Raw genomic sequence first — 66,267 nt, 5'->3', positions numbered from 1 at the left:
GGAGCCTGTTCTTGCCTCTTTTATGTGATGAACATGAATTCTATGTGACTGTGGGCCGGACAAAAAGAAAATACACAGGGGCGCGTGGCGAAACTATGAAGATTACGCACGCAGACAGCCAGAAAGCGACAAATTAAATAGCTGCCATGTCGAGTAGAGCATCAAATACAACTTTGTTCTAATAATGCGAAAGCATTTGACTGTCCCATGGAACGGTGCCGGCGACGTCTGTAACCGCGAAAAACGGCACCTAAAAACCTGTAACCGCGAAACACGGCACCTAAATTGACTGCGACGCGTCATTTCAGATGCCTCGTCGTGGAAGCCGGCGCTCAGTGTCAAAGCGGACGCACTTCAGAAATAAAACATGAGGAAAAGCAGAGCAACGCAATGCTTCGTCGCGGAAGCCGTCGTGAAGCCGGCAACGTTGGTCGCGCCTGCGCAGTGGGGGGGCGTGCACGTGACCGCCGCAGCGCCGTGTGCGATAGGAAGACGTGGAGCGCTGCTTGTAGGGATGCGCTGTGTGTAGGAATGCTTTCGCATTCCTACACATAAGCAGTCTTTTTAACAGAAAATTATCAAAGGTGCACGCTTGTTATCCAATTGAATTGACCGGCATCTTGTCAAGAAGAAATTTCAACTGCCAGGCTATGTCGGTTTATCCCTGAATAAGGCCAGTTCCGATTTATGTACGAAGGTGCGCATAGATTAGAGTGAACAATATTGATCACTCCTTCTTGGGATTCTTCGCCTACATCACTGTGAGTTGAAAAAATAAGCGCTGTGCCGCTCAGTGTTTCTATCAAAAGAAACTGAAAGGGCTTGTCCTAAAACATTCGAGACAACTTAAAAATATGATAGCTCCCAGCACAGTTGCGTCGTCGCCATATACCATATTGTGAAACATATTTTGTAAACTACGGTTCACGATATATATATGGCGACGGTGTGTGCATTCCAGGATTTTATGAACTGCAATGAATACCTTAGTTCAAGAGCACAACTGCGATTGAACTTTTAAGACTGGGACGCAAAGTTGTACCAAACACGGATGTTTTAAGCGACCTATACCTCACTTCGTGACAACCTTTCGACTCGGGTAAAATTTATGACTGAGGTAAACAAATGGGTGTTGAGTCATATAAACACGACGTTTTGTGTGTCAATTTAGATTTCTTTTTCTTTGCGGTTGCGTCGAAATAAATAACAGAGTCTTATTATCGGTACCTGAAAATAAAGAAAAAAATAATCGTACAAAAAGTTAAAAAAAAAACAAAAAACTTTAGAGTTATTTATTTTAAGGCGGAAAAAAAAAGGGGGGGGGGGCATAGTCAGGGATGAGCAGTACTTCAAATACAAGTATTTGAAATACGTATTTCAAATACTTTGTGTATTTTGCGTTTGTATTTCATTACAAATTGGGTAATGTATTTGACGTGTGTATTTAAATACTAAAACGTGGGTATTTCAAATACAATTGTAATTAAATACAATTTTGTGGGCGAAAATACATCCCTCAAATTTATCGTCACTGTCCAGAGCAGGAAGAAAACTACGCGGCACCGAATGCAGTGTCTCCCAATCAAGCACACGCGTTTAGTGACTTCGTGATTACGGTGCTAGTCCAGGGCAAGAATAGTGACGAAATCGACGTTCACAGGCAGACTGGCTAAATAAGTGCCTGTGACGACTTGTGATGCTTTCCAGCCTGTTTTCCATTCACATCCGAGTTGCAACAATAAAAAATTCTCTAGCTAGTGCCGCGCGTCTTGGTTGTCTCGGTTCTTTGTTGCTCTACTCTATACCAAAATGTAGTCGACAAAAAAAGCTGCTTGGAGCTCTGTACTTTTTTCACCTATTACGTCCAGGCTGGTTACATTTTTTGTGTGATTATATTTCTCTTACCGTTACTAGAGCCTCGCACAATAACTCCCGAGTGTGCGATGCAAAAACAAAATTAGATACCCAGAAACCCGTTGCAGGTGCCCTGAAGTCGCTGACGGAAATTTTCAGGAATGTATTTGGAAAAGTATTTGGAGGGCGACCAAATACATTTGGTTGTATTTGTATTTTGTACTTAAATGCTTTTTTTGGAAATGCAATTAGGTTTGTAATTAAATACATTTTTGACGAAGTATTTTGTATTTGTATTTCGATACATATTTGCATGTATTTTGCACATCCCTGGGTTTGAACCGGTTCGAACAAATACAAAATACTTCGTCAAAAATGTATTTAATTACAAATCTAATTACATACATTTTTGACGAGGTATTCTGTATTTGTATTTCGATACATATTTGCATGTATTTTGCACATCCCTGGGTATAGTCAAACAAGGCGAAAAATATATTCTCTCTTTAGCGGTTCGAACCGGTTCGAACCGTTATTTTCGCTCCCCGTAACTGAAGCGTAACTGAACCGAAAACCCTGAACCTGAACCGAACCGATAATAATTTCAGTTGGACACACTGCCCGCAAGTACTGGAGTCAAAATAGCGCGTGTGACCGCTTCACTGCCAAAGAGGACATCCCACCGCGCATGCGTACAGTGGTATCCTCACCGAGTAAACTCAGAGGCCCTAATTGGTCCGTTTGAACGTCCCCCCCTTCAGCTTACAGACACCGTTCGTGTCTGTAAAGCGAGCAGTGAACTCTGCGTCACGAGCAGTGAGACGCGCGAACGTGGCGTTGACGCGATGTAACATAACGACGACCTGCCTAGGACGGCTGCTACACGCAGGCGGGCAATATTGTTGGGAAACAACAGCTTTGGTTCCAAAAACAACACCACGTGCGCGCTAAGAGCGTCGACTCGTGACTCGGTGGCGGCCATAGCTGTCTACTCGACTGCTGAGCGTGTGCTGGCGGCGAGCTTTTATAGTTCTTTCGCAACGTGCATTCCACAGCACCAGGATTGCCGGTCGGTCTTAGCAGCCTATTAATGCGAGCCCGCTCTGAGCATGCGCTCTAAACATCGCCCTCAAATATGGCACCCAGTGAATACCCCCTACATCTGCTGGACGCCATATTTGAGGGCGTTGTTTACAGCGCATGCTCAGAACGAGATGACATTACTAGGCTGCTAAGACCGACAATCATGATGGTTCGAAATGCACGTTGCAAAAGAACTGCGGAAGCTTGCCGTCTGTACGCACTCAGCAGTCGCGCGCACAACCATGGACGCCAGTGAATATACCGCACTACCGGAGCCTTTGAAGCGCGCGCGCTTAAAAACATGCATCAAAGGGTTCGGTAGTGCGGTACGCGGAACACGCTAATGGTCTACTAAAGTTCCCCAATAATCGCGCGTCGAAGCACACGCAAAGATTGCCGGTTCCGATGAGGCCATAAGCAAATTCTCGAGACGGCATCCGTGTACGCGTGAAACACCGGCGGCTGTTTACCTCAGCTGCCTAATAACTAAGCCATCGCGTGTGTCTGTAAAGCAGTTACCGAAGGGCGCGCCTTTTCTGACGCTTTCGTAAGAAGTCCGATGAGAAGCCCCAGATTTGCCTTATGATTTTACACCCTGAGGAAATCCCAGTAAGCCTCCCGAAGACATCACCGGTTTCTCGTATTTTTTAGGTTAAAAAGCTAGACTGTGAGTGGAGCAAAAGCCAACAAATGCGCTAATTTTGAGAAATTTGATATTGAATCTTATGCGTTTAGTCTCTGCATTCAAAGTTGGTTTCCGCTAAAATAATTTCGACAATAAGGATCTTGTGTTTCTGAAAACGGGGGCCAAATAGCTCCTGCAAAAAGTACACGTCGGACAGAAAGAAAAGTTTGATGTCCTATTGGTTTCTGCAAAGAGCCTATTTTGGGAAAATTAACAACGTATGGGCATAAACGAAAACCATTCAACTGCGCACCATTACAAAGAAACGTAAGCGAAGCAAGGACTTTTGCAACGAAGGTGACAGCTTGGTTATTGGATGCCGTTAATTTTTAAAATAAAGCACAAAAAACTCAATAAACATGTCAATCTTAATCTTTAACAAATACAAAAAAATCACGACCAAACCACCTATTAAAAAAAGACGCGCTTCATTGTGTGTGTGCCTTATTTTACTGGTCCTCGCTTTTAATCCTGAAATGTACCACCATAACCTCCTCTATCAGTCAGCCAGGTGGAGCCATCAGAGTGAGAGCTCACGGTTATACCCTGTCTCATTGTAAATTGGCCAAGGGTGAATGATAAGCTCCGAATTGCGTGCCGACGGCATCAATATGCGCTACGTATACGAGCGCAACGCACATATATTGGAGAAAAAGCACACTCCGGTGATATGTAGTCACGTTCCGATTGGCCCGCCAGGGCTGTAGCTTCCGCCGTACTGGCATGTTATGCGATCACGGCTTCTTGGTCTACCCAGTATTCCTTGCTTCAGACACTAGGCTAAGCGGCGCCATCAGAAAAATAGCCCGCGATGGAACAATGCAGCCGCCACTCCCAGGCATACCCAATATTTCTTGTTTCAGTCGCTAGATAGCGCCAAACCAAACAGCACTGCAAGTTGCTACGGTACTCTATACTCAGTATAGAGGCGGCTATGATACCACCAACTAGCCCAAGTGAATACCCTTCTACAGGAAATACCAAGTTTTAGAGCGCAGCTCTTAGGCGCCCGTTTCCGGCTTGAGCGGCGTCGCCGTCGCCGCCGGCGTAACCGCGACCCCCCCCCCCCCCTCCCCCCCCCCCCCCTCAGTACCCTTCCCTCCTCCTCCTCAAGAGCTGCGCTCTAATTCAGCGTCACAGGGAGTTGTAAACGGCTTTCATTCTTTTTCTCGCATTTTCCCCCTAGAAATCTACACACACGAAAATTAAGTATGATAAATGCACCACCTAAAGAGATCTTTGTAAAAAAATTTCACTGCATTCCGTTTGTTAGCTTATTTAGCACCATCTAGATAAGTATGGATGGATGCTAACGACTGTACCCTTCATAACAGACGGTAGCTTGCACCACCAAGCCTAAGTCTTAGGCTAGGCGGCGCACCATGATGGTGCGCTTTTGAGTTTGTATGACTGATTCCATCAGCTCGTAGCGTCGGCTGCGTCTGGACTTCAGGTGAAACAAAGTATAGTAACACTGCTTTAGACTCAGTCTTCCTTGTTGTATAGATGCAGCATAAAAAAGCATTGCTTGGGAGCTGAACAATTGAACAAATCATTTAGCCCCGTTGAGTATGCTTCTCCTTCAACACATTGGCACTGCGGGAAAACATGACTTGCGGCACTAATGGAGAAGCAGGCTCCCAGGCAAACAAAGTTGCCACTTTTTTTCCATAGTACAGCCAAATCTAAACCTTCGAATCGACATTTTGCACATTGATTGGGCTACATTTATGAGAGGCGTCTGATTCACAGTGTTGGGAAGTACTCAATGTACTATTTTAAGTATATTTAAAGTACTTGTACTTTACTTAAAGTATTTTTTTTCTGGTACTTTGGGAGGAACTACAACTCCCGACTTCGAAGTACATTCCCCAAAGTTGGTCTATAGATTTGTCTCACAAAATAATGCTCTGTCAACTCTGAAGTCACTTGACTTTGTACAATATTCGCTGCCATTTCCAAACGGGCATCATTAGAGATTCTGTTAAAAAGTACTTCTAGTTTACTTTGAAAGTATTGTATTTACAGTACTCCACTTGAAGTAAAGCATCATGAAAGATTGTGTGAAGTACTTGTACTCTATTTTGAAGATACATTGTACTTATAGTACTTCATTTCAAGTACTTTGTACCTGGTGTACTTACTGCTTTTCTTGAAATACACACCCTCTCATTTACTTTACTTGGAGTACTTTTTATATGTACTTTATCCAACACTGCTGATTTAGCATTGTCATACAAGCTACCATATAAGAATAATTTCACAATTAGTTAAGGGTGTGCAAATAGTTTTCCAAATTAAATAGTGCAATGTCATTCCTAGTTTCAACACTGTAGAAAAGTGTCTGTTTTTTGTTTCTTGCACTATAAAGGGGGTGAATACTGCAGAACTGTTTCAATCATACCTATGTTTCACCCAACACCACAATATTCTAGAATTTATATATTTTTTCTATCCCAACCAAATTGGGTTTTCAAATATCTAATTTCATCAAAGGAAATAATAGCGAAAGTCCAGTATATTATTACTATTTAATTCTTCCACGAAAGCTAAATCACATGGTTGGCGTTCAAGCCTCGTGTGGCAGCATACACGTGTAGCAGCACCACGAAAAATACCGACTGCGATGTGTCATGACTATTTAACCAGCAATCAATTCCATGAGAGTAAAAGCAAATGTTGCTCTTGTTCAAGGAGACAACATATCTGTATCGACACAAAGCCAACACACACATCTGAGCCTCACTGACACCTAATAAAATTTGGCAACACGACGCAATCCCAGGCAGTAGAGATTCACGAAGCCGACGCCTGGTGCGCACACTCTCGGCGACGGCTCTGCGCAGTCCGTCCAGAAACGAATACCAACGATGTCAAAATGACCACAAAAACTACATCGGGTATCTCTGGTTCAAAGGCGTGCCCGACTCGTCACGCAACAAAGTGTCGATGCCTAAATATCACGCAGCGGTCTTGCATTTGCTGCCACGACTACAGTTCCTGGAACGCGTCTCCGAGTGATGCATTTAGCGGTGCCGAAGCGGTAACGAATGGCGTTGCAGTAGCCGGAGCGTCAATCTGTCGGATGTCGCGGCCCTGGCGGTTGGTCGCAGGAGTTCCGGCGAAAAAGACGAGCAAACACCGGCGTTGCTGTCGTTGCGACGTCCCGACTCGTCGCTGCAGAAGCTTTTGTGGAGGGATGAGCCGACGGCGAGTCGCAGCAAGACAGGCGTCTGTTGCACCTGCCTCTACACCTGCACTACCGGCAAAATTGTGACAAGCAACCGCACGACACTTTCGTGACGGCCTCGGTCGGATATCAAGGGACCTCATTCGAGGACGCGTTAAACAGAGCAGTCGGAGAGACACGCTCCAGGTGCCACACCACAACTGCGATACGTCATGTTCTTGTTGTTGGCTTTTTTCCTACAAAAAGTGTCACCAGGAAACAAACTGATGACCATCCTTCAAAACAAGGGGCGCACCATGACGACGACCAACCCGGCCGCCGTTGTCGTCTCGGACGTCTCAGGGCACTATGACTTTGATGCGGTGAGACTTCTGACTGAAGGCAAAGTTGACACCCATGTCCCAGCACTGCCGTAGCACGGTGTCGTCCAGCTGCTTCTTGGAGGCCGCGTGGTGCCACTGCGAAAGGTCGCTGCCGACGTCGGCATCTTCCGGCGGTGGCTTGGTCTGGATGCCGTTCACGCAGCGCCGGCAGGACAACGACTCGTGCGTCGAACTCAGCACCTCTTTGTCGAGCCTGGTGTGGAAGACGCGTTTCAAAATGTAAGCATAATTATATGCTAATCTCGAAGGAACACAATATGGTGTGCGGATGATTCTGAATCAAAGTTGCTTTTAATGGAAGGTATGTTTACTAACTACTTTGCATCTCTTATCATATTAATAGGGTAAAAGGCAGTAGCCAATTTTGCAGAGAACAATACAGTCAACAAACAAATCTTGGTTTTCACCGTATTTCTCTTGAAATTGAAGTGTCATTAAAACTACTCAGTGTGGTAGAGAGTGCACTTATTCAGGGCTCCAGCCTAAATGGTAAGGTTTAATGCTCCTTGTATTTATGTCTTAGTAAACAGCAAAAAAAGTGCCAACGTTATGTACAAACTAAATACCCATTCCACCATAAAGCACAGAGCTAATTCATTGCTGATACAGCAAAGGTGAGTCGTTTGAGTGGTGCTTTCTAAACTTTCACACTTGCAGTGATGTGATTGGCCTAAGCCATTTTGGAGCACCTTTCGTAGCAGCCAAAACAGTGTTTTGGAGCAGCAAATGTGCCTTTTGGAAGCAGCCAGGACAATGTTTAGAAGCAGCAAAAATGACTTTTGAGGAAAAATATTCTTAGAAAAAAAAATATTCCTTTTAACGAAGGGCCCTTCGTGCTTTGTTAGGTTCTGATGCGTCTTGTTGCAACGGAACTCGCTGCTTGTAGTTTTAGTGCTAAAACATCCCACAAATGTACAGTGCTGTAGGCATTGCCGAGCAATCCCGAAAAACCGCTTGCCACCGTTTTACTGGTTCCCGACGTGCCACATTTTCGGCCAAAGTAAGCAAACGTAAAACAATGGATTTGCAAGCATCCCGGCTGGTGCCTCTGTCGTGCAATCACGTTCGCATTCCCTTGAGGGCGACTTCGGCAGGCTTGCAGTTGCACGTGCTTCGTCGCGCGAGCGGAGACAACGGCTGTTCGATCGAAACCAAGACCATATGCCACTCTGCTCCGTCGCCAACTGATTCCCAAAATTGTGTACAAAATGTAACTGTCGGGCAGACGACACAAAAACGTCCAGCGGCGCGTGCTTGCCAGGCCGCCAAACCAGGTGCAAGCTAAACACGCACAAAAAGAAAGAACCTGAGCACGTCGATGCAAGACATCGCGAGCCAGGGTCAGAAAGTTCTTGGAGCGCTTTGTGCAATGACTGAGCTCGAGACAAACAAGCGCGATGTGCGGATTCAGCGTTCATACACTACCTTCTTTGTGTTAGCTCTCTCCTCTTCATCAACTTTCTTTCGCGGCAGATTTTTCACGTATTGGGATCCCTCTCGAAAGGAAGCCCACCGAGAGAAACTTACGTAATCAATACTTCGTCACAGCACTCTTTGAGGTAAAGAGGGATTTTTGTAGTAAAGTATAATTTAAATAAGAACAGGAATGTTGATGAACATGCAGCCGTACTTAGTTTCGTTTCAGAAAGCGCCATATCTGCAGCGACGTGGGGACGGCAACACCCGACGTCGCACGACCACGGTGACTGGAAGGCAGGGACCATATATAGTTTTCCCATGGCCATTGTTTTCAGGAGCGAGTGCTTCAGCTCACAAAGTCATTTCCACCAGACAAAAACGTGGTTTCATTTCACAGCACGACGGCATGGCAGATACCCGGCACGGTAGCGTCGGAGCGTCTGCACACACTCGCGTCTTTCGTTGAAAATATTTAAACAAAAAACCCGAGATGAGACCCACGAGAGCGCGAGACGTGAGACGGCGGGAAAACCATACAAGACAGGATGCACGGTACTCTGTGTCGGGTGGCCGCTTGCACCACACAACACAGGCATGCTCAATTACGGTGCTCAGTGTAGTTTCGGTTTTGAAAGGTGACCGAAATTGGTGTTTTGGCGCAGGCTTGGCGCAGATTGCCCATATTTTGGCAAAATGTAGCAGGATGTAGCAGGGTTAGCTCTTTGGCGCAGTTTGGCGCAAATGGCGCAGCAATCACATCACTGCACTTGAAACACTTGCAAGGATATGACACAGTGCCTATGACTTTTGAACATCTGAGCATTTTTGACAGTGTGCACAGTAAGCACTGTAAAAGTACCAAGCATGCTCAAATACAGCGACTTTCTAAGAAAGAACTTATATCCCAGAAGCATACTCAACACCAAGGGTGCTTCTATAGCCAGCACGAAATTTCAGGACCTTGCAGTGGCAAACTCAGTATTGTAAGTTGAGAGATGGGCTGAGTGTGCTTAAACTACATGTCACAGTGTTTGCCTTTACCACTAAGCGGATGCTTCATTTAAACTAACAAAAATTGCTGCTACATTCATTCTTTTTAGTATTTTTAATACCTAAATGCATATGCCAGCATTACAAGCTTTGCATATCTTTACTCTGTTGTAAAAATTAGTTGTGGTAAGCTTGTGACGACAGTAGAGGCATTTGAAGAACAAGTATGATCACTGACTTTTTTTTTTTTGTAACTTGACTATCATAGTGGGGAACTTTGCTATGGACGGATAGATGTTAACGACTGTACCCTTTATAACGGGCAGTAGCTTGTGCCACCTACCTGAAGAGGTCCCTGAGGTCGGCAGCGCTAAAGTGCCGGGCCACGTCTTCCTCCGAGTCCACCACGCAGCTGCTGAGGGCCTTCTTGTGGGTCTGGCGCTGCAGGATCTTCTCCTCGATGCTCCCAGAGCTCACCAGGCGGTACACATAGCAGGGCTTCTTCTGGCCGTCCCTCCAGATGCGTGCCATGGCCTGTGCGTCGTTGGCCGGGTTCCAGTCGGGGTCAAACATCACCAGCCTGCAAGTGTGGATTGACAGTCAGACTAAAGGAAACAGATTCCCGAAAACTGAATCACCAGCGACTCCTTCATGGTCCCTGATTTGCCTGAAAAGTTGCTAAACACATCAATGAACAACGCTGAAATAGTATCCCAAATATAAGGTCAAAATATTTCTTTTTTGCGACTTTACTGAATTTACAAATTTGGTCCTGTGTTTTTCAAACTGAAAGTGTCTACTGGCAACAACGAAAAAGTGATGCCAGTGGAAGGCATCAGTTCACTGTTTGGACTGTAGATTTTGTTCCCAACCAATTTCAAGCAGTTTTGTGGTGTCAAATGAATACCTTGGAAGCTTGCTCCAGTACCCACCCACCAGCACGAAATAAGTTCTTGGCATAGTCTATTTTTTAGACTGGTTGCTTGAGTGGCAAGCCGGCCTTTCACTGACATCATGGCAATAAAAAGTGTGGGTGAACTTGTATGTTGGCTTTTGCAACATTTTCATTTGCCAATTTCGCAACAACTATTATGAATTTTGCGATACTTAACAGCATAACAGAAAGGGTGAACGCAGGGGACTCAAAAAATATAATTAGGGTACCCAAAACAATCACCAGAGTACCCCTTTAAAAAGACACTGAACTTACAAAAAGCATTTCTTTTAAGTGCCTGAAAAAAAAAACTTTTAGTGCAATGTATTTATTGCAAGACTCAATAAGTGATTTCGAAAGATGCTTCAATTTAAAAATAAACATCTCTAAAAAAAAAAAATTTTTTTTTTTTTACATTTTGGGATGTGTTTTAAATAGGTACTGAAAACAAAACTGTTTTTGTGGCTTCTCTGTTTTTTTAAGAAACAATGAGTGGAACTCACTTATTCGAGGAGTCATTGTTTCCCTCCTGGATAGCCACAATTAATGTGCTGCCCCATAGTAGCACCAACACGTCAGAAAAAGTCCCAGATCCGTAGACTTCGCCGCCTCGCATTTCTGAATATGGTACTTTGATTTTATGTATTGCAACAAAACCGGAAATAAAAACATTACAGCGATGCCTGCACTCTAACGACATGTCTGCGTTAAAAATAAGAATGCAAAGCGTGTTACATATCTATCTAACGAGCTACTGGCAGCAGACCTCAGAAGCAATTTTCATCGCACTAAAATCGTTCCTTTAGAAAAATAACAAATCCTACACGGGATGACTGCAGCTGAAGTGTTATGATTCTGACATATGTCAAACTTGTTTGTCCTGCTTGTAGCTCTGTCTCGGGGATACAAGCTCTTAGATCAAGTCTCAATATGCCTTGTAGCTTATTCTTCATACATACGGCTGCATATCATGCAGTTTCATCTTCACGCATCCACGTTGAAACAACATTCGAGGCTCGACCAATTACACCACAGGGGGGGGGGGGGGGGGGGAGGGGGGGGGGGAGTTATGACCATCATACTCCTAGCGGCTAAGTCAAGAACTAAACCTATAGGGACAACAACAAAAGGAATTTTTTGACGCAAAGCTCGGTTGACATGGCTGAACGCGGCTCATGTATAATCAGCGAAGCACACAAGCTGAACGCAGCACTCATGCCTAATCTTTGCAGGGTAGAAGAAGATGACGCAAAGAATTCACAGGCCTTTCATTGGATAAACGCCAAGCTCCGTGAAGAATAAGCTGAACGAAGACCATTCCACTCTCGAGCGTACCTCGCCGTGGCTACGGTCAAGGGCCCAGACCAAGTTGGACACACCTGTTTGCGCCAATCAGGTTGAGGCCGCATCCGCCAGCCTTGCTGCTGAGCATGAATGCAAACTCCGGACTTGAGGGCACATTGAAGGCCGCCACAATCTTGGCCCGCTTCTTGATGGTCATGCTGCCATCCAGCCGAAAGAATCCGTAACCACGCTCCCTGCACAGCCGCTCGAAGACGTCCAGCGTCTGTGTGTAGTTGGAGATGAGCACCACCTTGTCGTCCGTAGTACTCCGAATTATCGCCAGGAGGCAGTCGAGGACCTTCAGCTTGCCGGAAAGCTCGGGCATCACCGTGCTCGCCTTGAACGTCGGGCCGCTGTCCGGGAAGCACTCCCGCACCAGCGACGGATGATTGCACAGCTTCTTGAGGAGCGTGATGGTCGCCAGCGGCGTGCCGCCCCTCATAGACGCCAGCCTGTCGTACCATTCCCGCTGGATCGACGTCATGGCGCAGCAGACGATGTGTTCCGTCTTCACCGGAAGGTACCTGGACAGCAGCGCGTTGGTGCGACGGATCAGGCACCGGTTCACGATGGTGATCAGTTCCTCGAGCCGCTCCTGTCCCCTGGCCCTCTCGGCGTCGCTCGAGCACGAGTCCCGGCTCTTGAGGATGGGCAGCTCGAACTTGCGCTTGAACTCCTGCGCCGTGCCCAGTATGCCGGCATTCACGAAGTGGATCAGGCTGAAGTACTCCAGCAGGTCGTTCTGGATCGGAGTGCCGGACAGCAGGATGCGGCGCTTGGTCCGGAGTCCGTTGAGTGCGTGGTACGTCTGGTTCTCGCAGTTTTTGAGCCGGTGCCCTTCGTCGCAGATGACGCAGCCCACTTCGCCGCTCTGCAGCGCGCTGGCGTGAAGTCGGAATGTCTCGTACGACAGGATCAAGACCGGGGTGCAGACGCGGCGGCCGAAGGCCGCCATGAAGCCTCGAATGTGGGCGTCGATCTCGGTCTTACTCCCGCTTTCGATCGCCACCGATCTCACCCTATCCCCGAGCCATTTCGACAATTCGTTATGCCAGTTCTTAACAAGGCTACTCGGCGTCACGATGACTGCCTTGGTGATGGTTGGCGTCGCGAACTCCGGACTCTGTCGGAGCAGGGTCCAGAGGAGGGTGATGCACTGAAGCGTCTTGCCCAGTCCCATCTCATCGGCCATGATGCAACCGTAGCTGCCTTCGATCTGTTTCCCGGTGACACAGTCCCACATGAACTTGACGCCCTCCCGCTGATGAGGTCGAAGCACTTGCGTGAGAACCGGGTCGACAACAACGTGCACTAAGCGACTCGTGGTCGATATCTGTTCGTGGTTCGAGAGCGGGGGAGGCGCGTACAGAACGAGCGCATTCTCCTCGTCCGGATCGTGCAAAGGTCGCGGACCTGAGGTTCGTTTGAGGCCCAGCGATCGGCTCTGGAGGCTCGGCACGTAGTTTGGGATGGGAACCTTGTAGGGTTTGGAGAGGAGCGAGCGGATGAATGCTTCGTGTTGGCTCAGCTGAGAGCTGCTGCGGCAGCAGTCATGCAGGAGTCGGGGCTCTTCGTCCGCGTCATCGTAGTCTTGGATGCACCTCCGTTTGGCGACCTGACTCGGGGCGAAACAGCGACGCATTCTTGGGCGGGCATGGGAGGCGCACACGGGTTGAACTTGATCGAAATTATTATTTATCTGAGGAACGATTCGCTTCCTTCACAAATTGTTTTACGCGCGAAATCGGCCGAGCACCGCCATCATACGATGTCCACAGCGAAGCGACTGATCGCGCCGGTGGCAGTCTCGGAAGTTGTTAAAGCCAGTTTAATATTGCGGAAGTATTACGTGATGTTTATAGAAGCGCTAAAACTCGCGTAATAAACTCGCAAGGAAAGGTTAAAATGCTGGATTGTTTTAAATTATTATTAAACGTTTGTCCATTTTCACTTTTCTGACGCCAGGGGAACAACGGCCAGAAAGGCCAGAAAGATTGAAAAGCTCCAACGCTGGTTACGCTCCAACTGAAAAAGTGGCGTCGGGACGAAGCTTTCTGCGTGGTTTCCACTTTTTTCTTTTTCTTTCGGTGTCTGTCCCATTCAAACGGTGCTTCTGCGGCGATGGCATAATAGCCTGATGCATTTAGTTTGTGCCAAAGAATGGATAGCGATTCTCTCAAGCTAGAAAGACGAGCCGTGAAGCGCATCATCGACGCAAAACTCAAGGCACGACCGGGTGGGTCTTTTCTTTCTTTTTTCTCTCGATATTTCGGTCTTTTTTACTTCAACCCATCTCACCGCTTTGACAGAATTTAATCTCAATTTAAAAAAAGACATTCAGAGCTGTCGATCGTGTTGGGAAGAGGACAGAAAGACGTCATCTCCGTGTTTAAAAAAACCACGCCGAGATTCATAGTCGGTTAGAAAAATCTTCGAGTCAAATTCTACGCCGATCGGGTTATGTTTTGTAGAAATACGGTCGAAATTCGTGGTACACCCGGTTTCTTGGTTGTCGATCTATTCCGAGGTGCAGCAGTGGGTGCATGGGCCGCTCCGATCGCTTCTACGGTATGCTGTTTCATCCTTTGTCGTGGTATTGAGGTTTACTAATGCGTAGCACTAATTGTCCCGGTGTTGTATCCTAGACTGAGGCCATGTAATAGCAATACATCGATATTTAAGTCAACTTCGTGTCACTGAAACAGGACTGACTGTCTCGTTAATTTTATTTGGACATTATTATATCCCTTGATACTCGGAAGAGAGGTTGATTGCGGACACGCCTAAGTGGGGATTTTTTTTTTTGTATTTGTTAGCTAGAGTTGTTTGTCGTATTTACGTGTTATTTTAATTCTCAGTGTTTGTTAATTGTTATATGTCATTCTTTTTTTAAATCTCATTTGCGGTACGCTAAACATGGACGCCTCACACCGAGCAATTTCATGCCGATTTGAGTTTTTCTCTGTATTTCCGGAAGCAAGTTGTAGGTGTTTGTTGAAGTCATTAACCCAGGAAAATACATTTATTTATACCTTAACACTTGCATTACTGCAGAACATTTTCGCGAGTAAACATTTTTACAGCTGTAATGACCTGAGGTGGCATTTCTATTGCAAACGGAAATGTGTGGACCTTTTCCGTGAAAGGTGTCCAAAAATATGTTCTGTCCGAAATTTAACATTGGTAAAAGAGTGCCTGCACTAATCGTCTAGAAATGTTTTCATACCTACGGTCACCATTTGGATATAGCGCTTCCAGAGCTTCTGCATACCAGAAGCCTGCATACCAGTAACTTTTCATTTCATAGCTCATTTAATGCATTTTGTAACACCAATAAAGTGCTGAGAATTAGTCTTGGTTTGAGATTTTCCTCTGCACGGTCACTTTCACAAAATCTAACTTGATATTCCATGATTCCAATCTGATCTAGTCTTCGAAAGCGTCAGGCCGACGAAAATGGGATTGGTTACCATATTTATCCAGATTGATTCTTTTAGATGTGTTTCCAAATACCTTGTGACCCCCCGCCTTGCCTCAGCTTGCTCACAAGTCATTGAGGATGTTATTCTCCACAAACTATATGCTTGTAAAGTGCCAGCGACTTCTACATTTTATTGGAAATAGACAAAGATTTGTATACAACATGTATAATGTGGAATATAACGTTCTAGACAGCTTGCTTTGTCGAACAATGCCATTGATGCGCAGAACCGGCGGTAGCACTGTGTTTCATGCTTCTGGTTGTTTCTGTTTTGACTCTGTGCAGCTGCTTGTTTGATCTTTGAATGCGGCCGACGGAACGGTAGGTATAGAACACTGTCAGCAAAAAGCTGCATGGTGTAGTTATTCTTCTTACACTGGCATTGTTTTGTCAAAATGCTTATTACGGCCTAGTCTTGACGTGGTTTCTTGTCTTTACATTAGTGCACTAAAAGGACTCTGACAGAGTATTCATGCTTGCCGAGGTTTTTATTTGGACAAGCCTCTATAAGAGTCCAACTACCCAGAACACAATTTGTGGATCGACATTGGTTTTCTTTCCACCCGGAAACAAACGGTCAAGAATTGGCCGGTTTCAGTCGCGCTCACTCTCTTTTCTAGTCTCACATGGTGTTCAATAAATTATGTGTAATATTAAAAATAGAGGAGAATACAAACCCCTATTTTGTGGCCTCCTAGAAGCTGCAAATACAGTGATAGAAAAATGTTGCACAGATCACATGAAGTACAAGTACACGTCATTCTCAATACGGTGGCGCACAATGGATCAATGTTGCGACGGACGTGGGGCCACTACTTTGGAACTGTCGTTTGGGGTACCGGCCAATCAATCTTAAAGTATGGAATATCCGGAAGGGATCTCAGTGCGAAACAATCGCAGAACAAACGGTGCACGCAACTTCGTCATCTTCTTCACATGCCTGAGAAGCGGAGAAAAAAAAAAAGAAAGTGATCCAATGACTTCCCGCCTTGTTGCTCGTGTTTCGGTTTCGAGCAGTTGTTCTTTGTTTGCTTTATTAACAATATATGTGACCCTGTAGAAAAATATTGATTAAGTAGTCTCTTGAGACCATATTAAATCGCCTGGTAAAATGTTTTTGTGGAGTGTCAGTGTCCCTTTAATGCTAAACGCACTGCATTATGCTGTATTTCTAAAAATAGATGTGCCTCCTGCTGTTCTGCTGCAATACACTTTTAGCAACGCAGTTCACCTCTCTGACAAACTGGGCTTCCTATTGTTTTTTTCTGTGCCATGTTGGTTTTCTGTGTTGTATGAGCAAACGCATCCTGTCGTTTGGACGTTTCGAAGGAAGGGACTGTAACATTTGAATGGTGCAACCTTTCATTTTTGCTGTGCTTTGTTAAGTTCCACCAAAGCTATGTTTGTTTGACCAACGTGAAGTGTACATTGCTTCAAACTTTATTTGCTGGCACACAATGAAACAGTTTCGGGCCATTTTATGAAAGAAGGTTGCAGATGAGCATGTAAAATACACGCTCCCAAAGCTTTTTCGCATTTACAGGTGACCACTAGGCTCTTTCGATTTACCAGCAACTCCTATACTGGTGTAGAAAGTGTAGTGTGGTGTACTTCTAGTTGTATCTCAATGCACGTACCGGAAGCACAGTGCCCTACACTTTTCTGCACCAGTGCAGTTAAATCGAACGAGCCAACTGTAAGAGAGAGTTTAATGGCTGGTTGAGAAGATTTTACTAAAAAACAACCAGTTACTACTTGTTACTGGCTACTTTCCTCACATACTTCCCAGGGTGGAGGGTTTAGTAATGTACTCAATTGCTTCTGTGTTTTTTCTTCTTGTATATTCGGTAGTTTTAAGGGGCATTGAAACGTTTTTTTCTCGATTTCGCTAAACACTGCTAAACATAATCGGCGATATTCACAATATATAAGGCGTGCATTCGCTTTACCAAACACATTGCAGAAAATCTAGACAAAAATACCCTGTTTCATCATGCAATGTGCAGTTATTGAAGAGGAGATCGAGCTATATGGGGCATTTTGTCCAGCTTGATTTCTTTGGAATTGGTGTTTACCTGACGCAAGGCTCGTGGACTTGGTTCTTTACGTCATCTTCCTCGACGAAGCGCGGGGCACAGTTTAACATAAAAAAATGTGTCGACAATAAACGACGTGGCGTTGGCGGGACGCGACAGGCCGGATCTGTCCGGAAAGCAGTTGTCAGAGGATGCAAACTTGACCCACTTGGGCCTTTATGCCAAGCAGGTGCAACAATTATTCACAACATTGTTCACGCAGGCCAGAGTGGCTACAAAAGGGCCCCTTCTCGGACGATGGGAGAATGTCGTTCGGCCACGTCAGCGTAGCGATACATTGTCGTTGTTGTTGTCCCCGTGGGTGTAGTTCTAAAGTTGGCCGCTCGGGGCGCAGCAGTTGGATCTCCTTCCCAATGGTCACCGACCACTGGGGAGACTCAAGGCGCGGCAAGTTTCTTGTCGTTCTACGGCCGACGAGGTTACGGCATTAGCCGAAGAAAGAGACCTGGGCGTAATAGCCACGCCGTGCGTTTCTTAAGTTGTCGCTGACTTCGCTGAAATTCTAACCGATTATTGTTTTGTCATCCCTTTCACTTGACACTTTTCTTTGTTAGCATCTTGTTCGAGTCGTCTTCACTGCGTGTTTCAGAGCTGGTGGAGAAGGATGGTGACGGCTGGACCAAGCTGGGCTACGCAGACAACTTTGACCTGGACATGGCGTCGCTTAGGGACGACGTGGAGCGCATCCACGTCAGCCGCGTGCCCATGGACGAGTTTGTCGAGAAGTTCGAGAAGCTGTACAAGCCCGTCGTCATCCAGGGCGCCACCGACAACTGGAAGGCCCAGTACAAGTGGAACCTGCCCGTGAGTGGACCTCGTCAGAGGCTCTGTTACGCGTTCGAAGCTTACGCATGTATGAAGCAAACATGCCTTGAACATGTGCTCACAGGTAATTCTGTCATCATGTCCGCAGCTAAGCAAAATGGCCCCATAGGGTCATACAAGCAGTATAGCTCCTGTGGGGCTATATTGCCTATATGACCTTGTCAGGGTGTCATGTGACGCTTTGACATTATGTGATTTGGGACACCACATAGATATTTTAGCATCCTGAATTAATTCATTTTTTTTCTTATAAAAACTATGCTTAGAAAACTGAAGCCAATATTTGTTTCATGCTTTTTGAATGTGAAGAGCTTCTTCCACGTAAAGCTAAGCTAACCCTGAAAATGGTTTCAGGGTTCCTTTTAGCAGCACACTCTTTCTGCTTATTTAAACAAGTTTGTGTTTTTTTTATATCCCCCTATGTTGATTCGACCGGGGAACAGTGCAGCCTTTGGTGGTCTTGTGCCATTGGAACCTCAATCGTCATCGTCACTCCTTTCTTTCAAAGCAGCGGCTGGCTAGGAAGTACCGCAACCAGAAGTTCAAGTGCGGGGAGGACAATGACGGCTACAGCGTGAAGCTCAAGATGAAGTACTTTGTGTACTACATGGAGCATAACCGGGACGACAGCCCCCTCTACATCTTTGACAGCAGCTTCGGAGAGGTGAGGTCGTCACCCTCTTTCTCCCCACATTGTCAGCCCTCCATCGCTGCCATTTTCAACCCGACAACTTTTTTTGGCAAAGTTTAGCCGCCCTCGGTGCTTGTATCCGCCCAACGTACTTCTGTCTCCAACCAAGTGTTTCCTAATCCCCATTTCAATGCGTAATGCTTTAGTCGGCGGTCCACACCTGGTTGCGCTGCACGTTGCAGTAAGTACGGGCGTTGTGTTTCGGTACTTCACGCACTGGCCGGTGGGCGGTGTTGCCTCGGTTATAGTTGCGCGACTGATTTAGTAAAGGTGCTGCGGTTTAATGGCAGTAATGGAAAAATCGGACGTTGGGAATGTGAAGGTAAGCACGCAGAGGTTATCTGACTGAAGTCGAAGGAGGGTTGAATGATTTTCTTATTTTCCTCCGCGATCCGTAGTGCGGAGGGTGCAAATCCCGGTTGCGAAAAAACGCGTCTGCCGCGCTGATAAAATTTTTTTTAAAAACACTAGCGTTAAAAGTTGTTTTTTTCAAATCATTTTATATTCATTTTGTATGTGTACAGTTAGATAAATATTAGCAGTTAAAATTTAGAACCAGGGCTGGGAGACTCAAGTCGCTGCCCAGTTCAAACTAACCTCGGCAGCACAACTCCGGAGCTTCGATTTGTCTTTGGGGAACGCTTCCCCATACCCTGACGAAAAGATTCTAGGCCAGGTAATCCAATGATCGCGCTATGGGACTGCAGCCAACCTTTCGTTGGGCTGGGCCAAGGGTGCGCGTTTGCGCCGTTGCCTTAGCTTAGACGGCGCATGTTGTTCCAGCACCCCCGGCGTAAGAAGCTGCTGGAGGACTACCAGGTGCCGACGTACTTTGCGGACGACCTGTTCCGCTACTCCGGGGAGGAGAAGCGTCCCCCGTACCGCTGGTTCGTCATGGGCCCCGCTCGGTCTGGCACGGGCATCCACATTGACCCCCTGGGCACCAGCGCTTGGAACGCCCTAGTGCACGGCCACAAGAGGTACAAGCCCTTATAACCACGCTCGGTTCTAAAAGTTCCGGGACTTAATTCTCATCAACAGGTTTTTCGTCGTCTGTTTCGTGAAAAACGAGAAATTGTTTGTGCGATCTTGCTTTAGATGCGTTGAAAAATCGAAACTTGTGCTTCAATGGGCAGTGGTGGTCTCACAATGTCCAAGGTTTGGGTTATCACATGGTACGAACGATCGTGATCTCACGCGAGACTATGAGTGCAGCGCGCTGCTGGTGCCACCCGTAGGTTTGGCCGTAAAATGCAAGGCGTAGCAGCATCTTCAACGTGATGGCTCGGCGTTGTCCGTGCCATTGATGGTGTCGCGCGTCGTCCATGAGAGCTAGTAGATTTCGGGGACCCGGTGTGTCGAACCATGCTGACCCATTTCATAAACGTTTCGATGGAGTTACTAGATGGTAATGTCCGACGTGTGTTTTTTCTAGATGATACCGTGGAGAAGTGCGCTGTTTTTTCAGTAACAAAGTTAAAGTGTGTTTCGTGGATTCCGTTATTTTCATTTACAAATGCACGTAATCTTCATTAATGTAGAATAGATGACATTTCTTCATAAGAATTGCTGCAGGGCATGCAGGTATAATTGCTTCTCGAAGATTCCGTGTCATCGTTGCGAGCGACCAAGAAAAAGAGGGTAAGGGAAGTCTTGGGTGCATGTAATTAACTGGCAATAATTTCCGCTTTTTTAAAAAAATTTTTGCTGGAAACAGTTGAAGTTTGAGTCGCACAGAACGAGACAAACCGTGGTGTGGGCGTCTGACGGCTGCTCTCGCATCCGCAGGTGGTGCCTCTTCCCGACCCACACTCCCAAAGAGATGCTCAAGCTGCGGCCCGAAGACGGGGGCAAGCAGGGGGACGAGGCCATCACCTGGTTCCGGATGGTCTACCCCAAGACCCAGCAGCCCTCCTGGCCCCAGGACTGCAAGCCTGTGAGAGGACACCCCCTCCACTCTACCCGCCCGCGCACACCGCGACTGGATGCCAGACCTATACTCCGTCTCGGCATAACATGACAAACGGCCGGAGCTACGGCCCAGTACTTCTTAGACGACAAAGCTCGGTGCCGAATTTTCGGCGTGGCCTAAAAAGGATTGACATTTGGCTGGTTGGACGCGAGTTTCAGCGAAATGCTGATGCAGCTTGCGTGTCTGATCTGTGCCCTACGTCGGCCTTTAGGTGACGGCGAAAGTTTTCAGCACTACTGCTTTGTTACCTAGGAAGCGTTGTACAGACCGGGATGGGGCATGTGACAAAACCCCGCTGGAGGCATCTTCTCTGTGGCACTTCCGCACATTTTGTTTGAATGCTAACATTAGCTCGCCCGGGCCAAAGGCTCTGATCTGCCAAGTTACGACAGAACGGAGTGTATTTTGGTGCAGCTTTAATGAGACGAGGGAAATTTATTTTATGTAATCTTTTCTTCAAAGGGATTATGTACTGTGTCACTTGGCCTTTCATTTACTCCCGGGTTAAGGTGCGTCTCACCGGTATGAGCCTTGAATTAACTATGTAGCTAAACAATCTGGCCATAAAGCATCATCCCGGAATAGAACTCTGAATAAAACTTTTACTAGTGTTGTGCAAATATTCAAATAGTAGTTCTGAATAATGCACTATTCTGTATTCACTTCAAGGTGAACTGTGATATTCATACTTTTCGAAGTGTTGATCGCGGCGGGTTTTTCCCGTTGAGTGCACTTCTCGCAGAGCACCTGTGCACTGCGGGAAAGCAACACCGAAGCTCGCTGGCTCTGCGAGTATTGCTTCCCTACGGCGCACAGGTGCTCGGCGAGAAGCGCACTCAATGGGGATAACTCGCCACGATTATGCAAAAGTATGTTAGGCAGCGATGCCTTGACAGCCCTGTTCATTATTCATTCTTGTTTTCTTTTTTTTTTTTGTAAAATTTGAAAAAGAAGAAAGAATATTTGTATATAGCAAGCAGATTTATAAATCCCCTCGATTAGGATAGCTGTGACAAATTTGTCATTTAAATGTCACAGTTCATGAGTATAATTATTTTAAAATTAGCTGAGCTTAGAAGTGGAGGGTTGGAAACATTGGAAACAACTTTCATGAATTCAGCAGAATTTTTGTTTAACCACGGTGCACGGCAGTGAAAGACTAGAAAATACTATTCGATATTCAATTAAAAAGTATTTGGCCGATGACGCTATAGTGGAACCTCGATTATGCGTCCCCAGTTTATGCGACATCCTGCAATTTATGACAAATTTGCCTGGTCCCGACGAACTCACCATAGAAATAATGTATTAAAAGTTTGGTTTACACAATGCATGATTCTACGCGTCATCCGACATTCCGGCGGGAAACGTGCAATGACGGCGGCAGCGCGGCAATGCAGAAGAGTTTGGCGCGCTGTTTCAGAGGGTCCAAAGACACGCCGTTGGCAACCCAAGGTAGCCACAGTGCCGGAAGGGAGCAGGAGACCGCTTTCCCTTCTCCCCGGGTTGTGAAATGCCTCAGCGTTTTTGCGTCACGTCCTTGCTCCGCTCACTCCATTGTTCTCTCGTCTCTTGTTTACCCTCGCTGTCTTCTGCACGCCACCCTCTCCAACTTGTTGCTTCTCGCAGCATTGAGCACGCTTCCGCTGGTTCCTGCCATTCCCTCTTTCGGAAAGTGTGAAAAGCGACAAGGATTCCATTGTCGTGATTGTGCGCGCTGGCGAACAATGTCTCGCCGAAACGGACACCATTGGTGATAGGAGAGCAGATTATTAGCTTAGACATCATTTAAACCTCTGCCTGTCCTTTTCACGCGAGGCCAATCACTGTATCCGTAATCATAGTTTTTTTGGATCATACGACTATTTCACACGGTCCCACGAAAGTCGTAAAATCAGGGTTCCACCGTATTCGTTTTGTGCTTGTGTTCAAGCTCTAGGTCCACTATTCGAACACCCCTAGTTTTTTTTACTAAACTCATGTGGGACCTCCGTAGTATCATAGTTGCCAGGATCTCAGGTTGTGTGTCTGTGCAGCTGGAACTGGTGCAGAAGCCCGGGGAGGTGGTGTTTGTGCCGGGCGGCTGGTGGCACGTGGTGGTGAACCTGGACCACACGATAGCCGTGACACAGAACTTCTGCAGCCGCACAAACTTCCCTATCGTCTGGCACAAGACCGTCCGGGGCCGGCCCAAGCTCTCACGCAAGTGGTATGCCTCCCTCAAGGTCGGTACTTGCTCCCTCTTTCTTTACAGATGGATGGATGAATGTTAATGGCCATAAACTCTGTAACGGGCAGTAGCTTACACCACCTAACCCAAGAGGCTTTTTAAAAATACTCTACAGGGTGTCACAAAAGAAAATTTACACTGTCTTTTTTACCGCAAAAAGAAACTAGGCATCGCCGAACGCTCGTTCTCTGCCCAAAGGTAGAGCTAGAGGTCACAACCAGATGCCAAAGTTTCAGTTCGATCCGATAACTTAATCAAAAGTTATAAGTGATTTACTGAAAATTTAAATGGGAAAATGGAGCCCATTTTTGCCCGTTTTCGGTTTCTGGTGCCATAGAGCCCCATGTGTTTGAAAACTCTGTCGGCCGCCATTTTCCCATTGAAATTTTTAGAAAATTTTTTATAACTTGATGAAGTTATCGGATCAGGCTGAAACTTTGGCATCTGGTTGTGATATCTACCGCTACCTTTGGGCGGAAAATGAGCTTTCGGCGATGCCTAGTTTATTTTTGCGGTAAAAAAGACTGTGTAAATTTTCTTTTGTGATACCCTATATTCACTGCCACCAGGCCGTGAGGGTAACCGGCATGGAAGACGCTTTGGCATTCAGGTACAAAGTTGCCAATACAACAGCAGCTTCACTAAAATCACTGACGAGCAACTATCCTGCAGTTGGCCTTTTTCATTCATCAACTCGAAGAAAATTAATTGCAGCTGTATTTTGATCTGTTGATCAAACCGTCGTATGTGGAATTGCAGAGTCTTTTCGAAACGTTGCCAAGTTGCTCTCTCTCTGCCTCTTTTTTTCTTGCTGCGACAGGGAGAATGCACAGTCGTGTAGCCTGAGGCCAGGGAGCCTTTCGTGGGGTCGCTCACAGCGTGCTGACATGGGATGCATGTCAACACGCTGTGAGTTGAGCATGGCCACATCTTTAGGTTACTTGGGAGTGCGTGAAATTAATTAGAGGACCATGTGATTTTGTCCTCAAAAGGACGAAAGATGCAGAGAAAAAAAAAATGCGCTCTAGCTCTGATGAATTCAAGATTCCCGCCAGACTTTCGTGTGCTTTCTTATGGTCAACGCCAACTCACACACTTGCATTTTCTTACGACGAGAGTTCTCTTATCGTAAGAGATCACAAGAAGTTTTAATGAACACAGTCGTAAGCGGATGCAAGTGTGTGAATGGGCCTTTAGTAGTAATACTATTATCATTTGAGAGTAACTCTCCAGTACCACTCATAACTTTCTTTTAAAGCTATTCTTTCGTGCACTGACCTCCCCTTCTTTCTCGTTTTGTTGTTGTTTGTGTACTCTGGACAGATAACCAGTAGTGCATACTACTAACGACTGTCCTTTGACTCTGTGTTCTTGCAGGAGCACAGGCCAGAGCTGGCTGCGGTGGCAGACCAAGTGGATGTATCTCGCGAGTCTGGAGTCGCCTCGGACTCTTCGTCAGGCTCGAGTTCGTCGTCGTCAGGCTCCTCGTGCTGCTCGAGTTCCGACGACGACGACTCCGGCAAAGAGAGCATCGGCGACCACAAGCGGAAACGGTGAGTTGTCGTCCTGCGGCTGTCGAAGCAGAAATGGGATCATAGATTGTAGTTTTGTTATCATTCCCCATTTTAATTGACGACGAGCTTGCAATGCAACTCTTATAGGGACGTGCAATTGAACGACCGGCACATGAAATTATGTACAGCTTTGGTGCGAGTACGGTCACTGAACGACCGAAATGTAAGACACCTGGTTGCCATCGACCCCTAAAGTTTGACGATTTTAGAATCTGCGGGGTCTAGGTGTGTACGGCGGGCCTTTCTGCAGGCAACAATTTCAAAGGCGCATTAACCCTCAAAAGCAGTGGTCGGCAATCTTTTGGCGAAGCGGGCCGAGTCACTGCTAAGCCAAGGCGGAACGGGCCGGACGGCAAGCGGGGGGGGGGGGGGGGGGGGGGGGATAAAAAAAAAAAAAAAGCACTTGCAAGAACTTACATTGACGTACATAAATCGAAAATTAACAGTTTCTTTATTTCACGACAAAGAACATGAGATACAACATTTCCACGAAACCCTAGAGACTCGTCTCAGTGACACTTTTGGTGCTGAACTGCGCTCGCCAAACTACGAACATCCACATTCAAGCTGCTAACTGCGAGTCGCAAAACATTGTGGAGGTTCTCGTCAGTCATTCGTGAGCGGAAGTTGGATTTTATGCACTTCATTCGTGAAAAAGTCTGCTCGCAGACGGGCAGCGAATTAGTCAACTTCATTATTATTATTTTTTTTTGTTTCTTTAGCTGACTGCGTAGGGGGGGAGGGGGGGTTACCGGGAGGCTGAGGGCCGTATGATACTACCTCGCGGGCCGGATTCGGCCCGCGGGCCGCTGGTTGCCGACCACTGCTCAAAAGCATCAAAATAGAAGGATACATCTGCCTGGATGAATTGGCAAGAGGTTGATGCAGCTAAGCGGGAGAGACTCGCAACGTAACGCACAACGGTAGCTTAGTGCAAGGTTCCTAAACTTGGCGCTCCCTCGGAACACTTTTGTTTAGGGCGATCTGTGGAAATCGTGCCTCACGCAAATGTCTGTCGTGGCTCGGTCAAATTACCTCCGCTTTGCACTACGTTGAACTTCTAACGAACAGTTGAAGCTGCAAATTAAAATAAAGCTCAATTCCAGCTGGAAATACATTTGTTTTTGTTTTGTTTTTCTCGCCACTGCAAGTAGTCTTCTGACCGTCGCCCGACGTCACTCTTCGCTGCTTGAACGCTTCTGGCACGGCATTGTAATCTTTTGGAAGCTTGTGTTCGTGCTTCCGTGGGCAACCTATGACGAGGTAGGCACAGCGCACACCGCTTACTTGCCGGTTTGCGACCGACCGCCTCATACATTTGGGCCGTCGTTCAAGGAACCAAACTCCTGACGTGGGACTTGGAGGCTCCTGGTTTCACTTTTAACGCAATAGCGTCTAGGAGCTTGTGTCGCAGGAAACTCGGTGTCGTTGGGACTGGAAACTCCTGATTGGGTCGATAGGGTCATGATGTCATAGCCACATGGCATGCGCAGGAATTTCGGATATCCCACGACGTCACGTGTGGAATGAAAGTGGATAAAACGTGACATGTAATGCAATTTAAATGTCGCCACATTTCTCAAATCGTTTCACTTTATAAAAATTTGGAAAATTTTAGGCGGAGGCAGGATTCGAACCCACGAACCTTAGGTTATAAGCCAGACACGCTACCTACTAGGCTGCGCAGGCATGCTTGGGAACAAGAAAAGTTTACATGTTAAGCTATCGCGTTCCACTCTTAAAGGCAAAGCTTAAGCGTCCTCCTGTAATCTTATTCTTTAGCATCTGCATTGAGTGTCCTCTTATTTACTGATTACCTTTTGCATGCAACATCTTTTTTATAGTCGTTGCAGGAGAAGCACCTTGTGCAAAGCTCTCTGCTCGTCATAATTGGCTCTCCTCTGCAGTCCTTGGTCTGCCTAAGTGGAAAGAGGGGAGGGCTTTGTGGAACAGGCTTATCCTGCTTTTTTAAAGTACTACAAGAGACTATAGCCGCAGAAGAAATCGCCATCTGTTGGCCACCATCGCCTGTGGCATCCTCCCAAAGACCACCCAGTACAGCGTGTTCCAAAACAAAATTTACAGGCTTTTTTTCACCGCAAAAATAAACTATGTACGACCAAACACTCAATCTCAGCCGAAAAGGTAGTGCTAGAGGTCAGAACCAGATGCCAAAGTTTCGGCACAAACCAATGTTTTATTTAAATGTTACAAGTCATCTGCTGAAAATTTCATTGGGAAAATGGGGCCCATTTTTGCCCGTTTTCGGTTTTCGGTGCCATAAAGCTCCATGTATTCGAGAGCTCCGTCGACCATCATTTTCCCATTAACATCTTCAGAAAATCATTTATAACTTTTCAGTAAAATATTTGTATGTGCTGAATTTTTGGTATCTGGCTCGAACCTCTAGTGCTACCTCCGAGCACCGAATGAGCGTTCAGCAATGCATAGTTTGTGTTTGCGGTGAAAAAAACCCTGTAAATTTTCTTTACAGGGACACCCTGTATACCACCCAGCACAGAGAACTTCAACTAGAGAGGGTTAGAACAATCAGCCGCATAGAAAGCAAATGGAGCAAAAGGCACAGCTAAAGAGGAGATTAATGAGGGTCATTCTTTGGCCTGTGTCCTTTGCACTGTTTATTTTTAGCAATGGTCTACAAATGAGCCCAGTTGTCAACCCTATATGATCAGCCTTTATGCTCGTCCCCTACTTTCTTGGACATCAGTGCCTTGCAAATATCCAACAACAAATATTGTAATGCTCCTAGGGAATATTTTCGATGACAGTCATGAAATATCAATATGCAGTAAATAAACTTACGGACGCTTATAGTTTTTATTCTGCAGCTCGAAGTTTCTTTGCATGGTATCCTACAGGCCACATTCACAAAATTATCAAAATCTGCCTTTCTTGACAAATAATCGTAATGTTTCCGAGGTCTGTAATTGCCTGGGTATCGTAGAATACAATGCACTTAGAATTTTGAAATCTCCTTCAAAACTTCTTATTCCACGTAATGTCCCAAAAAGATGGCATTGTATGGATGTTAAAGATTGGGCCACTCGTGTCTGAAAAGTGCAGTGCTAGCTTGCATCAGTGCAATCCTTTTTAGAAAACCCTGCTCTATTACAAAACTTATTTTTCTCTTTCTTTGACATTGCAGAAAGCGTTCGTCAAGCAGAGAAGACCGCCAAGATCAGATGCGTAGCAGCGGCTACAGGTGTTGACAAAGTGTAGGGTAGACAGAAGACAAGTCTGCGTTCCATGCCAAAAAGAGATGCCACGACCGAGACACTCCACACAGCATACGAGACAGTTTCTATCAAGGGTGTTGTGAACTCCTGTTTAGAAGACGTTTTTGTGCAAAGTATTCTTTTTGTTTCCCTACGACAAAGGATTTCAAAGACTCCATCCCTGAAGACGAGTGCATCTGGAAAGACGTTTATAATAGCAGATAACTTTTTTTTTCTTTTTTTTTTTTTTTTAAGAAGAGGATTGTGTTTTGCATGCACGGAAGTAAGGAGGTCATTTCGCTGTTGGTAGCAAATATACTTACACCAGGTTGCACGGAATGTGCAGCGAGTTTTAGTGTTATTTTAATATGATTATTATTATTATTGTCATTATTTAACTTTCGAAGCATTTACAATTTGTCATCAAGACTTGTGGCAGGTGTGAGTGCACACGTGCACATTTTGAAGTGTAACAATAAAAAGTGTTGGCTTTGTACATGGACATTTTTTGCTTATCGTCGGCTCCTAAAATTGAACCAGTCTGGTAGTACAGGTGATTGTAGGTGTGATTGATTTGATCTGGGACAACAGCACTCTCGACGATAAAGCAGTCAATGTTTTTTTGCTAGCGGAGAGCAGAGCAGAGCACATCTTTTTCGGTGGATAGAGATGTTTGTTTATCAGTCACCTACAAACGTTTGGAGGAAATTTCTGCTTGCCCCTTGAAATGGCTTATGAGGGCCATTGGACTCCAACCACATAACAGGCATTTTCTTTAGCGGCAGATATATCTTATAAATGTCATTTTCATTTGCTAGAAAGATGAGAATGCAAAAAGAAACGATGGTATGAATATTTGTAGAAAGAACTTAACCTGGGTCAGCAGACTAACAAGCTTCCCTCATATCCAGCTAAAGTCACCTTTAATTTCAGGTCTCAACAGGGCAGGGATCTCGAGCGATCTTTCCAGTGATGTAAAATGACAAAATAGAAACATTTGGGACAAAAAGAGGGGAAGGTTATGATGATAGTGCAAGCGTTCTGGATAAGAATAACGATAATAATCCTTGGAGAAAACTTGTCAAAGCACACAACTAAGTTATGGTTTTGACCTAGGTGGCGCGCGCTACCGCCCGTTACAAAAGATATAGTACGTGATTTCGTCATCCATTAACTTCCGCGCCCGTGAAGTCGCGTGAACTGTGCGTCCTGAGCTTCTTAAGTCCCTGCGATTCAACCTCCTTGCTGCGATTGGTGAACTACTCGGTGTCCTTTGGGGCTTGATCAGTTTGATGATGACTTTTCTCGTAATCGCTTCTCTCGCGCGGGTGTTATGATAACAGTAAAATCCGGCGCGGCAATCCTTTTAAAACACCTCAAATATGGACCAGCAGTCCTCCTCTGCAAGTGCCACGGTCGCTGTAGCCCTACTCGCACCACGCGCGCTGACGCGCAAAAAGCCGCAACTGAGAGCAGCCCGAACACCAGCAGTCGGACGTCCCAAAAAAACCTTCACTCCGCGGCGACAGCCCATGACGAGGCGACGGAAAGTCGGGTGTTCGAGCTCGTCAAGTGCTTGCAGATCTCTGAAGCTCTGTCGGTGACAATCAAATCCTTTAAGGAGAGCGACAAGAACATCCCGACATGCCGAACTATCAACGCCTTGATTGCAGCGCTCGCGCGAGTAGGGGACGTGCCTGGCGTCGAACGGGCGAGCTCGCTGGCCAAGCGGGCCTACCCGGATTTCTGGGCCGAACAGATCGCCTTCGAGCACTACCGCGCCGAGGCTCTGTACCGCGCCGGCAGAACCGAGGACTCCGTCGACGAGTTCGAGGCGCTCTTCGTCAAGCACCCTCGTCAACGGGACAAGATCAGCAACCTCGTGTCCTTTTTCGCCATCTACCTCTTGTCGGAGAATCGGGAATCCGAAGTGGACCTCTTGGTTCGGATGTGCGTGCGTCTGGCAAACAAAGGTTACTACCACCCCTTGGCTAACGTGTGGAAGGCCCTGTTCTTGAGCGAGAACAAGAGGTACCACGTGACCGCTTGGACCCTGGTAGAGGTGGTCAAGGGACGGTGCAACGCGAAGGAGTTCTTCGAGAAGAAAGTGAGTCGCGTTCTCGTGACCGCGGTGGAGACGGACGACATTGACGTCATACACCGGCTCCTGGACGTTGTGCTTCACCTTGAGATCGAGACCTGCTATGGCACTGTCCTCAGCTTCCTGCTAGAGTTCTACTGTAAGATGCTCTCATTATTTCATACCTGTGAAACTGAACCCTAAATGTTCTGGAAAAGGGGGAGGGTTGTTCCTGGTCCAAATGTTTGTTTGTGTGCTCCATTTACATCTAAGCTGACAGGCACTCACCGAACCAATCAGCTGCCTCCCGTCACCGACTCCGCGCTCTGTGCATGGACGAGAGCATAATCACGCAGCTGAAGACTGTCGTATGACTGGTCCGGCGAGTGCGTAGCTTTCACTACACCGTCAGCTTAGGAATAAGGACGTAGTCGTTATGTAGCACTTGACAAAGGGGATCCCATACATTATTAGTTAGATTTTTACGCCATTCAGCTTTGGCCCATTATTCTTGTTGAATGTATGCGTAGTACTCGTGCACATTTTTGACAGGCAAATCATCAGAGAAGATCCAAAAGCATGGAATTCTGCAATTATACAGCACTAACGCTTCTAAGGCACTTTAGACGACGGCCCGCAAAAATCGGTTGCTTAAGGTTTCGCAATGCAATTTACCACAAAGTTGCAAGCAGGTGGTGGAAGTTTACTGTGAAGAAATCAAGCAATGATCTTGCCTCGTTCAAAAGAAAAAAAAAATGTTTTGGGCAATCTATGGTGCCAGCAGACTGCACATGGCGCATCAATGGAGCACCGTCCGATTAGGGTTGATAGCAGACAATATCGCAAAACCCGAGTCGGCCGGTGCTCCCTCGACGCTAATTGTGCCATTTGTCAGCAGCACTCATCTCCACAGGTGCATCGTTTGCGATCCGGCAGCGCAAACTGCCAAGAGCTTTTCCTTTTAAACGAGGAGTTAATTTTGTTATCTTTCCACTGTAAACTTCGACCACCTGCTTGCAACTCTGTAGTAAATTGCAGCGCCCTATGTTAAGAAACCGATTTTTCGGGCTGTCTAAAGTGCCGTAGAAGAGTTTGTTTACATGCTATAGATATTGAATATATAACCTTCGAAAGACCAACAGGTTATTAGAGCTGGCATCAGCATTGCATCGTAACCCCAAACAAGTGTGGTGTGCCCAGTGTATTGGCCTTTCTCAAACAGACTTCGCGTCTCCACTCCAGGTGATGGCAACGACTTGGACAACGTCCAGAGGACCTTCGCACACGCCCAGGAACGCAGAGTGGAGCTGAATCCCGTGACCTTCTACCGCTACACCTGCTTCCTCAGTTCCCACGGCATCCAAATCCCACGCGAAGTCCTCCTTGCAAAATACAAGATGGACCAACGGCAGAGTAGCAAGGGTAGCGGCATCAAGTTCAAGTTCTGAAGACCCGACACTACAGCTGGCTTGCTCAAAATGAACGGAGGCAAAATATCGAACACAATCACACAAGCAGAGCAGCATGCAGAGAATGTGATCTCAGTGTGCTAGCACACTGCACTCAGTTTCACCTTACGATGAACCATAGAGGCGCTACAAGTCATTGCAGCATGTTCAGGGCTGTTCAAGTGTTGCACAAGTTTTGGGAGGCGGTACAATGGTGCCACACGATGGGTTTACTTTGTAGCACTGGGTCAGCTAAAATGGCTCGTAGTCTGCTGTTGTGGACCATTGCAAGGTGAAACGGCCTTTGTAATGCTCTCTCACAAGTGGTTCAGGCTAGATTCTTTAAGAGTTCATTTTAACGGGCCAACAGTTTGGAGTCTCTGTGGTCTTCAGCTTTTGCGCACTACAGGAAATGAAGTGAAACTTCTGCTGGAGGTGTGTTTTGCTTGTGGCAACAGTGTATTATAGTTACTGAATGAATTAAACTAGAAGAGGAAGCTATTGTGGTTTGCACCAGTGTCCCTACACCACAACACTGTAGTAGTGCTTCGTTCTAGGAACCTGTAAAGGTGACGTGCAACATTGTTTTCTACGTACTGCTTAATCACTGCAACATACCATAATCACAGAAGCATCCATTGTATTGTGTAACATCAACAAGTCAAAGATGCAAAACAAAAATCTAGAGTGCACATGCTTAATATTAAAATTAAATTGCAGGTTCACCTCCTGAAACAGAAAAGACTAGCTCAAGAAAAAAGAAACTTTTTAGTGTTCATATTCTGAGCTAAGTATAGTTTCTTGCACAAGATTTGGTTGTCAGAGGAGGCGCTGCTTTTAGAATTTGAAATATGTAATCTTGATAACATATATCCTAACTCTGTACAGTCAAACCCGTTTATAACGAGCAGCAGGAAAAGCTACGATCGGTTCGATATAGCAAAACCCATTTACAACGAACTTCCATGATGCGTTCGTTGTAAACCGAGAGCTTTCTTTCTTTCTCATCTCTTCACTTCTGCCTTGTAACAACGCGCTGTAAAGGTCTCCTTTTTTGTTTTTCCTTTTTTTTTTTTGCATGCGTGCAGGGTTTTCTTTTTAGCTTATTTCCCCTTCTAAATCGCTTCCTTTTGTGGGCAAACATTTTGGGATGAAACTTTTTTCTATGCGTGCGTGCAGAGTAGTTTTTAGCTTTCTCCCCTTCCGAATCTCTTCTCTTCACTCAATTTTGTTTGCAACTTGAGCTTCTGGAATTTTCCTTCTTTCCTACTTCTTTTTGCGGGAAGGGACAGGCTAGAAGACAATTGTCTGTGCGTTCTTGGAAGCCTTTCCGGGGGAAAAAAAGTTTGATATAGGTAGCCAATAGGTTTATTACCTTGTTCTGTTTGCAAAAGCATTCTAGAAAAAAAAAAATGTGTACCAATGTATCGAGTCTTTCTGTAAACTGGCTTTCTGCAACTCCGTTTCAGCAAAACTTGGGAGTATCAAGAACTGTGATTATCATCAACACAAAAACATACATTTACGATGACAAGATTTACAGCATTTATTGAAAAGAAAAAAAAAAGAAGCAACCCTGTATATAAACGTTCCCCACAGCAAACGAAATCGAGAGCCCAGCAGCCCCAGAAACGAACTTCGGCAATCAAGCTCCCCATCTATGTACAGTACTGTATAGGACGACGTAATGTTCTGGCTCTAATCTCATTGTCCTGCAAGCGCTTCCCGTGAAAAGGCACTTTGACACCCAGCAATTCCACAGTCTTCCACTTCTCCTCGCTACAGCCAACCCAACTGAAAAGAAAACGTACGGCAACGTCGGCCGAGAGTACGGTGCCTGGTGACGACGTGGCACTTTAAAGAAGTCGTCCGGCGGAAATCGGGGAACCGGTCTTCTTTTAGACGCAGTAAACACGCCGGTTGGAGATGCATTTGTAGGCACCGTACCCATGCTGACGGACGATGAAGCAGCAGGTCGTATTAAGGAAAGGTGTATAAATATGCTAACGAAAACTATATATATTAAAAGAAACAAAGAACTCGTAAATTCGTTCGGATTCGCTCTCAGCACCAAGGCCGAACGCGACGGCGGCAAAAAAAAAAAAACTGGTGCAGCACAGATATTGAGTTATAGAACAAAGGTTGCGACAAGCGCAGCAACCAGACACTCGGAATGCTGCCCTGTCTGAAATGCGCCGAATCTCCACGGCACTTGCTGCGACTGCAATACGTATGCCAAAACACGACGGGATTGACACTGCACGTTACGGCGTCGATTTCTCTAGGAGAAACCTAGACCTTAAGTTGATCCGCACTGCGAGCGCCAATGAGTGAAGGGAAGGGCAAAGTCCAAATCAACATCATCTCAGACTTCACTGCACTTTCCATGAAAGCAGGGTAGATATAAATTAGAACCGAGAAACAAGAAAAAACTAAGTGGAGCAGCATTCCACTAAAAGCAACGTCTCCACATTGAAGCTTGTCCTATAACTGCTTCTAAAACACTTTGCAGCAAAAAAAAAAAAAAAAAAAAGTCATACGTTTTGGCATTATTGTTGAAGGGATAGCCTTTTGCGTTTGCACGCAGATACCAAACTGAGCTCGGGAAAACGACAATGCCGCCGCCTCCGGGCTTGCAATGTGGTGCCAGTATTTGCGGTTTGCGAGGCACTTCGAGGCTAGCTTAACGGCAAGTAGAAAGTAGTCGTGCTCGATGACGTTAGGCGAAAAGAAGAAAGCTGTGCTACGGGTTGTTGCAACGAACGCGTCTTCCGAGAAACACAGTTGCTCCGCTTCAAACTGGCTCTAAAGAACTCCGATGAACGGGAAGACTGACAACGGTGCCAAGATCTGAATAAATAGTTCGACACTGTGTCAGTTTTCCTGACATTCAAGCTCGGTACACTGTAATCCCGCCCGAGTGAAGTTTTCTTCATAAAAGCGTCCAAATAAGAGATTACTAGTCAAGTTTTTTGTGGAAGTACTACAGCAATGTTGGATAGAAAGAAGCTTCGGTGTGATTAATTACAGTTTACGAAGGCTTCTAAAGCCACTGTAGGCTTGTAGCTTTACCAGATACACGAATGGTGCAACCATTCGAAACTGAGAAATGGGGAAGCATAACATTCACCAGTATGTACCATAAAATATGCACCATACACACAACCCTGAGCAACCTGTGATTCTGAGCACCTACCAAATTTTACCGAGAGAAGGCTTCAGAAAGAGTATTTCATGAACCTTGCCTCAAGTACAATTTACACCAGACATAGTTTTTGTGTTGTTTAATGTCCAGGACGAAATTTAAGAAAAAAAAAATTTGGATTAGCGGAACAAAACTTTTCACTCGGACGAGATTTCATTGCGACCCTACTCCTTAACGAGTGCTCGACAAAATAAAAAAAGAATCGGGGGTCGACGCACTCTAATTGCGCCACGCCAGAACTGCGTGGGGATTGGAAGACCCAGGAGAAGACGCCACATTCTAAGAAAGAGAAAACGTTGGAACGAATCGGAATTCGTCGAAGGCAAAGGCTAGTGTCCGCCGGAATGCGGTTCTCCAGTGGCCATGGGGTCGACGACGTTGTTTTCGGGCGGCACCGGGGTAGCGTCCTCGGTTTGCGAGCCTTTGGAGGGATCGGCGCAAATCTCTGTGATCGTGGTCGCCGGCACGGCATCCACAGGTGGCGCCAGCGACTCTGTCGCTTCGCTAGCAAGCTCCGCCTCTGGGCTCTTGGCCTCTGCCATCATGTCGCCATAGAACGTCGGCTGGAAAACAAGCGGGGGAACGTTTCGTGAGTTTTGCACGAGTGAACGGAGCATGCGAAACCTCACTGTTTGTGCACAATGCAGATGCTGCACACAGTAAATACATTGCGAAGACACGAGGATGAATTAAAAGCTTGATGCTGCTCCCATTTCCGTTTGTGCTGCTTTTACAACGACAAATCAAGAGCTTGCTCCATTTTTCATTCTAGAGTAAAAACTATAGAACTTACTTGCTACTACTGTTGAGACCGGTTTTAACGTCTGTTATAACGAAATAGCTGTTACAATGAAGCGATCACGATTTCAACGAAATAGCGGATATAGCGAAATGATTTCAGATTCCCGTTGACTTCGTTAAAATCGGTCTTGAAAGTACCATACATCATTTAAGTGATATACAGTGAAAAACGCTTGCTCCCACACATGCACTCAGTGAAATCCTACTTCAAAGCTGCTGACCTGCACTTAAGAGTTCTGCCAATGTCCAGATCGAACCCCAGCTAATGAAACGGTTCAACAAAAGCAGCTTATACAAACAAGATAAATCTAATCTCTTTGATTTGTCAAAAACTTGATTTCACAGATCATGTTGCCAAACGCTTTGCCTTGCTTGGAGGCGGCCTAGCAAAATGCTCGTAAAAGTGGTCTGCATTTAAAGACTGAAACTAGACCCCGACCTTCTCGTTGAAGGTCATATCGGTCATGTCCTTGGAGAGCCCGTTGCCCGTTCCGTCGTCCAACCGCTTTCCGCCCGTTTCGTCGTCATCGTCGGAGTCTTCGTCACCGGAGGAGTCCTGCCCAGCTGACTTTTCAACCATTTTTTGCTCTGCAACGACAAAGGCAAAGTTTTAAAACATGCCTCGATTGATCCATCTACTACGATAGAAAGAACACAGGGAGGAAAGGCAAGCACAATGCACTGCCACAAATCTACCAAGTCCAATTAAATTTGGAAATAATTAGAAACGATGAAGAATTTCTTATCGCGACAACCGTGGCTGTCTGGTGGGCACTACACGAGAATCGTACGTGCATGCGTGTTCCACAAAAGCAATTCGTCAAAGCCGTGGCATAGCTGTGCGGTAACGCGCCTGCTTCGCACGTGGCAGACCCGGGATTGAATACTGAGAGTACCGTAACTGCGGGCAATCTTCCTCGAGCAGCTGGCAAAATCAACGACAACGCCCTACTACTACAACAGTGGACGTCATCTCCAATGCTAAAAAGAGCTAGTAACAGCTATTATCGCTGCCTAACGTGGCGCAAGGCGCAAGGGAGTCACCTCTGATCATGCCCCCCGTGGCCGACTCGAGGATGGAGGCCCTGGAGAGGGAGTCGTAGCAGGTGAGGCAGACGCGCAGCGGCTTGTTGGCCTGGGCGGGCAGCAGGAACTTGCGGTTGGAGCAGGGCCCACAGACCACCGCTCCACACTTGCGGCAGTGGTGCTGCAATGCAGGAGGACCGGCTAGATTAAAGGGCACTCAAAAAAAAGAAAATATGAGATTACACCACTAGGACTCTCTGTATGTTCCTATATTTCTGCTAAACCTTTTTCCAAAATGGCACGGTAGTTTCGTGGATAAATTGGTTTATAGGCAGGATCCTCGGATCCACCCATATCCGGGGAAGGTAGCCATGTTTGCTGCGTCGGCGACGTCATTTGCCCAACGTCCAGCGTCCCCTTCCATGCACTCGCAGACTTGACCCTCTCGGCGTATCGTGCGTCAGCTTCCTCATTTACCTTCCGTGTTTTGCGCACGCTGTAAGTGACGATTGCGTCTATGGCATTGCTTGCTTCGTCGGAGGCTTTGACACTGATCACTGCGGTGATTAGAGTGATTGTTATTGATAGATGTTGGAAGCTCGCAACTTTGACTGCGACCTGCTGGCGACCACGGCGATCGTCACCAACGAACTCGCCGTGGTCGCCATCGTCCGCAACAATCTCGCAGGTGCATGCAGGGTGGAAAATCAAAGGGCCGGGGGTGAGAGCGAGAGTAGCCAAGTTGCACGATAGGTTTTGATTGTACAGTGGCAGGGGCACCATGATGCAACTAACTTGGGTAGTGTTGCCTCGTTACCGGATAAAAATGATGAGCATTCGTAAATTGATTATTGCAATTACTAGAGCCTCTAAAAGTCGGGAAACCTCGCGTATGTACTAAGTAGCCTACGAGCATTCCATTTCACGAATAATCTACCCTTTGAATATTCCGTGTCCTAACCCCTTTAAGGACCATCCACACACTTGCATTTGCTTAGGACCAAGCTTTTGCAATCTCTTAAGGCAAGGGAACGGGCTGGCATGCTGGTGCCATCCACGAAGGGACCCTGCAGGTCGCTACAGCGAAGGTGTTTGTGAGATAAAACGTTTGTACTGTCTTATTTAAATGGTTGTCTATAACAATGTTAAATGTTTTCGAGCAAAAAAAAAAAGGAAGAATGAAGTGCAAAAAAAACTAGAAAATATGCAGAAATGCCAATCGTTCCAAGGCTATCCGATAAGTGGTGCCAATGTGTTTTCGTCGTAACCAGTCACAAGTGTGTGAATGAGCCCTTAGAGTCGATGTGAATCTTCGCACTAAATACGGCACCCAGAACCAGTCTTCCGACTGTTTCTCTAGTTTAAGTACTATATTAGAAGATCGGAGCCACTCTAGTGGTGCGAGACTATAGGCTAAAACAATTCCTAGCATATGCGCATAATTATTTACGAGGTCTGTAGGCTTGTGCACTATTTTATTGCGACAATGCCAGGACCGCGAGGGGTTTCTTGGCCATTAACTGAGGAAAGGCGTTTCTCGAGATTGGAAACTTTGACAAGCCCCAGCCTACTTTCCTGTCAACCTGGATGAGCATCGTACTGGCACGCGGTCGTGTAGTCTCTACCGCGCGATGCACGTCAAAAACCTCAAGTTAGAAGGCGCGTTGTGTCGGCCAAATTGTTCGTCAACGACAGAGACACCGGATGTGATGGTTCGACCTCCATCCGTCTATACCTCCGTACAAAAAATCACTTTGGGGTTCGTAGCTCAAATTTCAAATAGATTCTTGTCTCGATAATGTGGACACTCCACTATAAAGACAAATTTTCTTGAACCGATTGGGTAAATATAGGTGTCCCAAACAGAACTTCCACCGTAAAATCTGCACATCCACGTAGGAAGTTTGAACTTTAACCGAAAGTGCACCGAGCAGGTCAGTTTCAGTTTTACCGCATCAAATTACAAGGCGTAATTCTCTTTCTGTAAAAACGTAGAGCAAAACATTTGCTAAAGTTAAGGTCGGGCACGTTTGCAGACAAAGGAGTTAGCGATGCTATTTACTTGAGGTGCCACCCCCCCCCCCCCCCACCCCGCCCCCAGGCGCAGCGAGCAGACAACAGAGTGCGTCGTCTGCTCGCTGCGCCTATCGGGAGATGGCGCAGTGTTGCCAGCAAACGTGCCCAGTCTTAACTTTGTAAGTTTTTTGCTCTCATTTCTTACAGGAAGAGAACTATGCTTTGAAATTTTATTCGGTAAAGCTGACCTGCTCAGTGCACACTCGGTGAAAGTTTGAGCTTAGTACAAGCAAGATTTTTCCGGCTCGTTTTACAGCAAAAGGTTTCCTTGGGACACCGTATGGGTGGATGTCTGTCTCATCATTAGGGACGCTTTTACAAGGAAATAACAGTGTCCATATTAACGAGACGCGACTGCACACTTGGGGGCAACTTTCTGCGGCAATGAAGCTAAAGCCATGGGTGCTCGTGCACTTGCACACCTCGAGCATCGACGGAAGCTATGCAGGCGCGTCCCTTCACTTCTGAAATGCCGGAGAAAGTTGACACTGCATGTTGCATCTGGTACTTTTACGGAGAGAACTCGAGGTGAGCGACCCACCCGGCGGTTCAGCATGGTGAACTGCGTCTTGCGGCAGTGCATGCAGTAGCCGGCCTCTGCGTCCGGGACCCAGACTGCGGCGTGTTCCTTGGTTGGATACTTCCCGGCTGCGAAGCAGGTCAACTTTTAGCGCTACGTACCTCACCAAAAACACAACTTGCAAAGCGACATTTCAGGAAGGATGCAGAACAAAACCGAGCAAGAGTCGGCTTGAACCCATGGTACGAAAAATTGCACCAATGATAAGTGTCTCGTATGGCCAAAGTGCAGGACGAATGCTGAAGCCGGAGATCGACGTCCCCAAAAATAAAGACGACAACCATTTTTTTCCTAAGAATTACAACTACCGATAAATTTCACAACATCGATTCAATGATACGATCGTGACGTATGGCAACCATTGACTGATGTGGTCTTATAGAAAATTTTAAAGCTGGAGATTAACTGATTCAGGTTCAATGTAAAGCTAGAGCTTGGAAACTAGAGCCTAACTATAGTCCGTTGCAACCTAAGAACGAAGGGCGAGGGTAAGACTGGCCGGGGAGGAGGAAGCAGACGGAACGCTAAAGAGAGAAGGAGGTTTCCCCCTCTCTTCTCCAGCGTTCCGTCTGCTTCCTCCTCCCTGGCCCGTCTTACCCTCGCCCTTCGTTCTTAGGTTGCAACGGATTATAGAGCTTGGAAGCACTTTCTTACAAGTGAGGCAGCTGCTTTTAAACAGTTTGTTCAGCATGAAGTATATCACCATGTGTGTATGTGTGGTATGTTGAGAAGCATCTAACCAAAATTTATAAAAATGTTTTGCTTCCCAATGCCTGCAATTCTTTTAAAGAAAAAAAAAAAAAAATTAAACAATGTTTCAAAAAAAGAACTTACTTTTTTTTATGACGTCCTCCACACATTTGTTGATGTGTGCCATCCACTCCGTTTTCTCGGTGGCAGTAGCAGCGTAGACAGCGAACGATTTGGTCGGCGTTCGGACGAGCCAACCGTTTTTGAGTCCAGCTGAAATGTGCAGAGAAAATAAAACTGAAGCATGCCTAGCATCAAGACACCCCAGTCGCTTAATTATACCAATCAAATATGCGGCTCACATTCATTTATTATCTAATGGCTGCTTCAAAATATAAAACTTTTCAGAAAAATATACGTGCAAAGTGACACACATATGACTGTTATCAAACTCTTTTTAACAGGAAATCAAGCTTGCTATGATCTACTTTATTTTTAGCATTAGCAATGTCGGATTTACCTCTCAGATGCCAGATACAGTAAAACCTCGTTATAACAAAATGGGATATAACAAACTAATGGATATAACAAAGCAATCATAATTCCCCTTGCTTGCTAATAGTGGGAAGAAATGGACATTGGCTATAACAAACTAATGGTTATAACGAAATAATTACGACCGCTCCTTCAACTTTGTTATAACGAGGTTTTACTGTACATTCTTATTCATTCATATTTATTTGCCCACTCTGAACAGAACAATGATTTCATAAAATCTAGGATAGTGTGTCGCTTCTTGAGTTAGCCATCATTGTAAATTTGATTCAAATGGCTATGCATAACCCACCACTTTGCAATGCTAAACCCCCAAGGATAGACTCACTTCCATCGTCTCCTAGATTGTCCAGTTTAACTTCCTCCAGTGGTATGATATGCTGTTTGTTGTACTGAAAGAAAGAAAAGAGGGAACATTTTTTATTCTACATTTTAATTTAAAAGTTTTCTAAAGTAATTGTAGAAAGAAGGAAGAGCAACCCCATTCACATTGTCCTTCCATGGCCGTAAGCTTTAGAGCGCAGCTCTTAGGCGCCCGTTTCCTGATTAAGCGGCATCGCCGTCGGCATAACCCTCGTGAGGGTTACTCTCATGAGGGTTAATCTCACAAGGATCACCCTCGTAACCCTCGTGAGAGTAACCCTGGTAACCCTCACAAGGGTTATGAGTGTTAGTTACCCTCAAAAGGTATACCCTCACGAGGGTTAGTTACCCTCAAAAGGGATTACCCTCACGAGGGTTATGAGGGTTACCCTCAAGAGGGTCACGTAACCCCCTGATGTCACATGATACCCCCCCCCCCCCCCCCCCCATTTTTTTGAAGTCAATGTGACCTCAGGGAGTCACCTATCCCTCAGTACCCTTCCATCCTTCTCCTCAAGAGCTGCACTCTAGCTGCACTCTAATCCGGCATTACAGGCGGCTTTCATTTTTTAAAAACAAACTTTATCTCATTTACAATGCATGGTATTCTCTGTTTACTAAAGTCGGGATGCAAGGCCCACCAAATGTTTTATTTTTCCAATGTCACTTATATTGATCAATTGGTGTGTGTCTTCTTTTTATGGTTTGGTAAACATTTTTGTTAGCCGAGTCTCTTCAATCTTTGTCAAAGAAAGAAAAAGTAAGGTTGATCACCCCTTTGTGAGTCATGACTGCCTTGTAAAGTTCAATGTGTAGAGTGATGTGTTAAGAAGCCAGCCTTGGCTGTCTGCCACAATTAATTTTTTTATTGTGATTTCTTGAGCTAGGGGCTTAGCAGCTTTTTGTCTGCGTGTGTCATGGCTGAAATGCATTGTATGTGTGTGTGTGCATGTGTGTATATGTCTGTATATATATATATATACAGGGTGTTTCACAAAAAGTGGACAAATTCGATATTGCGAAAACTATGCGTCGCAACAAAAAAAGGCTTGTGTCGTTTTCGTCCTGGGCCAGGGGCCTATATAGGAAAATGATTAAAGTCCGGGATAATTAGATTGTTAATTATTTGTGCGTAATTAACTTTAATAATATTGTGTTGAAGGGCATGGTTTCGATTAGAAACTTGCTGAGCATCATCGAAAAACACTAAATCAAAAATTTCAGAAAGATAGAAGGCATGCGCAGCATTTTACGGCATTCTGAAACTCCGCACAACTTCGACAGGTTTTTAAGTTTCTGTTTGCAACCGGAGCGCATCTCCACACCGACGGCACCGCGCCCCGTGGAGAAATAGCACAACCAGCCTCTGGTGCGTTGTGTGATACATAGTTTTCGCAATACCGAATTTGTCCACTTTTCGTGAAGCACGCTGTATATATATATATATATATATATATATATATATATATATATATATATATATATATATATACACTTGTAAACTCAAGTAGTCTACAAGGTTTTTGGCTAAACCGAAAGGTGGTTGTGGTGTTTTTTGTTGTGGGCGACGGCCGTCCGTCTCTGCCTTGAAGAAAAGGATGTTTGGTGGTTTTGTGGCGGTTGAAGTTCTGTAAATAAGGAGAGTGGTTGAATAAAATGATCAGCTGAGTTGGAGATGTCGCCTATCCCTGTTACTTTCTCTTCAACCGTAAAATTTTTTTACTCCACCTGCCCCTGTCTTGGGTTAAAAAGCATCATGCATATCAGCTTGGGTGAATTATTAGAAATTTAGGGATCACTTACAATTTTTTCAATTTCAATAGGAAATAGCCTCTATATATGAGGGGGGAGAGAGAGAGCGTTGAAAAGAAAGGAACCTTGGAATATGGGGGCAGCAGCCAGTAACTGTTTGCAGTCACTTTCTAACAAACTCCAAGGTTGCCTTTAAACAACTTCGTTAAAACGCACATTTAAATTTTTGTACTCAGAAATTTAAATGGTAAATTCGGACATTCAAATACACCCAGTTTGAAACCCCATTTTGGAAAACAAAATTACCACAGTTGAGTTCAAGTTTCTTTATCGTAGCAGAAGCACTTGCCTCGACTCATCACTGATCCTCAAATATGAAAGGTTGTACAGATCTTCCCAAAAGGCATGAATGCATCAATGAAGCATCAATCATGCTTTATATACTGGGTGACCCAAGTAGCGGCCAGGCTCTTTAAATCGACCGCAAAAACCAGTTTCTTAACCTATCACGCTCCAATTTTGTACAGCGTTGGCCACAGATGGTGCAAAATTTTTTTTTAATTTTGCAAAGAGCAAATTTATTTGAGGAAAAAGTAAAAAAGAAAAAGGCTTAGCTCCTATGGAAACACAGCGAAGCCACCGGTCTTCAAACAATACAGCGCCGTTTCGCACGGGAAACAAGAGATGGCACAAGCGGTCGCGACGCCAACAGCCGCCAACGAACGAGCATATGGCACCGAGAGCTGGCGTCTTTAGCAGACAATCTTTTCCGACTAAAAAGCGGCGCGAGCTTTTCTGATATCAGTTACCAAAGCATTATTTTATCATCCTTAATAATATAACATATTGAATGGACACATAATCGATAAAAAAAAATAATTTGTCGGGTGATTTTGACTTCTTGTTTCATGGTACTTATGTCATCTGCTTAGCAGTTCCTTGTTGTTACCGCGCCTGTTTTTGGTTCTGCGACTGTCGCCGCTGCGGAACGCGCGCCGCTTTGGAGTCGAAACGATCGTCTGCTAAAGACACTGACTCTTGGCGCTGCATGCTTGTCTCCCGTGCAAAACGGCGCCGTATTGTTTGAAGACCGGTGGCTTCGTTGCGTTTCCATAGGAGCTAAGCCATTTTCTATCTTTACTTTTTCCCCAGGTATATTCGCTCTTTGCTAATTTTACAAAAAAACGTGCACCATCTGTGGCCAATGCTGTACAAAATCGGAACGCGACGGGTTAAAAAACCAATTTTCGCGGTCGATTTAAAGAGCTTGGCCGCTCCATGGGTCACCCAGTATTGTTACTTACCGTAAAGTTCCGAAAGAACGCCCACCCAAAATGAAGAGATAAATGGTAAAAAACATGGGGTGGGCTATCTTTGGGGACGCCACAGCAACACCTTATCAAAAATTAATGATAAATGCCCTGGCACCAATTACAAACCACGTGACATGGGACACTGCAAATTCGCGTTTCTTGGTGCGATAAACACGCGGGAACCCGCTACAAACTTGCCTGTCACGGGAACCGATATCGCACGCGCAGATGCGGATAAAAACGCAGGAATGCACTACAAACTTGTATTGTTTTGGGTACAAACACAGCAGGTCGCAAAAGCAGCAGAATCGTATTTCACGATGCAATATACAAGCCAGACCAAATCGCGTGGAACTGAGATTGTGCGCGCAGATTGCAGTCAAAAACGCAGGAATCCGCTACGAACTTTGTCACGAAATTGGATACCGCAGATTGAGGACAGCAGATTCGCATTTCACAGAGCAACATACGCGCGGGAACAACTCGCGTGTTACGGGAGCCGATATCGTGAGTGCATATTGCGAACGCAGCAGATTCGCATTTCACGGAGCAAAACACATGCGGGAATAACGCGCTTGTTACGGGAGCCGATATCGTGCGAGCAGATCACGGGTAAAAACGCGGGAATCCTCTACAAAATTTATGTCATGGGAGCGGATACTGCAGATTCACATTTCACGGTGCAACATACACGCGGGAACAACTCGCCTGTTACGGGAGCCGATATCGCGCGCGCACATCACTGACAAAAGCGCGGGAACCCGCTATGAACTCGCTTGTCAGGCTGCCTGAACAGCAAACTGTGCGGTTGATGCGATTCCCGTCGGACATTGCGTGACGTCCGATGAAAATTGGAGGGGTGGGCGATGTTTCAAAATTACTGTTACAAATATTTAGCCAAAAAAAAAACAAAAAACGGGATGGGCAATATTTCAGGGTGGGGCGGGTGGGTGGGTGGGGGGGGGGGGGGGGGGGGCGTTTTTTCGGAACTTTACGGCAATCGCGCAAACCTATACTCCGTTTCAAACATAGCGTGCAACGTAGTCAAAGCTAGCGCGCCGGTTTGCACAGCCGACCGCGACTACGTTCGCTCCACAAAATAGTGCGGCCTCTGAAAAAAAAAAAAAGTCGAAAAGTGTACATCTTTGTAGCTAGTAACTAATAGTGGCGTTATGATTTCGAGGGAACACCGATTCTTTTTCAATAAAAAGGAAAAGATAATGTAAACTACTCCAAATTATTTTCCGTTTTCGTTCGTGCGGCACTCGCACTCGCTTCGGGTTTTCAAGTTGTGCGGCTGCCCCTGCCTCGCCGGTTTCGTGAAGATGGCGTCTTACGCGGGAAGCTTTCTTTTCCTGCTCGGATATTTTCGAAGATTCGTTGTGTGAAGATCTCGCAAAAGTGCAAGCAGGTGATCGCCAACGTGTACGCGAGTTCAAGAACGTGTTTCTCGGAGACGTCGGTCCGTGAGGTCCTGGAGACGGTCAGTAACGACACCGGAGTGTCTGGCAAGGTGGCGTCCCCGAAGCGAAGACCTCGCAACGTGAAAGTTCCGAGCACGCGGACAGTATTGTGAACTGCCACCTGTTGTTTCTGGTGTTGAAATCGGCCTTATGGCTTCAAAGTGAAACAAGCGTCAAGAAGGAACTGTGTCGGTGATGAATCGTGCCTACGGCTCCGACTGCTTGCGGGACCTTACAGCAGGCGGTGCCCGTGATTGCATTCCGAAGCGTCTGGGTTCTTCTGCCTGCGGGACCGTAACCATGGTCGGCTCCGTCTGCCTGAGGCACCTAAACCTTGGTCGGCTAAGTAAACGACGCACATGCCCGTGTCTGTATTCCGAGGTCCCTGCTTTCCTCGAAAAGGAAACAACACTCGATCCTGATCTCGAGTGCCGTGTGTTGTGTACGCGTCTATTGTGAATCACCCCCGGTTCATGGGGGCGCCGGCACCAGAGCACCGAGATACTGCCGTCTGGATGACTTCTTCGATACACCGGCGAGTATTCTGACTCTGGAGGAAACTTCCATGAAGTCACATCACGTGAGGGAATGCCAAGCCGTCTGAACGATGGCAGTGCGGTCCCCTAATCACAATATTCGTTATATGATGGACCGTCCACCACACTCTCAAGGTACTCTCTGATTTTCACGCTACCATGTAAATAAACAGCTTTAAATAGAGACGCCCTGGATCTCGACCGTTCTTCCGGTTTGACCAGGCCGGCGCAAGTTCGAGCGGAACGCCAGCCCCTAGTCTACCTTCTTATAAATAAAATCAACAAGAAAAGAGGAATTGAAATATGCGCTTTCGCAATACGCACAATCTTGCACAAAAAATCGGTCGAGAAAAAAAACCCCCAAAAAAAAACCAAAAAAACTTTGCGCCCTAAGTGGATTCGAACCACCGCCACCGAGATGTCGGAATCGCAAGAGCAGCGCCTTGTACCGCTCGTCCACGAAATCTCGCGGAGTAACACAATTTTGTGTTTTTTTTCATGCGCACTACTTCAGTAGCTTTCCCAGCATTGCACGCGATGTTTGAAACGGAGTATAGCTGTCTGATCAGAAAAGCTCTCTCCGATCCCACCCCACCGAAACCCGACTCATTCTCCTCGCCCCCCAAAATGGAGCTTTCCTCAAATGTGTACTTGCAGCAACTTATTAACCAATGGGTGGATGGGTGCATATAGGTGAACCTCTTGAAAGGTGTGGTAGCTTGTGCTATCTGGCCAGTACTTTCAAAAACAACAATTAGCTGATTCCACTGTGTCGGCCGCCGCCTGCCCACCTTTTTCTTGTTGATGAGGATGTTGCCATAGACGAGGATGTCGTTGAAGAGGAAGAACTGCCGCGGCTTCTGCTTCTTGCGGCACATCTTGGTAAGCACACCCTCCCCCACGAGCACGCGGCCATGGGCGGCCAGGGGCTGCGCAATTCCGACGGCAAGAGCACACCTCAGAGAGATCACCGCGTGCACAGAGGCAGACACTCAATGGAAATGGATGAATGGTGGCGACCCCCAACAAAAGCGATCTTCGTTGGTCAAGGCACCTGCTAAATTTTATAGGACTGACAATAGTGGTTCATGGATTGAGCTTAGGCAGGAAGCTTCTCTCCCCTCGAATATTAAGAAGTATCCTACGTAAGCACTACAAAGGTAGACAATTCACGATAGGCAGTAAAGGGCACTCAATGAGGAATCCTTAGGTTGGGCAGGCTAGCGTGTAGATGCTAGGATAACTGGGAAGGCGTGATTGAAAACTACCGTCGGCCTTGAAAACAAATATGACAGGAGGTCAGAAGCCACTGGAAAACACCCACTCTTTCTAAAAACGAGACACACGCAGAAAAATCTATATTCGTTGCGAGAAAGAAACGGTTGCATGGAGCAGAGCCGAGTGATATCTGGGTCACCCAGTTTCCAAAAATTTGTTTTTGGGTGCAATGTTTTTTTCTTTTCTTTTTTTAATAAACAAAAGTACGAAACAGTGGCTGGGCTACTGACCTGACCGGAACTCCCGAAGCAGTTCTCGATGTTGGCAATCCGCTTGGCATTTGCCTTGGTATTAACTGGACGAGATAGAAAAAGAGACTAAAGATATAACTTAAAACGGCATTTAAAACGCGCAAACACGCACACACACACATTTTGGTTGACAGACTTTTGCACGAACCATGAATAGTAGAGAATCACAGTCTTAACCAAATGTTCGACCTTGATATTAGTTTAAACATACAAGGCTGAACGACAACTCAAAATGAAGCTACGGACATCCCAGTTCACAGGCGTTGGGAAGGACGGCAATAATGAACTCTTGGCACGAAATAAACGATTGATTAGTTTGGCGATAGCGTACGCCGTCGTCGCACCATCACAAGTGAATGGCAGATAACATCAGGCAAGGGTGACAAAAACTACGCGCTTCCGAGGTAGAAGTGACTCATGGAGGTGTGAAGCGGAGACGCCTGTTCGGCGAATTCTGGCAAGCGTGCTTTCTTCGCCGCTACGGGCTGGTGATGGCGACTGGATCCGATGACAAATAATCGCAGCTACACCACAGTGAAACGGTAAAACTGTACCGAAAGTCGTACACTTGGGTTTCAAGAACACGGAGATAGCGCCCATTCAGCAAGAGTGCTGTCGAGCAACTTAGACCAGTGCGGGATGTTACTGAACGATCTGTACGTGATAGCTGCGTTGAATACTTTTGTTAGGGATTTCGAAAAAGTTCTTTTGAAGTTACGACGTCTCGAAAAGCACGGAAATAATTTAATAATAGATAAAACGTTGCGTGCTCCGAGTATAGCGGTGGGCGTACTACGAGGCGCGACCCTGCACACTCAACATAAACGGCTCTCAACAAAAATTGTAAGCGATTTAAAATTTTGTCGACGGGTGTAAAAGACAATGTTTCTATTCGAAACGGCTTACCGGCCATTGGATAATGATATTACAAGAATCCCTACGATAAATCCATTTAATACGCGAGAATGCAAAACACGACTCACCTAAGCTGTCAACCATCTTGAAGTTCACATTAATGACGAAGCCTCGAACCCAAGCGTACGTTTGTAACAATGTGCTTTTTATAAAAATCCAAGTACGCTAAAAATGAGTACGTCATCAAATAAAATTTATAAATGACTTTTTGTTGCTTTATTATGATTTTTTTTTCAGTTTTAGTTTGAACAACTGGGGAAAAGCCTTTACACCAGGCGCGCGACTGCAGTGGGGGGTGGCGAGGTGATTGTTTCGGCGAGCTCCCAAAACAGTCAGAAAAAAAGGAACCATGAGAATTTGCGGTCCCAAATTGTCCGTCTGTTGCTCCATACTCAGCGTTTGGGGCATCATCATGCTGGTAAGCTTACTTCTAACTCACTTTCACCTTTGGCGCACCCCTCGGGACGTCTATTAACGGTTAGCTACCGAGGACCGAAGTCATATGACTGATGTCAAGCTGACCATAAAATCACCGATATGTGCCGTTCTTTATCTTATTTTTCAGGTTATTCTTGGCATATTTCTGTTCACGCATAGCGTGGCCTTCGCGGAAGATTTGGCCATCGATGAGAAATTGCCCAAAATTGAATTCTTGACGGAGATCAACCGCAAGTATACGCAAGCGGCGTACAACTGCTGGATCGCGGCTTGCCTTTATGTGGGTAAGTCCAGCGGTGGCAGCCAACAAAAGCGTATCATATCAAATGGTTCCGAAGTATTCTGTTAGTAGACTCAGCTTAACCTTCTTTTTGTGTGTGTGCCCGGGTTGGTACGTTTTCTGTGACTGACGTTTCTCATTTGTTTTACACGTTGTGAATTTTATTTTGAAACCTGGTACCGTAATAACCCGAGAGATAGCCCACCTAAAAGCGAAAGCAAATTGGATGAAAATATTGAGGAGGCTAACTTTCGGTGTGCGATCAAAGAGAGTTTAAATAATGCTAGTATTAGGTTCTGTGACCTGTGAAACTTCTGATTGCATAGAGGGGTGATTAATCAAAGACAACTTACCTTCCCGGTCAGCAATGTTCGCTTATCTGCGGTCGTGGCTAAGTAACACCTTATAGGCACCTTGCAGATCTCAGTGCCGACACTCGCGCCTCTCGCTGCGGCGTCGCGCATACTTATCGGGAAGCGACCTCGGCAGTCGCAGCTCGACTGTAGTGGTACATTGGTGTTTGTTGCAAGGTCGACATGCCTGCTTGGGCCACAGCAGGAGGGCAGGGGACACATGAGTGGTGAAACTGGGCACCGCATGGCGCTCTGCATGATGCACTACCTGGCGGTTTGCGGCGATATTTTTGTATCCAAAACACATGAACATACAAGCCCGTCGTGCAATACACATAATTGCTGGGGCACTGATCGTAAAGCAACTGACAGTACTTTGCTTTAAAACACACTATGCCCAAAACGTAAATTAGTGTTCAGATTAAAAATAAAACCGGCGCAAACATTCTTGTGCTACCATTATATTACCATTACAGTAATAATGTCGAAGAAAACATTAACCACAAAACGTACGTTTGCAACACTAGCAATGCCGTGTTTGCTTTACTTTTCTACCTAATCAAGCTGAGATGAAAAGCTATTGATATCGTTCCAATGAACAATTGTGAAGTCTATATAAACATTCGTTTAGAAATTCAAATGCAAAGTGTCCAACTTCGCTGAGACAACTGGAGGTGCTTGGTGTGTCAGTCGTGAAAAAAACATACTGCGGGACATATACAAACAGAAAAGGCTAGCGCAATTCGCTTGTATGACATGCAACCAGCTTTCGTGAAAACTTGGCGCTTTCGTTCGAAAAAACGCGGAGGTGCTTTATTGACTTTATGCCAAGGAAGTTGCACCGAATGCAGTAATTATCAGGCGTTATGACCGTGACATTGAAATGAGCAGTGACGAAGCGTTATTCGTGAGCATCATACAAAAACACTATGCATGAGAGTAAATACCTACCAACACAGTCAATAATACTAACCCAGCAGAAAAATTCCAAAACACGTTTCTTTGTCTCCTGGCTGCATCGAATGGCTGGCTTGATAAACCTGATGATACCAAAGGTCTATCTGGTACAAAGTGCACTGTGTCAGCATCCTTTCCACACCGCTTGTGTTAACTCCTTCATCGGCTGTGGCACTGACATTCCGCAAGCATGTACCCCACCTTGAACTCAAACCACCAACACCAAACCAATCTCGCTTGGAGTCACACTGCCGCTTGTTGGCACTGTCGTTGTTCGTGAAGGTTCGCCTGTTACTAGTTGAGATAGCGATCTTGCAATACCTTCCATGTCACCCCTGAAAGTTCGAATAACTTTGCAGACGACTAGAGCGTTTGAGACGCACACAGCCCGGAACCCGAACCAAACTGATGAAAATGGGCGCCGCGCGGCAGTCCATTGCTCATGTGTCCCCTGCATGACACATTGGGGCAAGCGCAGCAGCGTGAGCGGCAGCGGAAGCCTGCCGCTTTCCCTACGTGGACTCAAAAGTGGCCACGCGCAGCGCTGTTTTCTGGGGGATCGGTAGCGGCTCTTAGTAGTTGCAGGGTCCGTATTGCCGTGGTCACCATTGGCCTGTGCCCTGCAATTACTAGAAGTAGGCTGTCTTTCGGGGTTTCGGAAAAATACCAAATCCTGCCAAAAATGGGGGTGGGTCGATTATGTGAAAGCGACCAGCGGCATTGGGAGGGTCCTATTAATCGATGTATAAGGCAATACAACACGTGCAACCATAATTTTCCCATGAGATTGTGTCATCAATTCGATCGAGGCACATACTTAGTGTAAAAGCGCAGAAAGCTAAGTTCATGTTAGTTCACAAAACTTGGGCATGTTTCTGTTTTCTTTTCATTAAGTTGAAAATTTGTTGACACAAGGTGCTCTGAAGGTTCCAAAAAGATGACAGATAAATTATAGACAACTAATTCCAATCAGTACTGTGCAAGACAGATTAGAGGACCTGGATTGAGCTTTGTGCGACAAACTGGGTGATTTATTGCATAAACCTGTATGGTGATGCGTGTTTACAGTGTAAACTTCACACTGCACACTTACAGAATGAAAAAAATCTGAAGGAGATCCATCTTTTTTACACAGCAATCTGTTAAAAATGTACGTAGTCAGTGGTTTAAGTTTCAACGCATCTGTTGTAGTATTTTCATGGATATTTAGGAGTCCCATACATGCACACTGGCTGCTGTAGATCAATGAGAAACTTGTCCAAGATGCCACATGTGCCCAAGTTTTGCCACTGATGCTGCATCATTTTGTACATTGCCCTCATGCTCAACGTTCTTCGTCATTTCTTCCCTTGTGTCGTTGCAGTTACGCTGGCTGTGTCCGTGCACCAAATCTACATGAACAGGCGTTGCAACTACTCCGTCTAGCTCCAGGCCAAGACGGAAGCATTCCCCTACTGCAGCCGGCTGTCAGAGATGTTTAGTCTCGTGTTGTTTCCCGTTGTTGCACATACCCCGGATCCGCTCCAGAGCCTAGTCTATGCTGTAAATATGCACAAATAAATATGTACATATTGTGGTTTGGCTAGTAGGTCCTTTCTGTGTGTAGTCGTCGTGGAGCCATAACAAATGCTCTTTGATGCTGTATGATTGGATCACTGGGTATTTTCAGTCACTCTTAAATAAGGTTTCTGTCCCGTGGTGGCATCTAGAACAGTGTCAAAGCAAGCGAGTATGGTCTCCCTCCCCACTAACTGAACCAGTTTCACTATGTCTTCTGCTGCGCACCCATTCGAGCCAGGAACAGGATGTGGTCATCCTAGTGATGTGATGGCTGAGTCAAGCTGGGGGGGAAGGGGGGGGGGGGGGGGGGGTGGGCTACACCAGTTGCCCTGTCAGGCACGTAGCCGGGATTTTGACTTTGGGGGGGGGGGGGGGGACCGCTTATAACAGAATGCTGTATGAGGGGGAGGGGAAAAGAAGGCCCCACCAAAATAAGATTTTTTTTTTGGTGGGGGGGTATGGGTCCCATGCTGCCCCCCCCCCCCCCCCCCCCCTCCCTTCCTGGCTACGTGCCTGGCTGAGACTGCAGTGGAAGCTACGTCCTCGTTGAACCATTCGTTCGCCTCTCATGACGTCATTACACCCATACCCACGCGCAGAGAGCCGGGTCACGTGAAGTGAGGGAGGCGGCTGATTGGTCCAGCGGGCACGTAGCCCCCACCGCAATCTCAGCTTGCAGGTGAATGGAGTATAGGTTTCACTGGGCGATGTGAAGTGTGTGTGTGGGGGGGGGGGGATTAGCACCTACTTCGCAACATTTACATTTTGAATGAATGGAATCATACATCGCTTCAATTGTTGGTTATGTTTTATTTTTCATGTCCCAAACCGTGTATTTTCCGTCGCCGTCGTTTAACCATTTTTTTATTGGGGGAGGAGAGGAGAGGAGGGGACGGAAAGCAGCGATTGCATTGTTTCTTTAGAGATCTATATGCTTTCGGTAAACAATATATATATATTCTCCCTGGCTTCCCGAATGGTTCCGACACCTCTGCCTATATGCTGTGCTACTTTCTCGCGGCTGGAACACTGTCGAATGTTTACGGCAGACCTGCGCAAACGTTTAAAGCTCCACCCTGCGCTCCTAGCGAGCGGGCGGCAGCAGCTGGTTATTGCGGGTTGCAGTTGCGTCACAGCTGTCCACTTGCAGATGACACTCCGCTCTGTAGCCCGAATCTCAACACCACTGTCTCCCATTGCGCAATGCAAGCAATCGTTGCACCTCTTCCGCCGTAACGGCTAATACAGGGCGTTCCAGGTAGCTTGTGCCAAGACCCAAAGGAAGCCGGTGTCGAACCAACGCAGTATTGTACAGGGCCCTACGACCACGTTAAGACATTATTCACGACGAGCCAAACTGGCTAATTAACACAAATTCATTAACTAACCTTTTTTTTTTTTTTTTTTTTTTTTAATATTGAGTTGTGTGTAAATCCTCGAACACAAATGTCGTAGAGCGTGTTGAGAAGCATCCCGTAGTATCATTTTCATCAAAGTAGCCTTTGTGTGTAAACTTCAAAGAGCTTTCAAGAATGCGCGCGCTCTCACCACCCCACTCTGGAGGGGTACTTTTTCCCCAAAACACGCGGCTGCGCTGCGGCGAAGCGAGCTACGAGGATCCGCTAGATCGCGATCCTTATCCTAAGTTACTCGCTTCGCCGCAGCGCAGCCGCGTGCTGGGGGAAAAAAGACTTCACCAGAGCGAGATGGTACACGCGTTCATCAGCCTGTGTTAAAAAAAAAATAAGAATAAGCTCGGTAAATGTTCGTTTGATATAGCTTGCAGTAAATATTTTAAAATAAATCCGCGGTCGGTATATGATATTGAATGTGATATGCCGACGGTTAGTTGGAAGAAGTGAGGTGATTTCTAAATACCTTTTTTAGGTGTAGCTGGGTGGCACTATAGGCTTCATTGTTTACATGTAGGTTTCTAACAGTTCGGTGACATAATCAATAAAAATTAAGACTAAATTTGGAGTGGATGAACTAAGCTTGGGGTTCAGCTGGAGCCTTTTTAAAAAGGCATATTTACACTAAAATACCACTGATGCGCAAAATTAAATTAGCAACGCTTTGTTGTGTCAGCTGAATCGAGAATTGAGCAGTTTTAGTATCACCTTCGGAGCCGTGAACAAAACATTAAAAAAAAAACTATTCTGCTATGCATTAGTTCACCTGGAACACAATATGGCCTACTTTTAATTCCACGCCTAAAATGAAATTACAGCCGCGCAACTGCAAAATGCAAAGAAAAATTATAACAAGAGCACAGGCGTTCGAGTCGCAGTGCCAAAAGTAGTGTTTGGTTCTGCCACTAAGAGGTGGCGCAACATGTCATTCAGGGCTTTCAGAGAGAGCCCAGATTTGAGTGAGGGAGCAGGATGAACCGCTCAAGTTGTTTGGGCCGCGCTGCGCAATGTCTGCCGTGTCTTCTTTTTTTTTTTTTTTTTTTCTTTTTCCTTTGTGGGCCCGCGTGCGTTGTAGAGCGGCAACTGGCGAGGAGGAAACTGGTGGTGAGGCTGGGCAAGACGGAGCAATAGCACATAGGACACAAGGCCTGCTGCCTTTCCTTCCCTGACGTCATCACTAGTGGATCCACTCGGCGACACGGATGCATCTGGCACTTTCCGTAGACTCTCGTCGACCCTCAAAGTGTTTGACTCCTTGCGTCATGCTTGATCCCTTTCCCTTTCTTCAATTTTAGAGCGCAGCTCTTAGGCGTCCGTTTCCGGCTTGAGCGGCGTCGCCGTCGCCGTTGGCGTAACCGCGCGGTGCATTATGGGTAAATTTTCCCGCTAAATCTAGCGGAAAAATTTCACCGCTAAATCTAGCGGAAAAATTTCCCCGCTAAATTTAGCGAAAAAGTTTCCCCGCTAAATCTAGCGGTAAAATTTCCCCGCTAGATTTAGCGGAAAAATTTCCAGGCTAAATCTAGCAGAAAAATTTCTCTGGGGGGTCACGTGCTCCCCCCTCGAAGTCATGTGAACCCCCTCCCCGAGGCCACGTGGGGGGCCACGTGACGTCGGGGATTGCAGTTGCCACCCCCCCTCTCCCGAGGTCACGTGACCCCAAGGTCGTGACCTCGGGGAGGGGGTCCCGGGACCCCCCCCCCCCTCCCCCCAAGAACACGTGGCCCTCAGTACCCTTCCCTCCTCCTCCTCCTCAAGAGCCGCGCTCCAATTCGGCGTTACAGGGAGTTGTAAACTGCTTTCACTTTTTTAAACTACTTCAATGAGATTTTTCAGGCACACCCATCACGCGGTTTGCTACGTTTATTTATTTTATTTATTTATTTACAAAGTACCTACACCTAAGTCGCCCTGTGGGCATTATTAGGAAGCTTTTGTAGACCGCCTTTCCTTCTCTGATGAGCCCCCCGCAACGATGGAGCCGCTACTGCGCCTGCGCGCCGATGGCCTTGGCTGTAGAGTTCCGGGTATCGTAGTTGGTTGCGGAGAGCCGTTGCGGGATGGCGAAAACGGTCTACGAAAACTCTCTATTGTAGGGGGGTCGTTATCGTAAATTGACGTAATCTCCTCTAGAAGGTCGTTCTACTCGATCGCTGTTTTAACAAAGAATGAATTGGCAAAACTGTCAGTTTTATAACTGGGTACAGCAACCCTTTTAGGGGTTGCTGTCCGTCTGCCGTCCGCTGTGGCCCTGCTCGTGAGCTCACGAGCTCCTGCTCGTGAGTTCAGCAGCGAGAGCAAGAAAAAAAAAAAAAAAGAAAAAAAAGTCCGGCGTGGCCCTGCTCGTAAGTTTAGCAGCGAGAGCAGGAAAAAAAAAAAAAAATGAAAAAAGATGAAAAAAAGAAAAAGAAGAAAAAAAAAATAGGGGGCTCTGAGATGCTATGCCATCTGTCTACTTAAAAAAAAGAAGAAAACCACACATTCTTCTACCGACATGAATGAAACCGGCACCATCAGCACTACCTATGACCAAAATCAGTATCACAGCACCACCCGAGCTTCGCCCCAATCAACATCATTTGCCACGTGGAGATGCGGTAATCTTTCTTTCTTTTTTTTTTTAATGATCGCGACGGGGGTGGACGTGGGCTGTCCGTCGCTATGTTTATTCTTTCTGTTTTTATTTTATCGAACCCTCTTTTTTTTATGGATACACAATTGGAAGAATTTTAATCTTTTGAGCATAGTTGTAAACCCGAGACTGGGGATACGGACAAGGGACAAACACAGAACGACACGGACGAAGTCTCAAACGCAGCTACAAACTTAATTTCACTGGACAAACATATATGTCACTCTCCAGTGTCGCCACCCTTTGTCCCCCTCTTTTTCCCTTCCTTTTCCCCAAACCCCTACCCCTTCCCTCTTGCTTTTCCAGTCAAAAAATAAGCTGAGACGGCGCCCAATCAAAGTTGCCGACAGGTCCCCTATCAACACACATACACCGCGACATCCCGAGGTCACTCCTGTTCTCCAAAACCAGCCGGAAAGCCGCCTTACAGGTCCCCTGTCAACACGCACACATAGCGACATCCCGAGGTCATCCCGGTTCTCTCAAACCAGTCAGCCGGAAAAATGCTTCGGCTGAATGACTGATGCACTCGGCAGACGTATTTATCCCAATGGTCTTTCTCACTAATCTTTTCATGTCGTTATTTTCCCTTTCTACAATCTATAAGTCTCCCCAGGCTGGAGAGCAGTCGGCACATTCATTCAAATGTATGGCAATTTCTGAATTCGGATCTTCGTTTTTTTACATTTCTTTTATGTTCTGTTAATCTATCAATCACACATCTTTTGGTTTGACCTACATAAATGACACCACATTTCATTGTTATCTCGTACACTACACCGAACTCGTATACTGTACTCTCTGTGCGCCTTTTTACACTGGTTGGGTGTTCTCAAAAATGGGGTCAACCGGTCCAATCTAAAACCCCTCTCAAAAACTACGTCGGCGCCGAACTTCTTTGCGCACGCCTTTAGGTTGTGTGAGATGACATGGTTAGCTGCGTTGGAGACTTCGTCCGTGTCGTTCTGTGTTTGTCCCTTGTCCGTATCGCCAGCCTCGGGTTTACATCTATGCTCAATCTACACCGGCTAGACTGCACCCTCACCATTGCTTCATTACTTTAATCTTAAAATCTTTTTATTTTCTTCTCCTACATTTGAGCGTTTCTCATCCCAGCACAGCTTCATTTCTGTAACACTAGCATAAGCATCCTAGTTGTTAAGTACTGTGGGCAACCTGGGGATTCCAAGCGTTTGGCCCAGGTTGCCTCTCCGACAATCATGAGTGGTAATCTTCACCACGAGGGGGCCAAGAGCAACTGGCCACGCGAGCGGCGGTCCGCCGCAGGTGTGCTGTGTCAGTCCCCGAGACGGGTTGCAGCAAGGGAAATCCCACAGTACAAAGCGCGCTACCTGATTTTAAATTTGAACTAACCGCCCCCCCCCCCCCCCCCGCCCCCCCTCCTTGGCAAGAAAAAAAGGCTTTGATGTTTTTTGTTTCTTTTTTTACTTGACGCCGAAGGTTGGTAGTGTCAGAGAAAAAAATATATTTCTGAGTGACGGGTTGGAACTTTTCCGAAATTCACTCGCTATCACCATTGAAGTGCTGGATATTTGTAAGAACATGCTATACATCATTATGGCTACCAGTAAACATTCGTAGTACTTTGTTCTGTAGCACTGAAAGTGGGTGTGGAAGAAAGTGGTACCGGAACAACTAATTTCAAATACAAGGTAGAAAAAAAAAAAAGGATCTCACGATCGCAGTGGAAATAAAGTACAGCAGGGTGAATTCCTTGAATGAAAATATAAGCTCCCTCAAGTAAAAAAGAAAATACTTTCAGCCTTTCTACTCTGGTGAAGAAGGAAGACCAGCGAAGCTGTACTTTGGTGGGAATGAAGTAGTGGCCGGCCGCAAGTCGGCAAGCCAGAGTGGAAAGGCTGGAAAGGTTGCGCCATCTATGAGCGACGGCGGCAACCAGACAACCGGCGAGCCGATTGTCTGGTTGCCGCCGTCGCTCATAGATGGAGGTTGCTGTCCAGTGTTTCGTGCCGTCATTTGTTTGCTGACGGACACGATACTGGGGAAACTAAACCTTAACAACACCGCTGTAAAAAAAAAAAAAAAAAAAAAAAAAAAAACAAGATTGTTTACTTGTTTGTTAACGAATTCACGCGGAGCCTCTCGGCGACATCATCAATTGGAATATTAGGCCATTTTGGCGTCTATAGAGAATGCAAAAAAGGTGTAATAGAAAATAAGCAAAATTTACTTAGATATCCTCTTCAGTCTGTCAGAACAAACATGGCAGTAACCCAAAAAAATCATTTGTGGTTTACACGCGATCGAAGTACAGAAAATGCAGATTTTTGTTTCATGCTCCTCTATAGACAATTGCAAGCATGGCGCCACAAGTGGTGCCCCATGCGTGCAAGCGCGTGCAACGCGCTGGTGAACGTAGCTTTCGCAAGCTCGTAAGCGCACGGGCGTGCCTGCTCGAGCAGAGACATGGCGGCGGCCAGTCGCCCAGCTTGCAATCGTCTATAGTAAGCGAAAAAATCATAATTCTATACTTTTACTGAACAAATTATACCTGTGTCCCTACTTACACCGAAATATGTTTAAAAAGGTCGATTTGGCGCTCAGTTAAGAGTTTTGACGGCTTCAGATTCTCCCTGCGTATTTCATGTGTTCCACTGTTTTCAATAAATGTTTATTGAATGGATAACCATTTAAGACCTGCTGGTCTGGAACAAGTCAGCGAGGTTTTCAAATGTTATTTTAATAAATGTTGTGGGGACAATACGCAAGTGCGGTTAAAAGGCCAAGTATTTTAGTTTTATATAATAATTTAAGACATTGTTTAGATTGATGTTCTTACTCAATAAGGAGTCTCTTAAAGTTCGGAGTTTCCTATATCTTCTGATAAAATTCAGCTCTCATCTCCGTTCTTATTTTTCGTCAGGAGTCATCTACAGCTTGCATTTAATCCTTCTTAACTTTCCTTATAGAGGGATACTGAACCCAACAATTTAGTGTCCATAATAAGGGGCGCACGTTCTTTCTACGAGCCAGTAGCTGCCGGTGTGCGCGAGCACACGCAACGAAATTGACGTCATAGTCCCCCATTCGCGCTTAAGATGACAGTGAAATAAGTGTTTGGGCTTCGGGCCAAAGGAGAATAAAGACAGGCTTTTCATCTCCACAAGTGAAAGCTACGTGCTTGTTAGACCAATTAATTGCTTACCTTTTAACTCCAAACCCCATTGTGGAAATGAAAAGTTTGTCTTTATTCTCCTTTTCCCTGGCATTCGCTATGACGACTACGGCGTCAATTTTGTTGCGTGAGCTCGTGCACACTAGCGGCTGCTGGCTAGTGGAAAGATCGTGCGCCACTTAATATAGGCACTGAAATGTTTGGTTCAGTATTGGCGACGTGCGCGATCGAAAGCGTCGCTGTGGTCGGCCGGCCATGATTGGCCAAATGCTGACTATGACGTCAGAAAAGGATTTCTCATCCACAGAAATAAAATTAATACAAGAGCTTGAATTTTGATGGTGTTGGCAGTGTCACTTTGAGAGGGTAATGATTTCAAGCTTCCACCATGCTCATTGCAAACACCATCGAACTTGTTGTTCGCAAGGTAATGACGTCACGGAAGGGAGCCATGGGAGGGCGCCACCACAACATCTCGCCGCTAATCCCTTTAAACATGACAGGCAATAACAAAAAAAAAACATACGAACAAAAACTTTACAAAACAGGCAGATAGAAATGCTGTAGTAAAAGTTTGGTTGGGGCTAGTTGGTACATAGCGATTAAAAGGTTAAGAATGGCTTTCACCTGCCTTCACGCAGCCATTGCAAAAAGCTGCCAGCATAGACTGCCAATCAGCTTTGATCATTAGGTTGAATGGTTGAAGAGTGCCGGTTACCCCAAGTGCCTGATATCAAGTGTGTGAGAAAGACTCCTCCGGACAATTAAACGAGAAATCGGCAACAAGTGTTGTGAAAAGACAGACAAGATGCCAGTGCAGGGGGTTCCATATTAATGTAGTGATCTCAGCCCCGTGCTAACTTTCAAATATTTGCTCCGCGATGTGAAAACAAAAGCTTGTTTCGTGCTGAAGAAAAAAAGAAAAAGAAAAAAGAAGAAAAAACATGTAATAAGATACACCGAATGCGTAACTAAGGTGGTGTGTAAGATTGCCTTTAAGTGCGGCCAAGTTTACATCGGTCAGACCTGCCGATGTTTTAATGAAAGAGCACGGGAACACAAGCTTGCTGTAGGCAATAATTAGGGTGGCCATCTTGCGGAGCACTGCAGACGATGTGTTTGTGAACCAATAATAGAGCGCACCAGACCCGAGATTCTGCAAGGCAGAAGATCCTCCTCACTATGGGGGAGAAGGAAACAGGCAACGGTGGAACGGGCGGAAGGGGGCAGAGGTGGAAGCCGGGGAAAAGCGGAAAGCGCGAATTGGTCGTTGGTCTGTAAAAGAGGGAATAAGAAGTTGGAAAAGGAAATAAGCAAATTGTCTGACAAATTCATAACGATGCCATTCCTTTATCTGCTGAACAAAGAAGTTGTGTCTCTTGATGCATGCGTGTGATGAGCGATAGGAACCTTTATCTTGTTGCATGGGCGTGTGTATAGGTGATGGGGAACGACAGTTTGACGATGTTTGGTGTTACATTAAATCAGTTTGAAGTTGGCGCTTGTCTGTGTCGTACGTGTCTTAATTTTCGTCCTGTTTCAGTTCGCGCCTTTTAACCTTTTAATAGAAATGCTGTGGTCGACCGCACGTGTACATATAATTGATCGACAACTAGAGGCTTGCACGGGCCGATGTTTAGGAACCCGGACCGAGGCCAGCTCTATTTTTGACATTGCAGCTCGCTTGCCACTACACATGTTGTATACCGCTCGATAGTCAGTACAATAAGCGTACTTTTACGTAAAATTACGTCTTTCTCCGCACTTGGTAGGGGGTGCAAAGTTGGGAGAGTGATGTCACGAGAACGTGGTCACGGAAGTGACGTCACACAGATAATTAACACGGGAGCGCCGACCGATTTGCATCGCCGCGCTCCCTGACTGCGCGCAGTGCCTGTTGCCGAGAACCGCGCAGTGCGCACGCGCGTCCTTTGAATGCCACAGCATTCTTTAGCGACCCCGCCCCCGGATTTCTTGATTCTCTGACTTTCTAATGCTCAGTTCTAAAGCTATTGCCACAAGGCTGAGCGAATGGCATTGTGCTGAGATTTGACTGGATTCCGGGCCATGCACAGATTCCCGGGAACGAGTGGGATCGTCGAGTCGCAGCGGAGACAGCCAGGAACAACAGCTCTGCGACAGGCTTAACCACTCGGGAGGACAACGAGGAAACGGAAGATTCTGTGGAGAAGGCCGAACTAGCAAGACAAGCTAGAAAAACCTACTTCAGGGTACTCGTACCGACGAAGGAATACCCACTACCAAATGGATACCTAAGATGGGAAGCGGCCATACTTCGCAGAATCAGAACCGGCACGGCACTAACGCCGTCCAAACTGGCAGCCTTTGGGCTACTGAAGGAAGACGATTTTATCTGCGGGGCTTGCAGAGAAAATAAGGGGGTATGTATTAAGCGCTTGCTGGTAAAAGTGCGAACGCCTGGAAGACCACAGAAAAACGGCGTGGGGAAAATTTCCCGCTCAAGACCAACCAAGTAGGCATGGCGACTGGACTCACCCCGCAGGCCAGGAACAGCACCCAAAGGCGATCCAGGACTTTCTGGTTGAATTTATGAGGGAATCTGGGACTCATAAATTCATCTAACAAAATCATAGTAATCCACACTTCCTTCTTATAACACCCCCCCCCCCCCCTCCCCGTCTCAGGGCACACTACTCATAGACAGGAATCGTAACTATCATACATATTAAACATGTTCTCTCTCTCTCTATCTCTCTAATGCGCAGTAGACCATTTCGGTATGCACAGTAGACCATTTCGGCTCGAAATCTCAGTCCTTCACACTCGCACCCTCTTCGAAGGAGCTGATGACCTTGACGTCGTCGTTGACGTCGCCGTTGACGCCGTGTCGTACTAGAGGTCGTCCTTGAGGTCATCTTTGACGTCGCCCTTCAGGTCGTCACCCTAGAGGTCATCTTTGACGTCGTCCTTGAGGTCGTCCTTAAGATCTTCCTAGATGTTGTTCTAGACATCGTCCTCGACGTTAGACAATGCTCCGGCAGCCGTGATTCCAGTGGCCGAGCCACCGACCTCGCGTCCTCTGCGGCACGGGCAGTTCACGCGACTCTCAAGCGCAACTCGGCGAAGCATTAACCCCCCCTTTCCCCTCTATCTTTTTTCTTGCGCCAACCACACGTAGTTTTATGGAAATGTATGCAACATAGAATTTTTCGTTTTCAGCTGCTATTATTAGTCAGACATATCTGCGGACCAATAGTCAGTGACAGGTTAAGAGTGAAGTGGAAGCTGCTCCCACCTTTCTCCCCTTTGGCAGAGCGGACGCTGGGGAGGAGGCGACCTCCTCTCCAGCCTCCGCTATGTTGAAGTGGAAAGAGGTGGAAAAAGCTTCCACTTAAAAAAAGAAAAGAACAACTTTTTTTTTTTTTACGAAAATATTTAATGGAGAAGGGGAACAAGGGCGACAAAGGACAAAACCAAATCTCCAAACACAGCTAGGTGACTGGTGCGCGACCGAAAAACTCCGCCTGGTCCTGGAATCAAACCAAGGACCTCTCCATTTTCCCGTGGAGCGCTTACCAACTAATCTAACCAAAAGTGTTTTTTTTTTTTTTTTTTTGCCGATTTTTGTTTAGAAATACAACATGCCAATTAATGATAATCACAATGATAAAAACTCGTAAACAACACATGGGTCTCGAGCATGGATGTTAAAATTCACTAAACTTCTCTAAAGAGTCCAATATTGGCACCGAATCGGGTGGACACTCTAATGCGGCATACACAGATTTCAAGCAGCCGAACAGATTCCATCAAATACATTTGGACGAGCTGCGCGTTTACATCAGCATGTCTTACTGCCATTTTACTGCACCATATTGCATGCAGGCTTAGTAGCATAAAAATAACAACAGGAATTTCTTTGGCTTTGTGAACAGGATGGAACCTGATACCATGCGGCGCTAAGATAAAATCCTTTTCAATAGCTCCCTGGAGAACATATAAAAAAAGAAAGGCGTCAGAGCGGTCTAAAAATGCATGTTTCGTTGTTTCAGGCTTTTTGCACAGAAAGCAGTCAACGCCCCAAGAAACAAAGTTTTTTTTTCTGATGGAGCCAGGTTTTTACTGGGAGAGTGTTTGTGTGTAACTTAAAGAAGAAGGTTTTTACACAAGGTGGTATTGACATTTTCTTGACTCTAGATAACACCTCCTGCCCTGGGTTGGCATGAAACATAGAACGGTACACCGGTACAGAAAAGGCAGTGCCGAGGCGTTTTCAGTCGACACCCGACAAATATTCAAGAGAGAAACTTACATTGAAAAACCGGCAGGCGACAATCACTTCGCGAAATAAACTATCAATTCGCCTTTGCTTTGTGTAACATGTAGAAACAATGAAAGATAAACTTTCCTCTGCAAGTCTAGTCTGAATGATAGCACGAAGAAAATGACAAGTTTTTTCTCTCTAAAAAAAACAACAAAAAAACAACTTGCATGACAAACAGATGTTCTCCTTTCTTGACGCAGCGAAACAGATTGTCGCAACATATACTTTCCCACCAGACCGCCAAAAGAATACAGCGAAAACATGGTGTATTTTTTGTACATTTACTCTAGCGCGAGCCAAAGCCTAAAGTACGTAGCAAACGTTTGCAATTAAAAAAAATGTTACAGAAAGTGGCACGCGTAAGAATGGACATATCCCACCCACCCCATTTACGAGCTTTCTCTCGCGTCTCATAAATTACCGTCGACCAGTATTCATTTGATATGTTATAATATTGTAGTGGAAAACAAAGGTACTCAGTTGGCGTTGACATAAAACTATTATATTCAGAAACTTCGGGCTTCATGGCCCATGTCCCATGCCAAAGGCCGCTCAGCTCGCACTGATACTTTACTTCACGCTACCGCTTCGAGAATACTTCTCTTATCTTTACAAAAAAACAAACAAACAAGCAGCAACATCATCAGCATAAGCCAGAAGTTTTACTTCTATATTTTGGAGAAAAAAATTCATTGGCATGTTTATTTTTAATTAGGTTTCTACAAAAGGGTTCGGTAAATGTACAGAACAGCAACGGGGACGGTCGGCAACCTTGTACACTAATACGCTTTGTAAGCTTCCCGTTAATTATGAGCTGGTTAGTACATCCTGTATATGCCGTGCGAACGAAGTTTAATACTATTTTGCCTACTCCAACCTGTTCAAATATTTTATACAAGTGTGGGCGATGTTCATTGCGTGTTTTTGGACCTACTTTCACGGCTTCGCCTGGCGTCCTGAATATCTGATTAGCTTGGGAAAGCTGGCGAGCGAACCTGCCGCTACAACTTTTTGTTTTCGCCGCTAGGCACCATCGATTTCGCGGAAGTCACCGACAAGAAATAAACTTGTCCGACAGGAAAGCCCAAAATGGAGGGGCTGGAAAGGCCAGACGTGTGTTCGACCAATGCCGTAATGACATTGCCCCCTTCTTGCGCTAAGGGTCCAAAATATATTTTTTGTGACCCTTCGGAGCAATTGTGCGATCGAAAAGCACTTAAAGAGACCGTAAACGTTGTCTCAGCATTATAGGGAAAGGTTATAGGTTATTATAGGACTGCCAGTTGTGAAAACCCGCGGGGTTTTCACAACTGCAGTCCCCACATTTTGAGCGCTTCGTGTAACTCCGAATCTGCAATATTTTCACCGGCGGTATTTTATGGATTTTATCACATTTATGAAAAAATATAAATACAACCATATTTACGAATTAATAGGAGCGGTACATGCGCCGTTCTGTTCGTATGACTCACCATACAAACAAAGCGCCTTTGCCAAGCCAACCACACATTTACGTTTGACTGCGCTCGAGTGCGTCACGTTTTCGCTCTCGCAGCGCTCACACCTGGCGTGGGTAACAACGGACATCAGTGTTTGCAAAGAGCGCGCTGGTCTATAGTTGCACGAGCGGGTGCTGTCATGCACACATGTGGCTATCAACGCTTGCCTATATTAGTGATGTGCGCGGCCAAAAGCGTCGCTGTGGTCAGCTTTCCACGATTGGCCAAACCATGGGCATATGAGCATTGCCAGATTGTCAACTTTGACGGTGTTAGTTTCGGATTGCGATGGCTCCTAGCTTCTACTGTGCTTTTTAAACACACCATCGAACTCGTCGTCGCACCCGATGGTAAGTAGCCAGAATAACAACTGGTGACGTCACGGCGAGGCAAATCCCAGTCGTGACGTCACGGAGGGAAACCATAAGAGGGCGCCACCGAAACATCTCGGCGCTAATACAGGGTGTTATTTTAAGCTTTACAAATTTGATTTAAAAAGGGAAAGACGTTTACGAATCTCTGTAATGCGAAAGTAGAGCGCAGCTCTTGGGGAGGAGCAGGGGAGGGTACGGAAAGGGAGGGTATGCTCCTCCTTTTCCTCCGTACCCTCTCCTTTTGCCGCTGAATTTGTTCATGAGTGCCGTGACACAAAGTCGTGACGTCAATTTCCCTGCTAAATGTAGCGAGGAAACTGAATTGGTGTTGAGGTCACGTGACAACTTCCCTGCTAAATTTAGTGGGAAATTTTCTTGCTAAAGTTCGGGGAAATTTTCCCGCCGAAGTTAGCGAGGAAATTTTACCGCTAACTTTAGCGGGGGGAAACGTCCCATAATGCAACGCGATCGGTTACGCCGACATCGACGCCGCTCAACCCGGAAAACGGGCGCCTAACCGCTCATTCACACTGGAAGCGGATCCGCGTTCGCGAAGCGGTTGCGAACGCGGTTGTATAAAGATTCAGTACAATGTCACGCGCACTTGATGTCGTCGAGTGCGCGTGCAATTGTACTGGATCTTTATACAACCGCGTTCGCAACCGCTTCGCGAACGCGGATCCGCTTCCAGTGTGAATGAGCGGTAAGAGCTGCGCTCTAAAAAGTCGTGGAAGCAACACTTATGCGGTTAGTGCTGGTGAGTTAACTTATACGGCCTGGGGGATCAGTCGGCTAATTAGGTAAAATTTGTTAATTAACTTTCTTATTACTGAAAATGGACATATGGTTCCAATTAAAAACTTGATGAGCGTCAGGCGACTAAACCAACTGTTTTCAGAAGGATATAACTAGGGCTCCGTGTTTTCGGAGTTTATTTTTCGTCCGATTCAGAGGGTGTTTTTCGGAGTTTATTTTTTGCC

General features: G+C 46.1%; 5 protein-coding genes across 7 annotated transcripts; 3 read left to right on the top strand and 2 right to left on the bottom strand.

Annotated features, from left to right (window-relative positions):
- Window positions 1-6,139: 6,139 nt before the first annotated feature.
- LOC8035003 (DNA repair and recombination protein RAD54-like) lies at window positions 6,140-13,862 on the bottom strand. Its single transcript, XM_029983603.4, has 3 exons — window positions 11,918-13,862; window positions 9,948-10,184; window positions 6,140-7,388 (listed from the first exon to the last, which is right to left on the bottom strand). Exons 1-3 carry the CDS (start codon window positions 13,522-13,524, stop codon window positions 7,151-7,153), a joined length of 2,082 nt encoding a protein of 693 aa, XP_029839463.3. The 5' UTR covers window positions 13,525-13,862; the 3' UTR covers window positions 6,140-7,150.
- Window positions 13,840-28,483, top strand: LOC8035002 (bifunctional arginine demethylase and lysyl-hydroxylase JMJD6). 2 transcript variants are annotated; one of them, XM_002410880.5, is made up of 8 exons: window positions 13,840-14,118; window positions 18,049-18,263; window positions 18,796-18,948; window positions 19,759-19,955; window positions 20,764-20,911; window positions 22,984-23,172; window positions 24,555-24,730; window positions 27,918-28,483. In XM_002410880.5, the coding sequence occupies exons 1-8, from the start codon at window positions 14,043-14,045 to the stop codon at window positions 27,979-27,981; spliced, it is 1,218 nt and encodes a 405-aa protein (XP_002410925.2). In that variant the 5' UTR covers window positions 13,840-14,042; the 3' UTR covers window positions 27,982-28,483. The 2 variants fall into 2 exon arrangements, with proteins under 2 accessions (XP_002410925.2, XP_029839465.1); XM_029983605.4 differs by having other exon boundaries at window positions 13,866-14,118; window positions 18,793-18,948.
- Window positions 28,484-29,180: 697 nt separating this feature from the next.
- LOC8035001 (leucine-rich PPR motif-containing protein, mitochondrial-like) lies at window positions 29,181-32,017 on the top strand. The gene is made up of 2 exons (XM_042289438.1): window positions 29,181-30,227; window positions 31,310-32,017. Exons 1-2 carry the CDS (start codon window positions 29,321-29,323, stop codon window positions 31,513-31,515), a joined length of 1,113 nt encoding a protein of 370 aa, XP_042145372.1. The 5' UTR covers window positions 29,181-29,320; the 3' UTR covers window positions 31,516-32,017.
- A 1,026-nt stretch (window positions 32,018-33,043) lies between these two features.
- LOC8034999 (pleckstrin homology domain-containing family F member 2) lies at window positions 33,044-48,436 on the bottom strand. 2 transcript variants are annotated; one of them, XM_029983607.4, is made up of 9 exons: window positions 48,388-48,436; window positions 47,384-47,448; window positions 46,667-46,804; window positions 40,777-40,840; window positions 40,038-40,166; window positions 39,165-39,271; window positions 36,566-36,728; window positions 35,961-36,109; window positions 33,044-35,283 (listed from the first exon to the last, which is right to left on the bottom strand). In XM_029983607.4, the coding sequence occupies exons 1-9, from the start codon at window positions 48,401-48,403 to the stop codon at window positions 35,050-35,052; spliced, it is 1,065 nt and encodes a 354-aa protein (XP_029839467.2). In that variant the 5' UTR covers window positions 48,404-48,436; the 3' UTR covers window positions 33,044-35,049. The 2 variants fall into 2 exon arrangements, with proteins under 2 accessions (XP_029839467.2, XP_042145373.1); XM_042289439.1 differs by lacking the exon at window positions 48,388-48,436 and adding an exon at window positions 47,525-47,676.
- Window positions 48,437-48,581: 145 nt separating this feature from the next.
- LOC115323228 (ribonuclease kappa-B) lies at window positions 48,582-51,924 on the top strand. Its single transcript, XM_029983609.3, has 3 exons — window positions 48,582-48,737; window positions 48,885-49,041; window positions 51,711-51,924. The coding sequence occupies exons 1-3, from the start codon at window positions 48,669-48,671 to the stop codon at window positions 51,770-51,772; spliced, it is 288 nt and encodes a 95-aa protein (XP_029839469.1). The 5' UTR covers window positions 48,582-48,668; the 3' UTR covers window positions 51,773-51,924.
- The last annotated feature ends 14,343 nt before the right edge of the window (window positions 51,925-66,267 follow it).

This window comes from Ixodes scapularis, unplaced genomic scaffold (genome assembly GCF_016920785.2).
Source record: "Ixodes scapularis isolate PalLabHiFi unplaced genomic scaffold, ASM1692078v2 PGA_scaffold12__126_contigs__length_90152505, whole genome shotgun sequence".
Taxonomy (NCBI): domain Eukaryota; kingdom Metazoa; phylum Arthropoda; class Arachnida; order Ixodida; family Ixodidae; genus Ixodes; species Ixodes scapularis.
Note: the sequence above shows the minus strand (reverse complement) of the source record. Positions and strands in the feature narration are given on the sequence as shown.

Bases quoted from the DNA above. Each gene is read 5' to 3' on its own strand.
- LOC8035003 (XM_029983603.4), bottom strand. From the start codon at position 13,524: ATGCGTCGCTGTTTCGCCCCGAGTCAGGTCGCCAAACGGAGGTGCATC. The intron at 10,185-11,917 runs GTGTGTCCAACT...CCACACTTGCAG, and splicing joins AACCTGATTGGCGCAAACAG to GCTGGTGATGTTTGACCCCG. The intron at 7,389-9,947 runs GTAGGTGGCACA...CTTCCACACCAG, and splicing joins GACCTCAGGGACCTCTTCAG to GCTCGACAAAGAGGTGCTGA.
- LOC8035002 (XM_029983605.4), top strand. From the start codon at position 14,043: ATGGATAGCGATTCTCTCAAGCTAGAAAGACGAGCCGTGAAGCGCATC. The intron at 18,264-18,792 runs GTGAGTGGACCT...TTTCTTTCAAAG, and splicing joins AGTACAAGTGGAACCTGCCC to CAGCGGCTGGCTAGGAAGTA. The intron at 23,173-24,554 runs GTCGGTACTTGC...GTGTTCTTGCAG, and splicing joins AGTGGTATGCCTCCCTCAAG to GAGCACAGGCCAGAGCTGGC.
- LOC8035001 (XM_042289438.1), top strand. From the start codon at position 29,321: ATGATAACAGTAAAATCCGGCGCGGCAATCCTTTTAAAACACCTCAAA. The intron at 30,228-31,309 runs GTAAGATGCTCT...TCTCCACTCCAG, and splicing joins CTTCCTGCTAGAGTTCTACT to GTGATGGCAACGACTTGGAC.
- LOC8034999 (XM_042289439.1), bottom strand. From the start codon at position 47,555: ATGGTTCGTGCAAAAGTCTGTCAACCAAAAT. The intron at 46,805-47,383 runs GTCAGTAGCCCA...GGAATTGCGCAG, and splicing joins GCTTCGGGAGTTCCGGTCAG to CCCCTGGCCGCCCATGGCCG. The intron at 39,272-40,037 runs GTAAGTTCTTTT...CCTGCTTCGCAG, and splicing joins GGAGGACGTCATAAAAAAAA to CCGGGAAGTATCCAACCAAG.
- LOC115323228 (XM_029983609.3), top strand. From the start codon at position 48,669: ATGAGAATTTGCGGTCCCAAATTGTCCGTCTGTTGCTCCATACTCAGC. The intron at 48,738-48,884 runs GTAAGCTTACTT...CTTATTTTTCAG, and splicing joins TTTGGGGCATCATCATGCTG to GTTATTCTTGGCATATTTCT. The intron at 49,042-51,710 runs GTAAGTCCAGCG...GTGTCGTTGCAG, and splicing joins CGCGGCTTGCCTTTATGTGG to TTACGCTGGCTGTGTCCGTG.